The sequence below is a fragment of the Dermacentor variabilis genome, chromosome 8 (genome assembly GCF_050947875.1).
Source record: "Dermacentor variabilis isolate Ectoservices chromosome 8, ASM5094787v1, whole genome shotgun sequence".
NCBI classification, from domain to species: Eukaryota; Metazoa; Arthropoda; class Arachnida; order Ixodida; family Ixodidae; genus Dermacentor; species Dermacentor variabilis.
Genome location: NC_134575.1, coordinates 16,859,010 through 16,931,098, shown reverse-complemented (window position 1 = coordinate 16,931,098; position 72,089 = coordinate 16,859,010). Strand labels below are relative to the sequence as shown.

At 46.6% G+C, this 72,089-nt stretch overlaps 3 protein-coding genes across 3 annotated transcripts in view; all 3 read right to left on the bottom strand.

Annotated features, from left to right (window-relative positions):
* Window positions 1-19,496: 19,496 nt before the first annotated feature.
* On the bottom strand, window positions 19,497-28,172 carry LOC142590910 (uncharacterized). The gene is made up of 2 exons (XM_075703306.1): window positions 27,932-28,172; window positions 19,497-21,042 (listed from the first exon to the last, which is right to left on the bottom strand). Exons 1-2 carry the CDS (start codon window positions 27,995-27,997, stop codon window positions 20,530-20,532), a joined length of 579 nt encoding a protein of 192 aa, XP_075559421.1. The 5' UTR covers window positions 27,998-28,172; the 3' UTR covers window positions 19,497-20,529.
* A 4,761-nt stretch (window positions 28,173-32,933) lies between these two features.
* On the bottom strand, window positions 32,934-61,689 carry LOC142589712 (uncharacterized). The gene is made up of 4 exons (XM_075701261.1): window positions 60,888-61,689; window positions 48,320-49,289; window positions 35,915-36,833; window positions 32,934-33,652 (listed from the first exon to the last, which is right to left on the bottom strand). Exons 2-4 carry the CDS (start codon window positions 49,159-49,161, stop codon window positions 33,245-33,247), a joined length of 2,169 nt encoding a protein of 722 aa, XP_075557376.1. The 5' UTR covers window positions 49,162-49,289; window positions 60,888-61,689; the 3' UTR covers window positions 32,934-33,244.
* Window positions 61,690-64,404: 2,715 nt separating this feature from the next.
* LOC142590843 (uncharacterized) overlaps window positions 64,405-72,089 on the bottom strand; it is a 21,199-nt gene continuing 13,514 nt past the window's right edge. Inside the window, exons 2-3 of the mRNA XM_075703247.1 lie at window positions 69,322-70,066; window positions 64,405-64,812 (exon numbers count right to left, since the gene is read on the bottom strand). Coding sequence (XP_075559362.1) covers window positions 64,405-64,812; window positions 69,322-70,066 — 1,153 coding nt within the window. The remainder of the gene's footprint in view (window positions 64,813-69,321; window positions 70,067-72,089) is intronic.

The following is a 72,089-nucleotide window of genomic DNA, read 5'->3' as shown; positions in this document are numbered from 1 at the left end:
TACAACGTGACGAGGAAAGAGAAATGCCGCGGGAACCTTGTGGACAGCCACAATCTTGTTTCGTCGCGACTGACTTTATCTTTATAAGGCAGGTGCACGACGCCACCGCAACATGCACAAACGGCTAAAGAGATTGACAAGATAACTGTGCACTGTTATTCACCGTGACTGGGCTTTTTCCGGGCATCCGTAATGCTGCGTCTAGTAACATATACACGCATGCATACAACATCTGGTGTGTTTCTTTAGCTGCACCAAACTTGAAAAAGATTGCCTGTGTCAGACAGGACGATCCTAAATCTTCATATAGATGACTCGTGGAGGCGGTCATTACTTAATAATAATATTATTAATAATATCCTTTATTTCACTCATGAAGCGAGGGAATGCGGAAAAAAAAAGCTGACTAGTGAGCTTGACTAGTTCCCCGCTCCCCGGCGTACAAAATACAAGAAACAGAACATTTTTGGTATAGCAACATAAAAACCACAAAGAAATAGTAATGCACCAATAACTAGTCCACAACAGTGAGAAAAACTGACTCTAGAAATAAAACGTTTTTAAGCTGCGTGAAACACCAATGTGAAAGGAAACATACAAACATGAAAAAAGTGCAAGAAAGAAATGCTACATAATGAAAGAAATGACAAAAAAAGTGGTACACGTTTTGTAGTATGAACAGCACATTGTTACTTTGCTGTGCGTATAGCGCACATGCGCAGAGATGAAAAACCACATGAAATTCTGTCATGAGAAAGGAGTTTTGCCACAGAAAAACAATTTCAGTTCCTTCTTCGACGCTATTTTGGGAGTGAATCCGTTGTTATGGCGGAAATTTAACAAATGCGATAGCGTTCTGTTTACTATTTGTTGTCCGTATTCGGTTCTGCACGCTTTGATTATGTCATGGCTGTGTGCTTCGACTCTCGTAAGGTGTGGCCCTTTTAGAAAGCGATGCCAAACGTAGTGGAAAATAGCTGTTATTTTTTATTTCTTCGAGAAATCAAAATTTTTAATAGAAGAAATAACATAATTACGCTAATTAACCGTTTAATTCATTATTTTATAGCACACATTTTAATCTACGAATTGTAACTAGTTAGTTCGAAAGGCGTATCCACCTGAAGCGAATTCTCTCGACTGTACCAGTGTCGAGATATTAATTTTTAAGGTGTCCGAAGAAATGCATTGGCGTTGCAGTTACTCTTTTTAAAAACAAAATGCTGTTTTAAGCACTCAAGCATAAAAGTAACTGGAACACCAATGCCTTTCGTCGGACACATTGAAAATTAACATCTCGAAACTGGTGCCATCCAGAGAATTCGTTTTGATGTGAATACGCCTTGCGAATTGAGTATAGCTACAATTCGCAGGTCAAAATATGTGTCATAACATAATTAATTGAACAATTAATGAGTGTAATTTAGATCAAGGGTTAGAACTGTACTATCTGCCAGAGGCAACTTTTAAAACTCGGTGCAGCTAAAAAGAAAAAAAAAGAACACCCTACATATTTGCCGTCGACCTCCGTGGGGTACACGTCCTGCGTTGGCAGTTGTCGGAGATACGTTCACTGTTGCGTGGAGTCCTCTCTCGAGAGATGATTCGCAGTGTTCTTAACTCTTTCGGTAGGCGTCCTTTATGAGTGGAGGTAATACTCGGATCCTGGTAACGCCCGCACAAACAAAGCTTCGCTGTCGAAGCTGTACAAATATTTTTTCCCTGTATATTTACCTGATGAATTCTTGTTGACCAGTAATTTATGCGTGTTTCTCTGTCATTTCTCCACGTTCCTATGACTATATAGTCCGCGCAGGTCTTATACTTTATTACTGATGTTCTTGGCTTGTTTCTTTCATGGTCCCGAACCTACTTCGATGGTTTTTTTTTGCTGTCCGTTTTGCAGGCAGGCAGAGAAGCTGAACTGCTGTTTTCTAACATCACTAGCCCTTACCATTTCAGCGTTGTCTTCGCCTAGCTAACATTTTGCTTTAGCCGCGACACTTCCAGCGGCCTAACTTTCTGGTCATCACAGCAAATAAAGTGAAGGGGGTATTCCTGACTGGCCATCGCAGCAGCGCTTACGAAAAAAAAGTTGGTTTGTAACGTCCGAGGCTTTGAGCAATGCAGGTCCTCTAAATTATTTCAGCCATTTGGAGAACCTGCACCCAAGGCGTGGTAACCGGGCGTTTTTTTGCACTATGGCCTCATTGTAATGCAGCCGCATAGTGAATCCACAGTCTTATGCTCAGCAGCGTGGGTCTGGTTGCCCCGCCGATCTCTGCCTTGAGTAACATGCACTCAAGCGCCGTTCACGAGATGTTGCTTTTACGTGCGCAAAACAAGAGTTGTTATTGTGGCTATTGAGGGGCCGGATTCAGCCGTGTTTGAGGGAGGGATTAGAGCTATATTGTTTATCGATAGAGGTAGCTGCAGACAATAAAGAGTGCGGGGTTCACAAATTTCGACAATTCAGAGGCGAGCACGTCGTTACAACAAGTTGTGACGCAGGTGTCCCATAGACATACACAAGACGTATTTGTGCTTTCAAAGATGCCAGAAATTTGTTGCTCACCCGCGTTATGTCGTGTCCTGGTATGTTAGAACCCTCACGTATTTCGAGCACTGTCCAAGCATTTGAAGCTCAACGCCAAACCTTGCAATCGCTGTCAGTGCTTGACCTTTCGGGCGAAACTGCCATTTTGTTTCCTAAGCAGTAAAAAAAGGATGCAGGAGAAATTCGTACGTTCCAATTGAAATGTAGAAATAACAAGGAAAATGGAAGTGAAAGTGCACGAAGCAACAACTTGACGCAGATGGGAGCCACATTCTTTCCACATTTATGAAAGAAATTAGACCCTGAAGGTTTATTTGCTAAAACCGCGATCTGAGTATGAGGCACGCCGGAATAATTCTGACCATGCTCGTTAACGCGCACCTAAGTCTGAGTACGTGAGCGTTTTTTGTGAATTTCGAATTATCGAATTATCGAAGTGCGGCCGCAGCGGGCGACATCGAACACGCAACCTCGAGCTCGTAAGCAAAACGCCGTACCCACTGTAAGCTACCGCGGCAAGTTATTCCTGTACATTATACGCTTTCTAAATAAAACATCAAAATTAATTTCATCTGTGCTTTCTCCCGCTTCATTTCAGTTTTCTTCTGCGCTGAAATGAATATAGTTATCCATTTCAGCGCAGAAGAAAACTGAAATGAAGCGGGAGAAAGCACAGATGAAATTAATTTTGATGAAATGGATACCTATATTCATTTCAGTTTTCTTCTGCGCTGAAACGGATACCTATAGCGGTGCTTCTTGAGCATCGTAAGCCGCTCTATCCTCCTATTGAGGTTGGTCCGATGTAGGCACATCTTGACAAACAATACGCTATCGGGTACATCGCCGTTACACACGCCATTTCATTTGGCAACCTCTGATGAAAGCACAGCGCGCGCGAGATAACCAGATAATCAACGAGTGTTTTCCGGCGAAGACTGTGCCAAGTATAGGTGTAAATTCATTTCACCCTGTTGCTCTTCCGTGCTTTCCGGCGGCCACTTTTGCGAGCATTCTGAAAAGGAATCCGTGTGGCTATATATCTGTTGTCCCCTGCGTGGCGATGTGATCTCGCGCACATGTACTTCAATCCGGACGCGACAATGGGTACGTTGAACTCATTGCAGCTTTCCCGACCCTATGTTAGCTCGCCCTTGCCGTGAAAACAGATACAGTGATTCAGTTTCAAATGCGCCTGCTCCATGCCGTAGGATCCAAGATATATATATATATATATATATATATATATATATATATATATATATATATATATATTAACCCGCCGTGGTTGCTCAGTGGCTATGGTGCTGGGCTGCTGAGCACGAGGTCGCGGGATCGAATCCCGGCCACGGCGGCCGCATTTCGATGCGGGCGAAATGCGAAAACACCCGTGTGCTTAGATTTAGGTGCACGTTAAAGAACCCCAGGTGGTCAAAATTTCCGGAGTCCTCCACTACGGCGTGCCTCATAATCAGAAAGTGGTTTTGGCACGTAAAACCCCAAATATTGTTATATATATATTAAAGCTCGATCATATTCACCTGAGTGCCGAAATAATTTTGTTTAATTAGAGCTCGCTGCACTTTTGAGATCAGTTTTGCGTAATTAATACTGATCGTGATATAGTTTATAGAGCATCTATTCATACATTCGGTAACTCCTGTGCCTCTTAAGCACTGTTCCACTTGTATATGGGATACTGGTAGTGATTGCCCTCATGCACCTTAAGATCTGCACGAACACTTCAAACACAGTTAACGCAACTTATATCTGCTGGTGACGTTCCGGTAGATAATAATTCAACAAGCAAAAGAACACAACTTGGAATGCCAATAGTTTGATTCATTATGTATTCAGTTTCATAACCTGTACTGCAACTGAAAGTGTTTCAAAACACACACAGCATTCCTGAAGTGAACTTTTCTAATTGAAAAACCTGTCAAATTTAGTGAAACAATTCTTTAATAAGCTTCTCCCTTAGCTTGTACAAGAACACAATTTTACAACCTGACTTCTACATTTGTAACCACACAAATATCACATACATATGGAAGTTCCCATGTGAAACAGTTACAGCAAGTTTTTGAACAATTGCTAACTTTTTTCTTGACCCCTTCTTTTCTCAGGGAACCAATATTAACGTTTTCATTTGTTCTATTTCATTTGTTAGAAAGTTCAACAATGACGGAACATACTATTGTCATCATTTCCTTTCGCACCTTGCGTATATTCGGGGTACATTGTACCGCTCGTTAAGCTTTAAGTGAAGCTAATTACTTTAAAAGGACGCAATAACAAAAGACACAAAAACAAGTTACTGCGGCCCGGCGAGATCTCTTTTTTTTTCTTTTCCTTGATGCGCTGAAAACAGGTGTATTTTGGCATGTGGCTTGCATTATAAATGAGCGCGCGATCACGTGACAACCACTGACGTCATCCGAACTGAACTCTACGTGCCGGCGCCTTATAGACCACGTGGCTAGCTAACAATGCAGACTGCTTTCTGAGCATTTTTTTTAGCGGGTAGGAACGTTTGGCAGGCATTGCGTATGTGACGATCACACCTTTACAAGTGCTATGTTCTAGGATCAAAATGCACTCGAATGAATTTATTCGGACCATGCAGCACCAACAGCCGTGACTGTACAGTATTTAGGCAGTGCTTTCTTTGTGAAACCTCTCGGACTTTTGCTGACCGTGGCAGCTGCTGGCTACTGCTGCTCTCTTGCCAAATGGCTGACACACGAACCAACACTCATGTAACGAATCCATTTATATATAGCCCTCTGTACTGTATCCCTACCAATGTCCCTCTATCCTAGGTCTACTGAACTATACACAATAAAGCGGCAAATGATGCCTAAATATCCACAGTGCACCAAATACGCGTATTGCTGAAATGGATACCTATATTCATTTCAGTTTTCTTCTGCGCTGAAACGGATACCTATAGCGGTGCTTCTTGAGCATTGTAAGCCGCTCTATCCTCCTATTGAGGTTGTTCGATGTAGGCACATCTTGACAAACAATACGCTATCGGGTATATCGCCGTTACACACGCCATTTCATTTGGCAACCTCTGATGAAAGAACAGCGCGCACGAGATAACCAGATAATCAACGAGTGTTTTCCGGCGAAGACTGTGCCAAGTATAGGTGTAAATTCATTTGACCCTGTTGCTCTTCCGTGCTTTCCGGCGGCCACTTTTGCGAGCATTCTGAAAAGGAATCCGTGTGGCTATATATCTATTGTCCCCTGCGTGGCGATGTGATTTCGCGCACATGTACTTCAATCAGGACGCGACAATGGGTACGTTGAACTCATTGCAGCTTGCCCGACCCTATGTTAGCTCGCCCTTGCCGTGAAAACAGATACAGTGATTCAGTTTCAAATGCGCCTGCTCCATGCCGTAGCATCCAAGATATATATATATATATATATATATATATATATATATATATATATATATATATATATATATATATATATATATATAAAGCTCGATCATATTCACCTGAGTGCCGAAATAATTTTGTTTAATTAGAGCTCGCTGCACTTTTGAGATCAGTTTTCCGTAATACTGATCGTAATATAGTTTATAGAGCATCTATTCATACATTCGGTAACTCCTGTGCCACTTAAGCACTGTTCCACTTGTATATGGGATACTGGTAGTGATTGCCCTCATGCACCTTAAGATCTGCACAAACACTTCAAACACAGTTAACGCAACTTATATCTGCTGGTGACGTTCCGGTAGATAATAATTCAACAAGTAAAAGAACACAACTTGGAATGCCAATAGTTTGATTCATTATGTATTCAGTTTCATAACCTGTACTGCAACTGAAAGTGTTTCAAAACACACACAGCATTCCTGAAGTGAACTTTTCTAATTGAAAAACCTGTCAAATTTAGTGAAACAATTCTTTAATAAGCTTCTCCCTTAGCTTGTACAAGAACACCATTTTACAACCTGACTTCTACATTTGTAACCACACAAATATCACATACATATGGAAGTTCCCATGTGAAACAGTTACCGCAAGTTTTTGAACAATTGCTAACTTTTTTCTTGACCCCTTCTTTTCTCTGGGAACCAATATTAACGTTTTCATTTGTTCTATTTCATTTGTTAAAAAGTTCAACAAAGACGGAATATACTATTGTCATCATTTCCTTTCGCACCTTGTGTATATTCGGGGTACATTGTACCGCTCGTTAAGCTTTAAGTGAAGCTAATTATTTTAAAAGGACGCAATAACAAAAGACACAAAAACAAGTTACTGCGGCCCGGCGAGATCTCTTTTTCTTTCTTTTCCTTGATGCGCTGAAAACAGGTGTATTTTGGCATGTGGCTTGCATTATAATTGAGCACGCGATCACGTGACAACCACTGACGTGATCCGAACTGAACTCTATACGTGCCGGTGCCTTATAGACCACGTGGCTAGCTAACAATGCAGACTGCTTTCTGAGCATTTTTTTTTTTTGCGGGTAGGAACGTTTGGCAGGCATTGCGTATGTGACGATCACACCTTTGCAAGTGCTATGTTCTAGGATCAAAATGCACTCGAATGAAATTATTCGGACCATGCAACACCAACAGCCGTGACTGTACAGTATTTAGGCAGTGCTTTCTTTGTGAAACCTCTCGGACTTTTGCTGACCGTGGCAGCTGCTGGCTACTGCTGCTCTCTTGCAATATGGCTGACACACGAACCAGCACTCACATATGTAACAAATCCGCTTATATATAGCCCCTTGTACTGTATCCCTACCAATGTCCCTCTATCCTAGGTCTACTGAACTATACACAATAAAGCGGCAAATGATGCCTAAATATCCGCAATGCACCAAATACGCGTATTTAATGCGCAAAATTACTTCATTAAAGCGAAACTTTCTATTCCTTCTATCCCAGGAATTGGCGCATCTGTTCGGTCAGTTCTTCACCGAGTAAGGTGGGCCGATCCCGGAGGCAACGTAATCTGCGTTTGCGCGGGTCGCATAGTGGGGGTCCCGGCGTCCTGCAAGCTTGTCGGGCAGGCGCGTGTCCGATATGCCGCAAAACTTTGCGCTCACAATGAACAATTAAATGCCTCGCTTTAATTGACCGCTTCGCGCAAGCTTCGTTTCACGTTCATTTCGACATGTGCGATGAAGTTGACAAGTGTGGTAGTTTGGGCTATGGCTGGTAACACAGCGATCGTCCTTGTTGTCTCGCCCTAGTCCGTGTCTTCCAGCGCTGTGACCCCCCATTGATGTGCGCTGAATTTGCGTAATTTTCTTTAGGCAAGAGGGAGGGGGTTGGCCTTATGGCTATGACACCTCTTCTACGTGCCCCAGGCGCCCTGTGACCCTTTATTTTCAAGAGCCCTAACTAAAAACCGGGGCCCGTATGCAAAAAAAGCTGTTAAATCGCTATAAGTGTTCGTAAGAGAAAATGCTAGCCAATCCTGATGCTGGACATATTATTAGCAAACGCCGCTGGCCAATAGAACGCTTGCGAACGAAAAAACTACGAATTCGACTCGAGTGTTGCTTGAACAAATTTAAGGGTACTGCACGTCCATTGACACATACGTGCATGGTGAACAGGTACGCAAGTATACTAAGCTCGACAAGCACACATTGAAAGACAGGAGTTTACAGACAGATGTAGACTTGAAGTGATCAACAATGGGTCGAAGAAAGGACGGCTCAGGCCAACGTTCTGACAAGGGGACTTGTTTACGTCATGCCATAAAGAAGACAGGTCCTCTTGTGGAAACGCGGGCTCCAGAGACGACCTTTATTAGACCACAGTTGATCAAGTGCACTTTGGATTCTTCTTTTTTAGGGGGACGGGTTATCGTCTCATATTGGACACCTTGAGAATGTAGTTTTTAATGGAGAAACGAACGGAATTCTCTCAGAATGGGCTGGGGTGCGTTTGGCAGGCATTCTCAGAACATGAACAACAGGTTGCCATTATCGCTCAAGAGAAAAGTGTATGACAGCTGTGTCTTACCAGTACTCACGTACGGGGCAGAAACGTGGAGGCTTACGAAAAGGGTTCTACTTAAATTGAGGACGACGCAACGAGTTATGGAAAGTAGAACGATGGGTGTAACGTTAAGGGACAAGAAAAGAGCAGATTGGGTGAGGGAACAAACGCGAGTTAATGACATTTTAGTTGAGATCAAGAAGAAGAAATGGGGGGGGGGCATGGGCAGGACATGTAATGAGGAGGGAAGATAACCGATGGTAATTAAGGGTTACAAACTGAATTCCAAGGGATGGGAAGCGTAGCAGGGGGCGGCAGAAAGTTAGGCGGGCGGATGAGATTAAGAAGTTCGCAGGCACAACATGGCCACAATTAGTACATGACCGGGGTAGTTGGACACGTGTGGGAGAGGCCTTTGCCCTGCAGTGGTCGTAACCAGGCTAATGCTGCTGCTGCTGATGATGATAAGCGACGTACAAGGGGTCACTGTTAAAGGGAACACTTGAGTGCAAAGCATGTCCCGATTTTTCTTTCTCAAAAGAGCACAATCACCTAGATTTGCAGCGGGTAACTTGTAGCTGGTAGCTCTGACTTTCTTCGACACACCTGTGAAGTGTGCTGACGTTGGTTCCGCATGCAGTTACTTGTAGCTAGGGTGCCAGCAAAGTGACAGGCGCTTACTTGAGTGTTCTCTTTAACAGTGGACCCCACTGTACACTGAATCACCCGTTCGCTCAGTAATGATCTGTTGAACCATCGCACTCCGTTGATTGTTTACTTATTACTTATTCACTCATCCTGAAGTTCAGCGAGTGAGCATGTCAGGTCCGATGTTCCGACTCAGGCGAAAGTGACGTTGAGAAAGAAGCTTTTATGCAGCACGATATGTCCCTGAAAATAGGAACTAAATAATTTTGGCCGTGGATGAGGAGCAGTCCAATAAAAAACTCGGTACTCAAAGGGTTTAATACGCGCGCATTCACTCACCCGATCTTTCACTCCCCTATTTACGCACCTACTGACTCACCCACTCGTTCACTTATTTGACGGAAAACCACTAACGCTGTCACTCACTTCACTCAGCAGCAATCACACTTACGTACAGATTCACTCAGTCACTTATAACGAATGCAATTACTAATCCATGCATGCTCGCTCACTCACTCACTCACTCACTCACTCACTCACTCACTCACTCACTCACTCACTCACTCACTCACTCACTCACTCACTCACTCACTCACTCACTCACTCACTCACTCACTCACTCACTCACTCACTCACTCACTCACTCTGTTGACCTGATTTGCGGGACTTCAACTCACTTGAACCAAACAGAGAATGTGAACGCGTAGAATTAAAAAATAATACCTAAAGCAGCGCAGAAACAACGCAAAAACGGAACAGCTCTAGGATTTACCTACGGCCGCGGATCAGAGGCAAACCGGAATTATCCTGCACTGACGCCGAAGTGGAGGCCGGCCGTAATAACTTGCTATGGTCGCTCGGACGGAAAAAAACTCAGGCTGTTTACCACGCGTCAACCGCGTGAGAATTTATGGCTCACGACTGAAAAGCCCACAGAGTCGTAAGAGGGCGTCCTTTACGCGCATTGCGCATGCGTGAAGTCCACACAGAGGACGAACTCCAGAAAGTGTCAAGACAGACAACAAAGGGGAGAAACAAACTTGTTATCTTAAGCTTTCGGGCAAGCAGGGTCTTATCTGGGGATATTGTAGCAGATAGGGTGGTTTTACCTGCCGATGCGTCACAGTAATAAAACCGTGCTGTCTGTTGCCAGTTGGGGGCTCACGTCAGCTTATCGTGGCCTTAATTCCCTGTGCTCGGCTAAAACGCCCGCGAAGTCAATTCTGGGTCGGCTCAGGCTGCTGATCGGCGAATTGCCTGTACGCTGCTCACTCAAAACATACTGCATGACAAGAGACAAACTTATATTTCGATATTTGTCTCCTGAAACATCTGCGAGCAACCTGTGCTTTTTTTTTTCAACCAGCTACTATACGACTTTCTAAACGAACAGTGAACCTAAATCAATGTTAGGCTTTTGCGGCTTCTGCAGCACTGTTTTATCTCCGCACAAAAAGTGTGACAGAAACAGGAGTACTTGCGATCGGCGCTTATCTTTCAGCGCGGTGAGAATCCCGTATATTTTCACGACTGTTTTCATCTGTCACGTGCATGGAGCATTTCTTCCTCGAGTGCCAGGCTTACGTCAGAGACGCGCAGACCGCAGCGCGTGTCTTAGATAATGAATGTGCTAGCACGATAATGAAACTCTATTGCGACCGGTGATTATTGTTATTACAAAGCACGTGCGTTTGAGTTGAAAGTCGCGCTCTCCGTCACGCTGGTCAGAGAATGAGATAAGAACATTCGCAGGCAACATGTGGAGTAATGTGACGCAGAGGGCAGACGCACATTATTACGTTGATCGATGTTACTCTTCTCTATTACCGTCGACGTGATAGCGTCATCGATAATGATGGCGACGATTTAAGAATAAAGCGCTTTTCTTTCGGTCTCTAATCTGTATGTCATTATTATTGCCATGTCCCGTTTCAAGCCAGCGCATCGCATATTCCCGCGCATTGACCACCATCTCAAAGTCGAACCCATCTTTGCTCGCACTAACCTCTTCTTTCATTCGCCTCTCGTCCTAGCCATCCGTCAATGGAATCTTCTGCCTGGCACTATTGCATCTGTCATTGATTACGAAGCATTTGTAACCAGCCTGAAACATCACTTTGAGCTGTAACCTTCATCCTTCCCCTCCTCCCATTTTATATATGTGCGTATATATAACGCTACTCTCTGTAAATGCTTGTTGCTATCTGTCTTTATATTTTGAGTTTTTCTTTTCAACATGCTGCTAAAGGCCAACGAGTTCTGTACACATCGTAGTGCTGCCTTGCTTTGTGCTTACTGTTGTTCCCCCCTATGTAATGCCTGCTCGGGCCTTTAGGGTATTTGAATGAATTAAATAAATAAATAAATAAATAAATAAATAAATAAATATTATTATTATTCGAATTTAATACATATGTATATCTGACAGGTAAGGAAAAGGACGTGGCTAGGTGAGGTACGTGAAATACCCGTTGTACATGAACACGCAGGCTGGCAACCGCTACCGGAAGGGGCACAACGGCTGAGAGGGGGAAACAGAAAGATAGAAATGTAAGACAGTAAAAAGGGATGAAAGAGGAAAGAAAGAACACGATGACAACTGTCAAAGAATAAAGCAGAACACGCACAGTACAGGTCACGCACAATCATATCGGTCAATGCGGGTTACGTTACTGAAGAACGTTAAAGTAGAAGAAATAATGTCTGAGGTCTTGCCATTTGAAGAACGGAAATACGCTACAAACGTGAACCTAAGCTTGTTACTTCTAGAAAAGAAAAGAGAGCGCGATGAGCGCCGGATCACGTCGAGACGCACAACCACGGCGGTACAAACATGCGTCGAGTGTCTTACAACGCAGGCCAAGGAGATATCTCACCAGCGACATGCGCTACGCTTTGAACGAGCGCGGGACACTACAATATCAGGTGTTGAAGTGTCTCGCCGCAACCGCAAGACGTGCACGATGGAATGGCCACATGTCCTTGTGGTTATAAACGTTCTCACACTTTCAGACAGCCAACCCTTAGCTTGAGTATAGTTGTGCTCTATAGCGCGGCGAGGCAAGCTTCGACTGCGAACGCGCGGCGGATACGTTCCGTTTGCGACGCGTTGGTCTCGATGCTGCTTGAGTAGGTGGCGACGAATCAACAGACGAGTGTCATCAGGCTTGCGCGATATGTCATGGCAGACCCAGTCGCTACGAGCGCACGTTGAAGCCTGCAGATTAGCCTCTTCATTTCCGGCGATCCCTACATGTTACGGTATCCCTTGAGCAACGAGGGATACCCCAGGTTATGCAATTTTGTTGGCAGAGTCAGTAGTCCTGCGCACAACTGGACAATCAATCTCGTTGCTTTGTAATTTACTAAGGTCAGCGCGGGAGTCCGTAAAGATTGCAAACTTCGATGCGATAAACTCCTCTTGCACGATGTATTTCAGTGCAACTTTATTCGCTGCTAGCTGCGCAGTTGTTGACGAGACTAGATGAGGTATGTGAAATATCAGTTGTACTTGAGTCGAAGGGCAGAAAAATGTTGCGGAGGTGACTTGACTGTCGCTGTGTACCGGTTTATCTGTAAATAACTGAAGATAATCTGGAACTCTTTTGGACATGTGAGACAGAGCCAATTGGAATTTTGCCGAAACAGGCATACCGGACTTTTTGTGTGTGTCATGGATTGTGAGACGAATGGGAAATACGAGTTTGGTGATATCTTTCGGGGGCGGAAGCGTAACTGAAGCAGCCTGTCACTACTGCCAGAAGTGTTCGTAAAGAATGCCACCATTTCTCTCATGCGAGATAACGGACGCTGAATCCGACGATCGAGGAGCAATTGATCATTCGGTGAGCGGTGCACCTAGCGCTCAATATGATATAGAGCTGTCTGGTCTGCTTGCAGCCTCAGGGGCAACCGAGGAGCTTCAGCGATTAATGCAACAGATTGCGCCTCACGGGGTAGCCCTAGCATTAGTTGCAGGGCAACGCAATGATCTCGTTCCAGTTGGGCCATCAAAGTAAGGGGCACATTCAGGACTGGTAACGCATACAGCATGCCTGAGAGTTCAGACGACTGGTACACTCGCAGAACCGTTGTTTGGTTGCGGTCGGCACCTCTAGCGGTCAAGGGGGCCACATCCTTGAGGGATTTCGATTTGCACGGTGCAGATTTAACGGCAGGACGCCAAGAGATGTGATCATCCCCAATTGAGTCCAAATAAGGGTATTGTTGCACCCAGCTTATCGGCGTCTCTTTAAGGTACAGTCGGCTCATTGTTCGACGAGTGCGTTGTTTAGGATGATATGCTGCTGCAGCTGACTTAAAAGGTGATATCTGCAGGCCAACTTCACCCAAGTACTCCGAACTCGTGTTCAGAGCGCTTTGCAAGCTTGTACGAAGTCGCGGACCAAGGGGCGAAGGGCCACTTATCCGCAGGGCAATGTCATCTGCATGGATAGCTATACCCACAGGGAAGTCGCTGTCCCGAGGCAAGCGATTTGGAAACGCGGCGACTGCGGTGTTGAACAGAAGCGGCGATAAAACGCTGCCCTGTGGGACACCGTACTTCACATGGCGGGATCCACTGCAATTCCTCCGGCACGCACATTCATCCGGCGCTCCGACAGAAAATTATGCACAAAGCGAAGCAGACAACACGGAATTTCCGCGGTTGCATGTGCGAAAATAATCGTCTTATGCGGAACCGAGTCGAAAGCTTGCTGTATGCCTATAGGAAGAGCATGTAGGCGGAATGTTTGTTTCCTTCAGCAAATTCAAGCGCTGAGAGAAGGTCTGAAATGCTGTACAAAACTGAACGGCGGCAACGAAAACCACTCATGAAATCAGAGAAAAAATTCAGCTTCTCTAGCGTAACATCTAGGCGAAATAGGACCATTCGCTCCATTAACTTGATGACATTAGAAATGAGAGGTATTGGCTGGTATGACTTGAGGTGTCTTGCATGGGCGCCCCGGGCCTTAAAATCATTATTACCACTGACGATTTGCATTCATCAGGGATTACACAGGTTCTCCATACTTTATTGTAGTCCTCCAATATACAGTCATGAAAGCTCTTATCCGTGTTCCGCAATGTTTGGTACGTCACAGCGCCTTCACCTGGGGCAGTGCGGTGTTTGGAGACGCAGAGCGCGTGTCGCAGCTCCTCAAGAGTGAAGTCTGCTCCATGGAACTCGCAGGCTGGATTGTGTACGAACCACTTATGGTACTCTGACTTGCCAAAGAAGGAAGTCCGCCATTTGTGGTGTCACTGGACATAGCAGAGACGAAAAAGTCGGCAAATGCCTCCGCTGGAACTTTTGGTGACGGGCCAGTCGCTATGCACAACGCAGCCGCAGGATGCTCGCAGGTTTCAGGATTACGAAGAGCCTTTAGTGTGCGCCATACACTACCAAAACCAACTCCAGTATGCAGCGAACTAGATAATGCTGCCCAGCTCTTGCGACAAAGCTGTTCTGTATGCCACCGTATGGTTGCATCAGTGCGGGTTATATAGAGAGGAGAGTCGGTGCGTCGTTTAGAGCGCTGTGCCCGCCTTTAAGCGCGGCGTAGGCATGCGCGGAGCCGCAACAGCTTATGATCACGGTCTGGTTTGCCGCTCCTCCGTTGTCGTCGTACTGTAGCTTGTCGTAAGTATACTCACTCATTTGAACAGACTGTCTTGAGATGGTGCCTCCGAGATGAGTTGACGGAACTTGTCCCTGTTTTTCACTGTATAGCCGGCAGCCTGGCGGTCCGCTGAGAGAGTGTAAGAGAAAGAGGTTATCTCCGGCTGGCTGCCCTGTACCGGGGGATGGGCAAAGGGATGCGATAGGTGAGAGAGAGAAATAGAATGAAAAAAAAAACGTAAAAAAACTACCCACACACACATACACACAATAAAGAACTGTTTCTGTGGGCACTGCCACACAGTCTGCGAAGGCGTTCCAGTGTTACACGGTATTACCGTCCCATACTATGCCACACAGTGTGCATTACGATTATGTGTTGCTGTTAACCAAATGGGTACGTTATCTGAGCCCCAGGGATCAGCTTCACATGACCAGGCTAAACACACAGCTCTTGTTGATACCGCAAGATCTATTGTGGAATGCTTCCTTCCTGTACCTATAAATGTAGAGGAACCGTCGACCATTCAGTATTTGCGGATCATTCTTGATAATATAAGCTCGTTAATCTCTGTCCTATGACTGTCAACACCACCGCGGATGGTGGGCATTAAAATATCCGCATAACACAAACGATGCACCACACCGAGAGATTAAGCACTCAAGTAGTGAGGTGTCTGAAGAACGTGTAGGCCGGTTGTATGTGTTTGCCACTATCGTAATCGCACCCCTGAGGCTTACAGTAAACCTGTATACTCAAACTCGTCATCACAGATGTCGTCTGTATCACGAACCGCGAAATCCAAGTCAGCGCGTACGTGTGCTGATGCTTATAAGCACTGCGCGTATGCGCCACGTCTACACACTGGGAAAAGCCACAGGCTGGTTCCGCGCATTGTGCACTCACAAAGACTGGCAGTCGATATTCGTCGTTTCTTACGTTAGTTTCTTGTAGCTCTATAATATCTGGTGGAGTCTTCATAGCGATGAGGTAAAAAAAACTAGATCAGCGTGCCGCTGTCGAAGCGACCAGACATTCCATTGCAGCACAAAAGGGTGAGGCTGTAGACAATTGATAAGATTATTTCCGTTATAATGACTAGTGAAGGCCGTCGATGACTGGAACGAGGGCCTTCAAAAGTTGTTCTGCCACTCACGCTGCTGGTGTCTGACGACCAGTGATGAGAGATCTGATGATGTTGACAAGTATTTTCAGAACATTATCGTTGGATGAGACCTGTTTAGGTACAGTGTTTGGAATGCTCTCCATTTTGGTCGCAGTCTTTGTAGAGACTTGTTCCGACGATTTCGACAGCAGCGCTGGTCGCGATGACTGATAGGTAGAAGGTTCCGCCCCTACTCCCTCCTTTTCGATTCGTTGTGTCTTTGTCATTCCTTGGACGCACATCTTTTTGCTTAGCCGAGGCATTTACAGTCACTGAACCACCACTATGGCGATGCACGCTTTCATCTCCTGCTGCCTTTTTTTTCGACTTTCTCTCTTAGTGCCTTTAGTTTATTCTTCAACGCGGGGCATCCTTTATCCATTGCGTACTGTTCGCGTTAGAGTTAGGGCATCGATATATCTGACTTTCACAGGAATCTGCATGGTGATGCCCATTGCATTTGACACAGACCAGATATCCGATGACAAAAACCCTGAACATAACCAATATTAAGAGATATATGACATTGTAAGAGCCTTGGTACGAAAGCCCGAACAGGATAGCGCACAAGTACACACACTTTATATGACTAGGCAGCTTTCCACAGCTAAACAGTATCTTCATACACTTTGATGAGCCCAGCCTTCAAACGCCAATTATTTTGCATGGTGGCGTGCGAACGATCACGCTCTTAAAAAACTCGTCTTGGAGTCTCAAGTCGACACCAAAAACGACAACAGCTGCTATATGCGCACCCTGGGGTATGTAAGACCGCATGCGGACATCACAGGTTTCAGAAAAACTAAGCAGAGTTTGCACCATCTTATGATTTGTTGTGTGAACACCAGTGATATCTTTCCAAGTACTCACAAGAGCCTCTTGGATTAGTCCAGGGGCAGGTATGAAGAAGAAATTATTAAGTTTCTGTTGAAAGATAGCGTTCAGGCATACCATCGCGTCAACTGGCATGAAAGCTACTGTCGTAGTCAGGGTGCTGCTGTATATGATGGCCGTTTCGCTTGAGGAGGATGCCGGAGTCGTCCGTCTTGAACGGCGTTGTTTGGCGGCTATGAAAGCATCTAAATCTTTTGATCGTGAGTCAGAAAGTTTAGAGAATCAGCAGCTTCTGATTCTACTGAAGAACTGAGCCCCTTCCGAGCCCCGGATGATCTGTTCTGGCTGCTAGACGACTCCAAGACCATATCTTCCATGGCAAGCTCTGCGGGGAGGATCTCCCAGCAGAGTAGGAGTCTTCGGGGTTTAGCACAAAAGTCGTTGTCTGTTAGTGACGCACGAAAAAGCGCATAAATAGAGAAAAACTTCAGCAGCAGAAGAAATCAGCAGCCGAGAACGAAACTGCGTCGTCGCCTTTTCTTTTTATCTGTTTATCGACTTGGATAATAACGCAACACTGTCACAACATAAAAAGCTGGTCACATTAAAGTTCACCTACAGGCATCTCCCGAACTCAGTGACATTTAGAATGAATGCAACAACACCGCGTACGTTCCTGTGCATGCACGAGGAAACTGCGCAGTCCAATTAAACCGAAAAACTGCAAGGTTTGCCGACTGCGAGCCAACAAGATTAGCCCGCTAAGCGAACTTATCTTAGTTTCCCGTTTTGATTATGGACATTAGCTCTGTAATGGTGAAACACAGTTACACATCAAAGAAAACGAGAACAACTTGTCGACTTTTATTTCTGGCCACTGAGAGTACATTTGTACAAAAAAAACAAAGAAACAACGAAACGTTATTTGAGTTAAAACTTTATTGTTACCGCAAGCATGAGTAATTGTTTTTGCTGAACTATCAACAGCTGAGACCTTGTTCCGGTGTAATGAAAACGCCACTATCGGCTTTGCCTTAAGTTTAGCGTGTTTAAATAAAAATTGCAGTTAGCGTAGCACATATGATACGTTGAGCCTTACAGGGTTAGACATCTGGGTAAATAAACACGATGTTAAAACTTGAACTCTACACTTCAGCCGAGTGAAACAAGAACCTACCCTTTAAGAACTGTCACAGAAATTCGGATGTGCTTTTATTGGCCACATGCTGCTTTGAATAGACTTTCAGCTGTGATGGAAGTAAATTTTGTCAATGATATTTGCAAAGGCACCGCTTGGCACGACAAAAAAGACATGCCAGACATTGTACAAATGCCCGCGAGATAGTATTAACAGTCTACCATAAAGACAGCATGTAATGTGAAGATAACACAAAGTACAACATAGTGTTAAAAAGAGAAAGAAATATCGCGCAAACAGCTTCACGTTAGCGGGTACGAGCCAAGAGCTAGAGCTTTGTGAAGGGTGAAAAACGGAACTCGGTGATTGGTCGGTCCGCAGCTTAAGAAAGCCATTATATTAACTAATCTTGACTAAAAATCTGACTTAATCTAATAGACTAAACAAAGTATCTAGAACGACTGGGGCTGCATGATATTTGTGCAATCAGCGCTTTTAATGAAAAGATTTTTTCGGGATGAAAAAAAAACAATCAAATAACTTCAAAAGAGCTTCTGGCCTGTATGACTTGACTTGAAGCGAGTGCGTTACATGAATACAATCGCACTGGTGCTTTTGGCATGACCTGCTAAACAGCATACTCGAAGGCTGCAGAGAAATACCAATATTCAGCTAAGTCGTAATGACTCGTAGCACTTCTGCAATAAAACACCACCCTTACCACAGGGGAAGCTTGATAATCTTTCCGTATACCCCTTTTCCTTCCACCAATGTAGGGTAGCCAACCGGGCTGAGTGCTGGTTCACCTCCCTGCCATTCATTTATCATTCTCTCTCTCTTTCTCTTTTGATGCGCCCGAAAGCACATTGAAAGGAAGGACTGGTGGCGGCGCTATCTTGAAGTTCCCGCACCTTCTCCCTATGATGTCGCAGGTTTTTGACAGAAACTACCCGGAGTGTAGTTAACGACATCGATAATGAAAGAAAGGCGCTTACCGGCAGCATGGTGGCCGCGTACTTGCTGAAATACAGTAATTCAGTGCAACTGGCACGAGGGTTGCAGCGCGCATGCTGATAAATTGTCAACAACTATAGCTAATCATAACGACACTTTAACAGGCGCCCAGAGTCCAGCTTTCATCAATTTTAAATAAAATATGAGGCCTGCTTTTGAGCTTCATGCGAGAGGTGACATGTACATGAAACATGGATTCGCTTTTGACGCACAACAAACAATCAAACAAACTTTCCTGTCCGAGCACCTTGAGCTTCGAACAGTAAAGTGACATGGGTAAAAGCACGAAGGCAGTACTCTCTGAATTGCGTCACTTCTGGTCAACAACATAACCAGTGCTAACAGCCAAGCGTTTAGTTTTCTAGGAGTCCCACTGCGGTTAACCGAGGAGTATAGACAGACCCTCACATGACCTACATGCTCTATTTTTATGCTAAGAGAATAGCAGCAAACTATAAAAAGGAAAAGCATCAAGATGTAGACGTAGACAAAGTGACAGGAAGCTGGCTTTGTCTATGTCTACCTCTCGATTTCCCCCCTTTTTTCAAGTTTGCTGCTATTCTCTTTGTATAGACCAACTAACCCAACAAGGCCCTCTTTTCAACATACATTGCGTGAGCTTCGAACACAGACATAGGTGGAGTTCGACGCTAGTAGTTTACCTAACCAGTTTCACTTGAAGAGCTCTGTAGCTGTACACGCATGGGAAGCGAAGTCCAACCTTTTCTGCCATTCAGTTTCGAAAATTCGTTCTCTGTAAGCTTTGCAGTCGGGGTTCAGCACTCCAGACCTATACACCACGTTAGGCGACACGACAACGTTACGGGTGCACATCTCTTCCTGATCAGGACGGCGACGTCAGGGTCGACCAGCGCTGCACACAGTGTAAACAACACTGGGTACTCACTGAACCGCGCCACTTCCATCCAGCGTAAAGTTAGCAGCTAAATGTTCTGCTGTAAGATCGCCCACGTGCGGCTGACCGAGGATTTGTTCTTCGCATGGCACTCAGACCAAATTTGGGCTTCCAAGCACCGATATAGGAGGTGCTTTATGGTGCTTGTTTGGCAGAAGTGCTTAATTTACTTCAAACGCGCGGAAGGTTCACGTCGATGTAGCAGGGCGTGCACATAAGTTTAGAGACGGTCACGGTCCTCACATCTCGAATGATGGCCCCGCTCCATGGGCCGGTGCGCGCTCATTCTGAGTCAAGGCGCCGCCGTCAGGGTCATTACATTGCATACACCGATGCATGACGAGCTTCTTGCTGAACCGCACCACTTTCGTTGAACGACATACATGTGTCGACAGCTAAATTCTCAATTATAATGACAATTCTTACTGCGGATGACCGAGATGTATCCTCACATGACATCGACATGACCCGATTTTTCGAACACAGGAACGGGTGAAGTTTGACGGTGCCGGCTTAGCACGACCACTTAATTTCAAGAAAGCACCACCGCTTAACGTGGACGTCTCTCTTTCAGCAGGTACTCAAGGTCCGCACACCGCGTTCGGCGGCACCGCCACGGTACGGTGGGCGTTTCTTCCGGGTCAAGAGACCGACGTCTGGGCCGGTGCCGCGTACACCGGGAGTACGACGGGGTACTTGCTGAACTGCACGGGTTCCAGGCCGGCCATGGGGCCGTCGGGGTCCACGGGGGGCGCCGAGTGCACAGCACTCCTGGGCGGCACGTTCACAGACACAGAACTGACCGAGGTCCCGTTGAGGAACACGCCGGACGCCGCCAGCGGGTCCAGAGCGTGGATGGCCATGAGGGCGGCGCGGTAGCGCCAACTCTCCATTGCGGCCCAGAGGACGCCGCCGCTGAAGACCAAGATGCCGATTGGGATGACGACGAATCCCAGGAGACGGAGAGCCGGTACGGACGAGTTGAAGCCGACCAGGATGAAGAGGATGCCCGACAGCTTGACAAAGAAGCCGAGGAAGATGACGCTGCCGAAGCGCCACGGAGATGGGCCGACGTAGCGAGTCGTTTCCTCGTCAACGACGCCGCCGGAGCACTGGCGCTCTTGGCATGACCTCCGAGACAGCATACCCGAAGGCTGCAGTGAAAGACGCAGGAAGAAGGCTTGAAAGCGATGCTAGTATAATTTAGGGGTGCGGTTTTAGTGTGGTTACGGGGGTAGCTTTGTAATTAGAGAATTGTGACAGAATTGTAATATACTACGTGCGGTTACAGCTAGTATATTGTAGGATAACGAAAGTGTTCGACAGCTGTGAGATGTGCTTGACCATCAGGTGGATAAGAGTGACCTATCGAACAGCTACGTATGAAAACGTAAGGAAACAGGGCAGTGTCCCTGAATTCGAAGCCAGATCGTTGTGTTTGAAAGGCCGGAGACGCACGAGAAATATTTGAGAATAATATTCGTGGAAAGCGTGTAGAAATGGCGCAGAAACCGTTGAAAATGCTCTGGAAGATTGTCACTGTATCCATCGAGCGATTAAAACACGGAAGTAATAAGCCTCCCCGAGACTTCAATTCTAATGGCTGTAGAGCCTACGTCAACAAATCTGTGGTGGAGGCCATCCACTTCAGCCACCAATTAATTATGTGCAAGGAGCATGCAATTTCCCTACATTTCTGCATCGTCAGGATCACGAAACGAATACAGATACAGAAGAGATTGATATTTTTTTCTTTCTTCATTGTCAAGTTTACAGAACACGGGCTCCATATATGTTGGGGCTTTATAACAGGAACGTCAGGCATGAAAACATAGACAATGTTATGCACACTAAAAATATCACCTATCTAGCCACGTCAAAAGAATGTCTGGTGTAAAATATTGTGAGAAAAAGACAATGAATCAAATGAACCCGCTAGAGAACAGCATATATGCCCATACCGAAAACAAACTCCTAGCCACTAATGTACAACTATTCATACTAAAACGCTTTACACACATGTCTTGCTTAAATTTGCAGTACGTCATATCAGAAGTGTTTTCAGAAGTATGTGACACGGTTTAAATATCATTATTTTCATCAGCGCCTTTGCCTGTGATTTACTGTCTTGGCGTGCACCATTGCAACAGCAGCAATGATCAATGGTGCGAAGAAAGAAATATACGTTATGAAGCAAATTTTTTTAAACAATGGAATGTTCTATGCAAAAAAAAAAAAAAAGATTTGCGCGTATACCACGCATTCCTTATGAGCCACATTAATTACGTCGCCTCTGCCCACAACTGGACGAAAATAGAAAAGACGAAACTAAACACACTCATTCGCAAGAGCATCAAACAGGTCTTGGGCATTCCACAAAGAGCAAGTACATCAAAGGTTGACCAGCTAGGCATGCACAACAACATCGACGAAGTGATCGAGGCTCAGACTATGGCGCAAATACTACGCCTATCCTCGTCCAAAGCCGGTAGACTAATCCTAAACGAAGCTAATATCTCCCCATCTCCCTATTTCGAGCATGCGATTACCCTACCGAGCGAAATTAGAGACAACTACAAGGTCTCACCATTTCCTAGAAACGTCCACCCACAACACAACGTGGGCAGGCGCCGGGCCCGCGCCCGCGCGATTCTCGATCGCACCGACGCGGATCGTGAAGCCACCGCATTTGTGGATGCGGCCCAGTACGGCAACACATCCACTTTCGCGATAGCAGTCGTGGACGGTAACGGAACCTTACGATCATCCGCATCGGTTAAAACGACCACCAGCGCTAAAGCAGAACAGATAGCCGTAGCCATCGCCATGGCAGACCCCACATTTACTCATGTCCTCACGGACTCGCGTGCCGCAATTCGGGCCTACGAAAGCGGCAACGTATGTAAAGAAGTGGCGCACATACTACTAGCGAGCTCAATGGAGAGCAAACGACGCCTCTCCTGGTTCCCCGCTCACATGGGGAAAGACATTCACCCGCGGAAACCAAACCTCAATGAAACGGCCCACGACCGTGCGCGAGAACTTGCCCGCCGCGACGGTCCTACGGCCTCAGAGGGGCTGGACATTCAGTTTAATGATCCGCTACTCACTTATCACGAAATCACCTCATACTATCGAAAAGGCAGAATGACATATCCGCTCCCGCACTCCAAACTCGAACGCGCGCAGGCGGCCGCGTTTCGAATGCTACAAACGGACTCGTATCCTTCACGAGGCCTACTGAGTCGCTATAACTCAGACATCCTGGCAAATTGCCCAGACTGCCAAGAACTCTATTGCTCACTCTCGCACATGCTATGGCAATGTACCGCGTTACCAAAGGGCCCTCTCTCTAGTGAGCCCGAATGGGAAGAGGCCCTCAAAAGCCCGGACCTCAAACTCCAGCTCAAGGCCGTCCAGAGGGCCCAAGAACTGGCGGAGCGTCACCACGTTCCCGTCCCGACTTGGGCGTCGCCTACGGTTTCGGCCCGAGGAGCTCCCCGCATGGGATCTCTAACGGCTTAAAACTCCTCAGGACCTCACTGAAGTTCTTGACTGACTGACTGACTGACTGACTTGTTTAGATGCAGCAGTAACGACAAAAAATAAGTACATCCGTCACCCCGTTTAAGAGGACATCATCACCATTATAATCGACACAACACTGCTTCGTTGGGATTGTTTGTTTTTGGCATTACTGTTGTAGCGTTTAATAAACCAGTGGCTATGGTGTTGGGCTGCTGAGCACGAGGTCGCGGGATCGAATCCCGGCCACGGCGGCCGCATTTCGATGGGGGCGAAATGCGAAAACACCTGTGTGCTTAGATTTAGGTGCACGTTAAAGAACCCCAGGTGGTCAAAATTTCCGGAGTCCTCCACTACGGCGTGCCTCATAATCAGAAAGTGGTTTTGGCACGTAAAACCCCAAATATTATTATTATTATTAGTTTAATAAATGTGTACTCAATGCTTGAGTTGCCAGCATCACGGGTAATGAGCTTCAAATTTATGCACACTAGAGCTTGTTAGCGCTTACACCACTGAAAGAAGCTTCCGAGTGAGTGCTGTCAAGCGCCTATGGCCTTTGCACACAAAACCAATCGTGGCACATGAAGCGGGCCATTATCTGTGAAGCTTCGCTCTGCGCCCAGATGCAGAGGATTCAAATCGTTCCCAGCATGCCATCGTGCTGAGCTCCGATGTTCGCTTCAAACCGAAACGCGCATTTTTAGGGGCCACATTTTTTTACCTCCTAATCAGTTTGTGCACGGGTACGTGTACCTGACACGGCGCACGTGAGTCCCCAATCTGTGAGCTGTTCCCTGTGCCTGAGGCTGTAGGACATGGGCTGTGTGACTGCCCTCCACACGTGGAAGAACGACAGGAGTTGACCTTGCGCTCCTCGACAGTCCACCGTTGTCGGATGGCATTACTTTACGACCTTGGCAAGTCGTTAAATCTAATTTTCAGGCCATCCAACACTTACCTGATTTTTCAAAAAGTATGGGTCGGGACTGTAGGCTTTGAGTAGACCTAATTGTTTGTTACATGTTTTACATCTTCCTCCTGTCATCATCGTCGCCCATGATGCTCCTCTTCCCTCCCTCTTCCTCTTCACCCAGTGCAGAGTAGCTGGCTAGAAGAATGCACTTTAGACCGATCTCTCTGCATTTCGAATCATTAAACTTTTTTTATCTCTCTCTTTGTTTGTTAATCAACATCCGATGATGTAAGTTACTGATTATCAATGGGCGTTTAGCAAACTTGCCTGAAATATGAATAAATTTAAAAAAAATTGCCCGAGGAATGTGAGTACATGCCAGTGTTGAGTCTACCACTTGCTGCCGGTCCCCTGTGCCAATTCTCGCCTGCTCCTGTGTCACGCAAAAGATTCTTGCCACAACGAAGCGAAATGAATGTAATCACAAGGCTGAAACCTCGCTTCGTCAAACATTGCCGTTTTTCTCATTTGTGTTTACAGTTTGACGATCAGGTGTAGTAACTTAGGCGCCGTTTCTGAGACAAGAGCGCGAAATTCGAACCTTGAAAACGTATGTTACGCTGTGACCATCAGTAGCCTGTCATATTAATCACTCTAGCAATTTGACCTAGCTAGAACGCTAGCACCAACTTTGTGGCTGAACACTTCTTGTTCGCCGGAGTTACAGCGTGGTTATTTCGCCATGTCTTGATACGCGTTGCAGAATATCTTTGGCCAATCATTATTTCTGTACCGGAACTACCAGTTTCTGTCATGTAACTATCTTATGTCGTAAAAAAGGGCCCAGAAGTGGAACTGTACAGTAGACAGCAAGCTGCTGTTTAAATTGGGAATTGCAACCATTATAGACTGGCGGTAAGCTTCCACATAAACTTTCTTCCACAGGTGTGCCTTAATATGAATAATCAACTGGTTAATGCTTTCACGTAATAGAGTTGCGTATAGTCACCGTGACGAAATAGCGTGGGCTTGAAGTGACAACTTGAGCCAGTCCTGATGTCGCGATATGTCAGGTGTAAATTTGGGGCAGAATTCGCAAAGCCTTTCATTCGCGAGTGCTCTGATCGTTATTGACTGTAGGTCGTCGCTAATATTAGTCCAGCAACAGGATTGGCTGGAATATTCTCTTACGAACAATTCTAGCTAAGAGATTTTTGCAGCGAAACTGTTTATGGCTCGTCTTCCGTGCATTTATCGTGTGCAATAACAATGATCCGATCCCGAAGATAGTTCAGGAAGGGTCCAAGCGCAATGGCACATACCCCAGTGGACTCTGGGTAGTGGGCTTCGGGACCTATAACGCGCCCTTGAACTACCCTTGTGACACTTGGCACCCAAAGAGGTCCCAGGCGCAAGGGTAAGAATAGACTTTTTATCATGCTATTTACACATCATTATATAGGGTTACAAAACAAGAAAGAGAACAGGGTAAAAGGTGTATACAATAAAATACAAGCAAAATGGCTAAAAAAAACTGCAGTTAGTGGTGTTAGTAATATAAAGAGCTAAAATTGTAAAGGTGTATTGGACCTTAGCCCGAACAATCGACCCACGTCGGCCATGTCTACGTTCGCACCACCCCCTGTCGGCGTTCCAAGCCCTTGCGTATATAGTTCCTTTTCATTTAGCTCTGCCGTGGTGGCGGTCCCGTCGTGCACACGAAGCAAGCCAGCCTAAGCATGTTCTAATGGTTATAATGAAACCAAATAATCGTAATTAGACCCAATTATTTACTGTACTGCAGTTTTAAAGATGTCATCTCGATGAATGCAGAGCAGTGAAACACACAAAAAGACAGGAATCACGTGGGACCCCGTGCTATTCCTGGCGTACCATGTAGCGTTTTACAGCACTGCATTTATCGCGATCAGCGTCAACCAGCTCTCACGATTATCAGGTGAGCTCTAAAGCTGTCTTGCGCGACCTTTTAGCACTGTCAGTGTGTTCCTAAACCACCAACCAAACGTGCCACACTTTTCACATATAGGCTGCTTTATAGGTTTCGAAAAAAATGTGACATGTTTTGCTTTCACAAGGTCTCACTCGCACGGTAATGTAAGATGATGGTACACCGGGTGTTTCTGATACTATACAGAATACTTAAAAATTACCTGTGGCAGATAGTACAGTTATAGTCCTAGAGCTAGGCTACTCGAAGAGGCCGGCATTACTTGCACGAGACATGCACGAACGACTAATTAGCACAACCCTATTTAGACTTTTAAATAGCTACTTCGCGTCGCATACATCAATTTACGAATTGTAGCCCAAGTGAATACGGGGACAAGTTCTCAGTGTGACACCAGTTTCGAAATATTCGTCCCCTAATTATGCGAATACCCTGGTGTTTCAATTGTTTCTGTTATTCAATGCATAAAACAGCGTTTCCTTTAAATGAGCCAGTGGAACAGGAGTACGTGCACGCTTATGACAAGTTCTAATGACGAGCATCCCGAAAGCGATTCATTCCTTAGAATTCATTCTAAGTGGAGATGCCTTGCAAACTAACCTGCTATAACTGCTATTTATATGGTGCGCATACCAAGAAACCATTATAGGCATATTTGCAGATATGCTGACGAAACACTTCCCAAAAGGTTATGAAATCAGTTACGAAAACTAGATTGCCGGGAAGACGATTCCAAAAGGCAAATTGCACGGCGTGAACTTTAAATGAACTTTACGAAAATGTTCGAACGAAAATGCTCCTGAAGCTTATAAGTAATTGTGGAACCGGTTAGATGTGCGAGCCGGCGCTTCAGGGGAAGAAAGAACGACCCTGAATTACAGACACACTTATGTAATAGACACGAGAGACTAACAGAATCCTGCGTTTGAACAACACAATTGAGGTATACTTTGTTTGGCGCAAAACAACAGACACAAGAAACCCGCCGTGGTTGCTCAGTGGCTATGGTGTTGGGCTGCTGAGCACGAGGTCGCGGGATCGAATCCCGGCCACGGCGGCCGCATTTCGATGGGGGCGAAATGCGAAAACACCCGTGTGCTTAGAATTAGGTGCACGTTAAAGAACCCCAGGTGGTCAAAATTTCCGGTGTCCTCCACTACGGCGTGCCTCATAATCAGAAAGTGGTTTTGGCACGTAAAACCCCAAATATTATTAACAGACACAAGAAAGACGACAGGTCAAGGCGCTTTGTCCTGTCGTCTTTCTTGTATCTGTTGTTTTGCGCTAAACAAAGTATTCATGGATTCGCACCAACTAGCCCGCCAACGCATTGTGCTGAACAATTGAGGTACCGTCATCAATAGGGACGCAAGAGTGGCAATTACAATGGAGCGTCGTGAATCGGTAGGCTTCACATTGAACTGACATAATCATGAAAATATACAACTTCGACATGCCTAACTTCGGGTTCGTCATTAGTTTCTCGTACCTAGCGCGGGAATTTCATGCTGGGATGTCGAATAATCTAATTTATGGGCGTTTTCGCTGTCCTGTTGAAGCACACTTGTAAGATCTATTCAAAGTGTTTTTTTTTTCGCACAAGTACTTGTGTCACAAGCACGTTCGCACTTACCTCGTTCGATGGCGGCGTTTCGGCGTGACTAAGGCCTCCTCCAGTGACGCCGAGAACCACAAACATCAGAGGACGTACGCTCCTTCCAGACGACACCTGTTCACGACGTTCTCCTCAGCAGACGCCATTGTCATCTGCTGCACACCCTTGTGCCTGTGGCGCAACAGGAGAGCATAATGTTCTCCAGTATTCCCTATTCGACATTTGTTTAAAGTTTTTTTTTTGTACGTACGTGCGTCTGCGCCCCAGTTCTTGCTGAGTTCGTCGATTCGCGTCGTTTCATTCTCTCTGCGCCGTTTATACCCGAGGCTCGATCAGTTGTTGCTATAGCTCCCGATCGAAGGAGTTGGCGTGGGACTCGGCTTTCGCGTGTCAGGTGTGTGCCTGGAGGGTTCGTCGAGAGAGAAGAGTCGATATACACTTCGCTGTACGGCACTCTCCTTCGTTTCTATCTTATTATTCGTGCGTTTCGGCTCGTGGTGCTTGTTTTTTGCCTTGTTTTTGTATGCACAATCGAACCTCCCGGGAAAAGGCCGTCGCAAATTGCATCGTCATGGAGACAAAACGAGGCGTGACGTACACGCAGGCGAATTAGAGATTGCTCCAAACACTAGCCTTATCACTACGCCCAACCCATTAGTCCTATGCACTACACACTCGGCACGCAAGTGTGCGTGAAGGCTGCCTATCACCAGGTGTCGCTGTGGCAAAAAAGGAGGAACGTATACGTCCACCTCTTTTTTGCCAACAGGTGGCGGCAGTTTTCTCTGTAGCATTCGCGTGACAGCACCTTTGTTCTTTTTTTTTTTTGCCGGAAGCTATTTCGGACGGGACCTTTTTCCGTTTCTTGCTAACTATCAACAGGTTGAAAACTCGAGCGCTCTCGCGCGAACACATGCGGCTGGCAGATAAACACTGCAGTAGATTAACCGATATCACAGCTTTACATGCGCCGCCATGGTAAGACAAATATTTTCAGATTTATATCAGTACGACGCGTCTGCAAAGAACCCGGCGCGAGGAACTAGAAACGCACATACTGAAGCTTTTGCACATGTGTGGCTGCGCCTGGTTGTCTGGCAGTTTCAGAGCCCTGTTACGGGTTTGCGGGAGCACATACTGAACCAGAATAAAGCATGCTGCTCGCTATGATTCTGCGTTTGTCAGAACGCGGAAAAGCAAATAAAGGAGATAACGTTTTAATAGAACACTGAGCGGTGTGTTTAATATCATGTCTTAAGAAAACATCGCAGTTGCCTCCGGAAGAAGATTTGATAGCGATAATAAAGTATTGAACAACTATACGAATCAATGTTCGTAGTTTCATTAGCCGTATAAATTACAGCAAACGTTCTCTTACTAATCAAATTAAAAAGCACAGTTAGGCACAGCCAAGAAGCACGGTTAACAATCAGGCAAACATGAGTAGAACATGAGTTTTCTTTTTTGTATAAGCTATGCATAAGCTATGTTTTCAGTTTTCCTTTATGGCTTCATCTTTACGTAAAGCAATGTGTCACTTTAGAGAAACTGCTGGGATATTGTGATGTCCTTCAGCTGCTGCCATTCTTCGCAAAGGGGGCGGAGGATCCCTCATACCGTCATTCGTACGGCTTTTCCCTCCGCCTCCTATTACACTGTACTGTGACGAAGCAAGTAAAATCAATCAATCAGTCACTCAATCAATCAATCAATCAGATATCATTCGATCATCGCGAGCACTCGCTTTCACATCGCTGACATGATGTAGAGTGGCCGATGCGGCGAGCGAATGCCCCTTGGTGCTGCTTCGTGCTTAACACAAACCGGGCGCGCGAGAACACATAGTACACGAGGCCATCAGCCATCTCGGCTCGCCCAACGTTTGCCCCCCACTGCAGATTCCTACAAGATAGAGGAGAGAGAGGAGAGAATATAGAAGAGAAGATAACAAGAGAAGAGGGAAGAGCAGGGGGAAGAGAAAAGAGGTGGCAGAAGAGAGAAGCTCTCTATTCGGTCACATACCCAGTGCCCAATGTCGTCTGCTCTGCAAGACAACTAGCACATACCTAATTTTCCAAGCTATTAGACGACTTGGGCCAGCGTGTTAAAGACGTTAGGTGCAAACGAACAAACCGGAAAGCGGGCATATTTTCCAAAGAATGCTGATAGCATAAATACCTGGGAATGCTATCGATAATGCTCTATATTTTGAGTCTATTTTAATGACTGAAAATGATCCTTTATGGGAATGAAATTCGCGCCATCGAGTCCCTGTGAGCGCTTAGACTTCGAAGACGCAATATTCGTGGAGAGACTTAGCGCGGGGCGGCACGAGGACGTTCAAGTGGACTTCGAAATAAGTGTTGCATCCGTTTTCAGAGAAGCAGCTATAGCTATACCAGGATTAAGAAAATGCAAGTTGTCACTGCTTCACCTTTGTTCACAGACCCGTTCGAAGTCGGTTTAATAAGTTCAGCGTATTGGCCTGAAACCACTTTGCACGTTTTAATGTATCGCAGGTTCACGATTGATCGTTCCATGCCTCTCTAAACTTTCTTTCAGTAATGCATTCACGCGCCATGCGCGAACCGAGTAAATTGTCTCGAGCTTCCTTGAACTTTTTCACATTTTTTATCTCGCACTGACCGCGTTTGAGAAAGTTTTTTTTTTCGTTGATACTCTGTGTAGTTTTTGCCGTGACGACACATCCGGTGGCCTTTCTGCCCCTCCGACATCGTTGGACGCCTCACACCATGCACGGACTGCCTGTAGTGCGCGTCGTCGTACATGCGTTCCAAAGACGAGACGGACGCTCCAGACCGGCCGAGTCCCTTCACGCTAGCAACACTCGCACGCTTCGCAGCCAGCGTCCGTGCATGCTCGGTCGACCGCGAAAGCATTCAAGGAATTTCCAAGCCGCAAACGCTTGAATGTGTGAGGCGATATCTTATGAGCCGGATGCAATTCCGCCTGCGTATATACTCCGACAAGCTGGGGGAACACACCGGAGCCGCGGTATATATACACGAATAAAAAAAAAATCACCTCCTGCATCGGGGTGAACACAAGCTGCGCATCGCAAGACGCACGTTGGCATGATTAAGTGCTTGTTGGTCAACAAGCTCGTTTTACTGGCAGAAATGGAGGCATACGATTTACGAGAGGCACAAAACTATGCTTCACGAGTAGATTTGTGAAGAATTTGGCAGGCGAGGCAGCTGTTACCGCAACATGTATATCTTGTCCGAAGTGAGTTTCAACAGCCGTCATCATGCTTGATACTTGATCACGGTGAAAAAAAGAGAGGGAGAAAGAGATTCACGCGTTTTTCTTTTTATTGTCTACCTTTCGAAACGACGTAGTATACATATGCTTCACGTCAACTTTTCAGTAGCTTTCAAATTCATGTACACAAGCTCGTTCCTCGTGTTTTGTACTAGGCATCGAGCACAACTATGAAGTTAACTCATTGATAAAGAGAAATGCGTAAATCAAACCCATCATCGCCAATGATCATAGTCGGAGAGTTCATTTCTCCCCAAGAAACGGGGGGATGAAAACTCTTCAAATAAAGGTTTTCCACCCCTTGTAAATGAAGTGATAACACCGTGAAGGCTACGGAACTGGTGGCGTTTGCAATGCAACTAGCATTTTTTCTTGGCACTGCCATAACTTTAGGTATGCTGCAGCTCCAGGAGTATTTAACGCTTCTCGAGACTGCCGAAAAATGGACTCACGATAAATGTTAAACAGAACAACAATCCAATACGCCACGTATTTTCAGAGCGCGTTTCGATGGGCTACAGGGCACGAGATTGCTAGCGGAGGGGTATGATCTGCGTATATTAGAAGATAACCTCAACTTTGCAATTACAACACGTTCCAAAATTATTGTTGCAGGTTTAACCAGTAATCTTTAGTCGATTACGTGCTTGATGAGTGGGATTGTTCGGCCACGTAATGTACAACGTGGGCAGCATAAAACAAGCCGCATAACTCGCGTAGACCCCTGTGCGGCAGTGGCGATGTTTTTATTACTGATAAATGTAAATATAATTAAAGAGAGCTACTTGGCGAGCCGCTGACGCTGCCTACTCTGAAAGAGAAGCAACAATGTTGAGACACGTATAATTCACGTCTGCTTCGCGTGTCGTTGAAAATGACTCCAGCGCAGGCATCGCGACAATATGCAGGTTAATTTTTCCACATGTAGGAAGTGACAGCAGACATGTGGGACCTTGCGGTATCGAGGTTCCAATTTCCAGGAAAGCTGTTTGTTTAGTCGCACTGCAAATTTTAGTTGCTTGCAAAAAAAAAAAAAAAAAAACCGCACACTTTAAAAAGTTGTACGCATATGACTCGCGCGTTGTCATGGTTCCTCGCAGGTTGTATACGGCTTTCGAGGAGTCAATTGCTGTTTGTTTGTTCATTGTGCGTTTGACTTTACAGCTGCTTCACTGTGTTACCGCACCAACTCCCCCAGCTCTTCTTGCTTTTGATAAAGGAAATCTCACCCTAGGATGTACCTCACACAGGAACTTCTAACTTCGCATGCATATTGACCATATAATATACATGCATCTGTATGCGTTTGACGGTATGTGAGCTTGAAGAATGTAATAATTTTCCTAGTAATAACGCGAGTGACCAAGTGTCCCACATTTCCCTAATCAGGCACCGAACCGTCCTTTCTTCTGATGCGCCCTATTTCTTCATTAACACGTTCGCGCACACTTGAAAAACGCCATACACAGGCTCCGGACTGTGACTACTGCTTTATTGGTCAAAGACCCGTATTCTTCTATAGTGCCGCTGGAGAAGCACGCGCGCTCTCACCGCAGTGAACAAGACCCAGAACAACAAATCGACAAAGACGACTATCCTTTTTAATTTCCACTGTAGTCCAAGATCGCGGCACGCTTTTTAAGAGAATGATACCGAGGGGCAACTGATACATCCGTCTGACTGATACAACCCGGGGGTGTTCGCTGTCGATTCTCAATAACTATAAATGTGGCCATCTTTGATCTGTTTGCAGAAGGGAAATGGTAATCAGTCGCGTGATTTTTATCATAAGGTTTCTATAAAAGCGAAAAGAACGACGCTATTCTCTTTACACAATAACGCTTTTATTTCTTGATTAGCGCATGCATACGGGATTTGCTGTATAGGCTTGCTCACATCCATAACGTGGCCAAGCGCAGCACTACGCACAAAGAGATAGGTCTTTACGGGCAGCACAGGAGCGTAGCCACAATTTTCTTTTCGGGGGGATGGAGGGGAGGAGAGAAGGAAAGGTGGGCTGATGCAGGCCCCTTGCTAAAACAGATTTCACGGGGTGCACGGGCCCGGTGGGCCAGTCGCAGACTTGACACCGCGTGGGATAACAACATCTGTTATCTTCAGGTATCGGCGCACGTGGAGCCAGCAGTCTGCATTCAAGTCCGCGAGCTGGAATCCTTTGGAGTCGGTGTCAAGGTGCTCCACATTCTCCTTGACCACGCCGGTCAACCTCATGTAGTCGCGAAGGCTGCAATCTCGCACCATACGCATGGCTCGCTGGACCATCGCCTCGGCCTCGGCGTCGGTGACCGATGCTCGTTCCCGCACCAGTTCCAGCAGCCATGGGTGGTTATGCTGGACTTCGATGACTCTGGCGCCCTTGCGGATCTCCTCGCCCAACACGAACCCGGCCGCCGCACTGATCCGATCGGCGTTCTTGCGCATGAGCTCCTGCAGCTGTTGCAAGGGTTCAAAATTTTGTAGAGATAAAGCAATGAACGTGTGCGCAAATATCTCACGTCAACATCGCAGATCGTCGCGAAGGCTCTCTCAACATTAAAGGAGGCGGATCTCGAAGGCTACGCAGTCGCCGTGCTGCATGTGGAGTAAAATACCGCTGACCCCTCGGAAGCCCTATTTTTGCGTAACATAGGCCAGCATTCAGAGGACAGTTATTACGCTAGAACTATTCTTAGGAGCATTGGCCAGCTGTGATGTTGGACACACGTTAAGCAAAAAGGCTGGCCCGTACCAAACTGCACTTACTGACGAAGAGCTTTGTGCATTTCGCTGCTAACTGTTCAAACACAGCAGCCATGACGACAGTTGGCGCTTGTTTCCAGCGCAGTGTGGCAACATCGTTTTCGAGATTGAAACAATATGCTCTCAGACGAGTTAGCTTGACATTAATATTTCCTGACGCTAACAAGTGAAAACGACAGACAAGATAGATATCTTACTATTTCAGTTCGGTTCTGGAAAATATGTGATCCCTAATCCTACAGGTAAACAATCCGCTCCAAAAGAACAAAGCTGGAATGTGCCATGTTAACAAAATCTAACGACATTTTTAAACTTGAAAAGGTGATTTTGGTGACTCAGCGTGTTTCATACATCTGCATGAGGGATGTACATGTGCAGACACACGTGTGTATGTGTACATATGTAATATGTAACAACCAGACTAGTTCCATTGTATAGTTTTGATATAATTAAAAGAATGGCGAAGTATTAATGGGGAAATTGCTTTCAGTCTAAGAGATGAATCTTGGCTTACATCTATCATGAAATATCGCTAACGCGGTGAGGGACACGATATCTTCCAAGTTTTTTTCCCCTTCTACTGAGGGCCCGGCGATGATAAACCGCGGAAGAAATACGGTAAGATCTCACTGCTGCCCTAATCACTTAAAATAATTGCTTTTCAACTGCTATAGTTCAGTTTCCATTCCCAGAAGCATAGTGCGTTGTGACGTCATTACATAGTATGGGGTGACGCGGGAGCAAGTCATTGCGACGCTTTCACGGCCGCTCAGTCGTCCGCTATTCTGTTACTCATTGGGAGGGCCGATGTGGCAGCATAGCTGACGGCTGAGCGGGCGCCAAGGCGTCGCAATATTTTGCTCCCACGTGACCACGTAATGTGTGCTGACGTCACAACACACAATCGTTCTGGTAATCAAAACCGAATAAGCAGAAGAAAAGAAATTATATTAAGTTCTTTTCGGTGATACGACGCTTGTCACCATTTTTTCTAGAGTTTTCAGAACCTTCATGTAATGCAGGGAAAAAACGAGTAGCTTGAGATGTCATGTAAACTGCCCGCAAAGCAGGTAAGTTGCGGGCAATTTACTGTTCGTTAGATTACGCAGCCGATACCACTTAAACCGACGTTAGACACACTGGTTTTGCTGAGTTCGATGGTTGTGCTTCTGCAATACCTCGAGCGTCAGCGTTTCAACAAGCGAAGCATCTGTAAGACAAGAAAGAAGGCAAATTAATCAATACAGACTGTAGAGACAATTCCTCGCTAGCTACTCACGACGGAATGCCTTGCAGCGGAGTTTCCAACCAAACTCGCTGGAGAAAACTGCTTTTCAGCTACTACGGAATTATAGGTACGTGCGGATTAGTCTAATGCTCATCTAATGTTCTTCTGGATCTAATTATTATGTTTTATGTTGCTAAATTTTAAAGCAATTACTTTTTTTCTAAACAAAGCAAGGTAATGTATCTGCATCCACGCAAAATCTCGGCGAAGTGCCTCACTTCCCTATTGAAGAAACCATATACCCCTTCAGATATGAAGAATACAGGATGCTGGATAAAGACCAATTTTTCCTAAGAGAACCTAATTCGCTGGCGCATCTGCGTAATTTGACCTTGAGTCGGACAGTGTACATTCTTACGTTCTCATCGATCATGGCGACAGAGATCCCTCTGGTCTCTAGGAAACTGCACTTTGTTGGTCTACACATCCTACCGGCGCTCGCACCAGTACTGCGGTTTCGACTGGAAATTCCGTCACGGAAACATTTGCATTTATCTATCCGGTTTAATTCTTTTGACACGCCAGATAAATTCAGATTCAGTGGATGTTCATCCCGTGCATGAGCCGTCGCTCCTGGAGCACGGCGGCTGAATCGCAAGCGTGTCTGGTGTTTTCGTACATTTGCTGCACCAAAAACAAAAAAAGAATGATAGAACGATGGACCTTACCTTCAAGGCAGTCCGGCAGAACTTCTTGCTCTGCAAATTTCTGTGTTTTTTTATGCACGGGTAGATGTTATAGCACTGTGGAACTAGGTTGATGCCGACGAGGTTTCGATGATTGTAAGCGCAGTCCCAAAGCATGTCGAGGTGTTCCAATTTCACATGGATGCCAACCAATCTTATTCTAGCGATGTTGGCGTTCCTCGCCAGCGCCGAGACCACCCGGTCGTATATGTAGATGCAGCCACAGTTGAAACCCGCCATCGCTGAAGCTTTCTCGTTGACTATTTCCACGTGGGTCAGCGTGGACGACGTGGCTAACCAATTCAACAAGGTGTCGAAAGCGGCTTGGGTCATCGAATCGCAGCAGATCTTGAACGACGTTGAGATGCCGCGGCGGAAGAGCACCTCGCAGCATGCCTTTAAAGGTTCCACGTCGTGTTCGGCGCTGAACTCGATGCAGAGGTTGTCGAAGTTCATGGTGCAAAGCTCCGTGGATGCCAATATCTTGGGTGCGTTCCCAAAGCTCACGGAAAGGTTCATGAGGTGAACGCGGTCGCCGAGGCTGAGCTCATTGATGGTTCTGGACAAGACCATTAGATTGCTGCTGTCTTTGCTATTCGCGATCAGCGGCACTTCTTGGAATACCACCTTCTTCAATGTCTTGTTGTTATCGACAGCTTGTAGGAGAGCGCGACACATTATTTCGTTCATGTCTGGCAAATTGAGGCGCAGCTCGTGCAAGCTGGTGGTCGTCCGCAGAGCTTTGAGCCAGGCTTTCATCCAGTGCACCACTTTATGTCGTGCATTTGGGCCGTCGTTCAGGAACTGGCCGCGGCGCGTTTGTCCTGGCCGAGGTAGCTGGAGGAGTCGTAGCGTAGGGCAGTGAAGAACCACTTGGGAGAAGAGAGCGGTCACTTCAGTGCTGAAAAAACACGCATCAAAAGAGAGGCTTTAGATGTTTGTGCGAACGCCTATCAAGCGCACTGTTGCCTTATGAAGAAGAAAACACGAATTATACCATTTACGGATTAGCTGAGATGTAGACGTGGACAGCACAGAGTCGCTACATATATAGACAAGCTCATGATCACTAGAGGATATTCCAGGAACTATATCGCAGATGACGCTTCCAAAGGCGCGGTCGTATTGCGCTGTGGGTAAAGTGGCCAAGATGTATGCGGGAGGTAAAGGCGGAGTTGATTTCGCAACTATTTGGATTTGAAGGGCGCATGCACTAGCTCGCCATTTGCATGCACGCTTAGGAATTGCAAGGGGTGCGCTGAAGAGATTGAAAGTGTGACATGGGCGAAAACGAAGTCGCAGCATAATATTAGAACTGCAAAAGCTAAACCACTGAACAGACTAACTCGGGCAACCGAATTAAGGCCGCGAGGACGAGGGAGGGGACAAAAGTAGAAAGGCGGGAGGATGGACGAGATTGAGGTGGCGACTGTCACTTGTTCGCTCACTCTTTCGTTCGGGCTATTTGCTTACATTGACAATCATCGTCGATGGTCTCAGCACAGTATTATTCATACCTCCCGTGCAGTGCCTTGCACGTGACCTCCGAGTCTTGTCTGCGCTTTGCAGACTCGGCCCTGTTCGCTTTGTTCTCGGAAGTCGTTAAAGGGACCCTGAAACGATCTTGACGATTTTCTACAAACGTACTGAGTCGTTAGAGTAGGTCCTTCTGATCATTAATAGACGCATCTAAGTGCTTTGCGTAAAACGTGCAATTTATTCTAAGGTTTTAAAAATACTCATCTCTGCCGATCGCAGCACACTGCGCGGCGGGATTTTAAGCCGGCCCTCCCCATATGACGCAAATCATCCATACGACGTCAGCGGGGCGAGCTATCCGATTGGCTGACCAGGGCGCATGATCGATATTTCCAACTTTATGGTAAACAAATGATGTTCCTAATAGTCGAACTTTTAGTTAATTTGTTTTTATAAAAAGAAAGCAACATAAAGGGAATGCACCAGGAAAATTTTTCAGTACATTTAAGCACTTCCGGCATACAGCAAGTATCGTCTGTTTGTGTTACAACGTGCTCCGTCTTTGACGAGAGCTCCGCCGTCAGTGTCGGTCTGTCTTTTCGCGAGCACTATGATTCAACTTTGTTGGGTTGTGGACTGCAAACATAGCGACTGGCAATATGTCAAGCTGCGACATTGTGTGCCTCTGCAAGCCAGTAGACGAGCGGACTGGCTGCAGCGCATTGGACTGCCGCTATCCGATCGGCGCCAGTATTTGCGCGATATTGGCCGTCACTTTACACCGGAAGATTACTAACGCAATAGCGTTTCGCGAGTCCGGTATTAGGGCAAACCCAAGCGCAAAGGGGACAGGGCCTGGCCGTGTGCCCTGGCGTGTCGTTTCATGGGATGTACAGAAGCGCAAATGTGCATGGTCTGCACGGCGCAGCCACCTGGTGGCATAGAGCTCAACCAGACACAGTAGCAGTAACAAAATGTATTCTTTGCTGCTGGTGTACATTTTTCGCCGGAGTGTAATCGTTAACACGTTGTTTTTGTAAATGTTTAAAATATTTTACACTTGGTTGGAGCAATATTAGCTCTTTCTTTGGCTGGTTAAACTCTGCGCTAACGGGTGGCCGCACCGTGGAGACCAATCAGGCAGCTCACGTATGTCTACGCTAAAGTTCCTTCATCAGCTTGAGTTTATGCTTCCACCGTTCAGTTGAAACGTTCCGCTAGTGTGTGGTTAACGGAATACCAGGCACGTTCGCGATAGAATGCTCGCAACGCACGCTGCTTCGATAGCTCTCGCTTGCAGTCGACGGCCAAGCGGCTAACGGAGAGGTTTCGCGCGGGCGGGCTCCAAAACAACCGGAAGTGGACGATGTGACGTCGCATTGTTACGCAGAACCAGTGAAGGCGGAGCTTAGCCCCGATCGCTCGGCGAACGAGTTGAGAAGGAAAAGTATGGCTAGGGAGAAGGGTAACTTGTAATCGCTGGTAGCTCCGTTAATACGTAACGCTTCACTTAAATTGTGGAGCGGATGTTCTACTTAAGTTGTACCCTACGCGTCTACAAAATTTGTCCGAACCGTTTCAGGGGCCCTTTAATCGATGCTGTACGGGTTCAATTGCTGTGCCCGTTTGCCGTGCTCGTGCGTATCCCCCCCCCCCCCCCCGACCCGGTTGTTTCACGTAGCGCGTGTGTTTATTGTATTCGTTTGAATGCGCGAGTGCGCAAGCTAAACGTTTCTGCCTCTCGCGTTCGCTTTTCAGAAGAGTGCACGGTAAGTGCGAAGGTGGGTGGCACGTAGGCCTGCATGAGTGTACAGAACAGAGGTCGGAGGGACGCTACAGATATGCAAATGTTTAGTCAAGCTAAGCTGATAATGTTCGAGAACGTACAATGCGTCAATATTATCGAGAACAGAGGTTCGGTAATCGAGAAATTACGGTTCAATATGTATGGCACGACTTGGGACTCCCCCGGGACATACTATATATTACTAAGCCCAATGAGGTAGCAGCTCCTCCTCGTAATTCTGTCATTTGTATTCAACCACTGGTAATAAAAAAGATAATTGCCATTGCATTACAACATGAAAGAAAATGCCACTTGACTGCATCTATTTGATTCTTAGAAGAAAAAAAAAAGGACTCATTAACGTTACACTTCACCACGAGGCGGTTCTCGCTCGACTCGACGCCGTCATCACTATCATATTTTTGATAGTTTCCGTATTGAGAACTGCTGCGCTTGTGTTTCTGGCTCGCCCGTAATAGATAGGCAACCACGTGCACGCGATATTCAAGCGACGCGATGGACGGCCCCTGCCATAGTGTCGCGTCTCGCTGTGGAGAAAACTATTTACATGGGTAAAGAATCGATGAAAAAAACAATGTTGCGGCCAACTTTCGATGTCTGCATCAATACCATAGTACGCCCATAATAATAATAATAATAATAATAATAATAATAATAATAATAATAATAATAAACAAGATTCTGCGACGCGCAGCAACACCAACGATTTAAGTGGGCGGTCATCGCCACTACACTCCACGCCACAGAGTTTCCTACTATAGAGAGAACTCTGGCCCTAGTGTCTACGAGAGCTGCAATGGGAGCGGTTGTCCCAGCATGGGAATCCGCCTCTTTCATGGCACAACGGCGCATGCGCCCTGCCCTAGTGGATTAGTCGCGAAACGTTTTGGAATGGTCCCGCGCCGGGAAGTCTCCTGAAAATTAAAGAAAATAAACAAGCGCTCGCACGCGCGCTGCTGCGAACGCTCGTGCCGTGTACCGCGTTGAAACTCTACTCGACCTCGCTCATTTATACCAACGCCGTGTGAGCGATGGCATCCGCGCGTTTTCGTGAGAGAACAACATGGCCTACAAATGAGCACTTACGCGAGCACAGTTTTCTCTAATAATGCTCTCTGGCACGCTAAACTGTAAGTATGATGGAGTTAAAGAAAAACGAGAATGAGTTAATGAACAGCCCGTAACATATCTATCTGGATCACAGTTGCCGTTGTTTAAGTGCTCATATATTGACTCGTCTCAGGGTGCAACAACATGGCTGAGATATGCATGTTTTGCTTAATTTTGACACTGTTTCATATCAGCGATGAACCTTTTTCACAATTATTGACGATAACAACGACCTGCGGCTGTAGATGTCGATGTAAACAAGTGCACCGCTTTAATAAATGCGACGCGGAAGGCTGCGCTCGAAGACTTTTTGAATATGCGAAACGTCTAAATAACGTGTAAAAAGAATACAAAAAGTGATGTCTAAGTGAGGATCAGTGACAAATTCCATGGCAGCCGTGCCGCAAAACGGAACTCAGCGTGCCTTTATCGGCCGCACTGTTTGCAGAACAGCGCACTCAGGCCTACTCAGCCAGTAGTCATTGAGTGCTACATGGCTTCAGGAATGACATGTTGTCCCGAAGAAGCCATTAATAATGATTCGCGTTCCATGAAACGCACAACCGGCGCGCACTCAAAATGGGCGCAGGTACACAAATCAACCGGTGAAAGCCCTGGGACCCCCTGGGACTCTTCCAATATGTTTTCAGAGGCGTGCGGCAGAGGGCAGCACAGGAAAATGAAAGCGGCGGATTGTGGGAAGTACATGGATTTGCCTAAACTTCGTCTTTTTGGCTTCAAACGGCTTTGTGACTTTGCAAACTCGTGATTTTCAACAGTGTATCGCGCAATAAATAATTAAATAAACATCATTAAAATTGTCTGACGACAGGATTCCAACACAGGAACTCTAGCATAGAAGCCTGATATTGAAACCATTAAGCCACGGACGCATGTATCGACAAGTGAATGAAATGCCCTTATGAATTTATCGCGGGTATGCCAGTGCCGTGAGACGCTTGGCGCATTTCGATTTGGCCGCCTGACCAAGCTTAATCGTTGCAATTAGTAGCAATTGTGCGTGTTTCCGGCGTCTTCTGCACTTCGAAGAGCATAGATTGCGCTGAAATTTACGAAATAAGATTGGTCTAGCGTAATATTCAAAGCCACAAGAACGTCTGAATCCTAAAGCACGAAGATCAGACAAATCCATGTACTTCCAATAATTCCCATGGTGGTACAACGACTGCAGCACCAGAGTTCCCTCTAGTAATTTTTTGTAGGAAACTGAATGCTCCACTCCACCAGTGGCAAATGATGTGGCGCCATCTGACAGCAAGGAATCCAAACACTGTCGTGACTCCATGGTCTCCGAGACTGCCGCTCGTGCGCACAATCGTGGATGCCTTGCACTGCGCGTGAGTGTGACTTGACCGTTTCTTTCTTGCTGTTACGGAGGGGAGCGAGTAGCAAGAGCGAATTCAGATCGAGGCGGATTCACTGGTTTCTACTGCTATTAGAGTGTACTAGAATACCACAGTCTAGTATACTCTACTGTTATGCAATCATGTGACAACGGGCGGACCACCGCGCTGATTTTCGGGCGGCAAGCCGCATTTCTGTAAGCAGCACAAAATTGTGCGCCCATGTGGTGTCTGGGGATGCTCTCGACTGGGTCATCGCATCGGTCGGTTTGCGGCCTTACTTAAGCGTTCTACGCTAAAAGAAAATAAAAAATAACACAGAAAATAAAACGATAATAACTGTACCACTAGTTATACTCACCGACGGTAGTTAAAGGCAGTAATGACGTATGCAACGTCACGACACTTTGTTCGTGGACGGCCGATTTGAATTTCGCTGGAAGAAAGCAGACGCTTCGGATGCGACTTTCTCGAAGTGTTTTCTTGGCACGAAACATGTGCTGCGTGTATGAAATAGTATTTCAGCAGTCCACGTTGACAAATTATTTGCCTTTAGGGGCGTCTAAACGTTAGCGTGGACGACGTAAGGTCAAACATTCACAATAATAAATTACCAGCTAACCAAATTCGTGACCCTGCGAAGACCTACCGTAATAGGGCCACTTGTGGGGCCAGCTTATATGGGTTTCAATTTTACCACATGACGCCCCCTCCTGGTTTCTTTCCGTCCGCCTTCCCAAATGCAGTCACGCTACCAAATTTCGTGCTAACCGCAGAGTGTATCAGAATTGCTTCTGAAATGCGTCAAGACAAGTCAACGCAAAGTCCTAGTTATGCTTGCTTCGTTAAATATTCTTCATCGCACAGTTAAGTGAGCAAAAATTAGCTGGCATCAAACGTTCAGGCGTGGCTTCGCTGCCTTGTTGCCAGCACAGCCCCGACAGCGATGACCTTTTCCGAGGTCATTCTGATGTTTTGCAGCATTTCATGCAACTCGTTGTGCCGCCGCTTTTGCACCCGATAAGTACCCATGCAGCACCTCTTGTTAAGCCTAGCGCGCTAAGGATGTGACCACCGGATCTGGAAAGCATCGCCGAACTGCCACCAGCAGAAGTTACAGAAGTTAAGAAGTTACAGCTGCAAAGAGTTTAACAGCTGAAAATAGTTACAACAGTTTTCTTTTTTTGCGAACCTTCCACGTCAACTCAGAGAGGGCCCACGACGCGGCGGTGAAGCTCGGCCTACCAGTTCCGACTTGGGACCGGCCCGCTGCTCTACCGCCTTGAGCGGTAGAGTACCTCAGGACCTAATTAAATTTCTCTGTCTGTCTGTCTGTCTGCGAGCATGCCGCTATCATTTGGTTGGTACGAGTGTGAATATATTGTGGGCGTTTATTACGCACGTCCTTCTTCATCTGTATATAATCATCCTACGTTGATCGATCATCTTCAGTGCCGTGGGATTATCATCATCGGGTGTGTGCCTTTGCTGGTTCGATGCCTAGTGCTCGGGCATAATAAACGTCGTTCCAAAATGACGACATACGTGGTGGAGGTGACTCTTAGATCCTCAGTACTTCACCCGCTCAGCCTACCACCTGGAGCTTCTTGCAGGCCGCCTCTGGCGCCCACTGTCCGTTAGCATGTCCAAGGCCAACCGACCCTCCACTCCCACCGCTACCTTTCCGACACCGCAAGCCACCCCGTATATTCTAAGCAGCCACCATCGTGACCCCCATCTCTTCGTTGGCCTTCGTAGAGACGATGTGGAGGACTAGCTGGACGACTACGAGCGAGTAAGTTCCGCTAATCGTTGGGACGGCCCCCTCAAGCTCCGCCATGTCTCCTTCTACATGACGGGTGTGACGAAGACTTGGTCCTTCAACCACGAGATAGCCTGTACTGACTCGGCTGCCTTTAAGCAGCAGTTCCGCCAAGCATTTGGTACATCGGCGGTTCGTTCTACCATCGAGTCTACATAATGACGTACCATTGTGTCCAGTGTAATCTTGTGTAACCTGCCTGGGATGGTCACTGCGACTCTGCCGGTGACATTCCCGTTTTCAATGCGTTTTTTTATCAAACGCATCCTCTACCATGCGTGTGTGTTGTTGTGCGACTGATGCTGTTTTCATGAGCATGACAACAAAGAACTGCATGCATACTCATCACCATTTCTTCATTAACATTTCCTACGCGACGCCACATAACCTGATCCTCGCATACTATGTCATCGCTGGTTCTGGCCTCCGAAATGCACGCACAGACGCCACTGCGTTTGCAGTCTGCGCGCAGCGCACAACCTTGCACCACGTGGTCTACACCAGCTGTTGATGCGACATGGCTAAGTGGTTAGCCCACTCGACTCCCGAATGTGCATTGCCTCAAGGGATCGTCCTCTGGTGTGTTCGAAGACGACGTCACCGTAACAAAAAGGACGGGCAAGGCAAACCCAATTTCGAGAACTGAACTAGTGTCGCAGTAATACAGGGCATTATAATAACTGTATCTCAGGGTTTTACTAATATAGAAGCCACTTGAATATTCACATTGGTCCATGGGACGCAGGCACAGTAAATGTTCAAGGACAACTCCGGCGATTTCTTGACCATGTCAAGGTAATGGAATATTTAGGTTCCCGACACCCGCCGGTCACGCGTCTGATAGCAGAACTGTTCCGCAAGTTTGAAATTAATTTTCAATATTTAATGATGCGCAAAAGCCAAACCGGAACCTGACCAAGCAGCCGGGCGAACCTCTTCGTGTGACGTCAGGAGATGCAAGTGGCAGTCTTGCGCGCGGGGCCAATGAAGCCGGCGAAGAGCAGACGCTCAGCTGATTCGTGACCGCACTTGGCCTTCGGACGACAATGTCAGCGGCAGGAGCTCGTCGGATCTGCCAAACAGCGACAGCTATGAATCTCACAGATTCAATCGCCACGAATCGCCGTTCGCATTCGACCCGCCACCACGAGAGCCAGCGCGCGTGTGCAACGTATTGTGCTGCAACGTGAAGACGAAGGGTTGCCCTAACCACTGATTTTACACGTACTGCTTGCTATATTAGGTGTTTTACCTCTTCACAGGGAAGCCCTTCGCATACTCACTACAAGATGTGGAGCACGTCTTTCCGGATTTGTATGCCGCAGGAATGCCGCTGACAGCTCAAAGCACCAACCGGTGCATTTGTTTACATCGGCAGCTGCAGCGGCCGCTCATCGTTCGCTTGAGATATAATGCCGGCTGCTCACCGGTGACATCAATCAATGTCAGAACATATCAAAACACGCAGATTTTGTGCAAGCAAGCACTGTTGCATCACTCGTTGTCGCGCTGATATGAGCGTCCACATACCTTTGAATACAGCGAGCGGGAGTCCGTAGAACGGGAGCGTTGTTATAAAGTCTACTTATCATGCTTCGTATTGCCTCAGAGAGAGAGAAGGGAAGAAGGAAAGGCAGGGAGGTTAACCAGACTGAGTCCAGTTTGCTACCCTACATGTGGGGAGGGGAATGGGGAATGAGAGAGAGAGAAAGAAAACATGAGTCTATAACGCACTTTCACATGCACTAAGTTAGATGTAGGATGCCTATAGTCGGGCACTCAAATCTGCTGCCTTCAGGTTGTGAAAAAGCGCTCGATCTGCTTTCTGGGCTAATGAACTGTGCGGCCAGGCTCCCAAGATTTTTGCTTCCGTAAATGGCCTGTCATTCAGTCTATCCAAGGCACACTGGAAAGTCTGACGTTTATTATGAAAGCGAGAACAGTGGCACAGAAGACGACTGATGGTCTCTTCACACTTGCACTTAGCGCACATTGGTTAGTCCGCCATAGCAATACAATAGCTGTAGGAGTTGGTGAATTCTACTCCTACCCACAGTCGACACAGCAGTGTTGCGTCACGTCGTGAAAGGTTTGCTGGTAATTTAAGTTTCAGTGATGGGCCTAGGCTGTATAAACTACACTTAGAGTTCTGTGGTGTATCCCAGTAACCGAACGTGATGGTACGAGCTAGAATGCGAAGCTCTCTTCCAGCGTCTACTCTCGATAAAGGTATAAGGAGTGTGGGTGCGCCATACTGGGCATGTCGGGCAGCGTCATCGGCGAGGTGATTACCAAAGACGCCACAATGTCCTGGCAGCCACTGAAAGATGATATCATGTCCTCGTTCAGAAACGCAATGGCAAGTTTCGTTGATTTGCGACATCAGCTGTTCATAATTGCCACGTCGTAAACCTCGCAAGCTCTGGAGGGCTGCTTTCGAATCACGAGATATTGCCGATTTGTTGGGCTGTTCTTTTTCAATGTATTCGACAGCACCGCGAAGCGCGGCCAGTTCGGAACCTGTAGCTGTCGTTACGTGTTAAGTCTTAAACTTGATGACGACGGATTGAGATGGTATAACAATGGCGCCCGTCGAGTTTTCCGAGACGGAACCGTCCGTGTAAACATGGATCCGTTTAGCGTATGAACAATGCAAAAGTTCCAATATGATTTGCTTGAGGGCCGAGGTGGTCAGGCTAGCTTTCTTCACTATTCCTGGAACAACAAGGTACACAGGAGGCTTTTTCAAGCACAGAGGGGATGACGTTCTTGTTACGGGTGAGTGCCTCGATGACAAAGAGTGCTGGTTAGCCGCAATTGATCTGGAGACCGCTGCCTTGGGTCTTTTCTCAGGCAAGCGACCGAGATGGTGGTCAAGGTCTCTGGATATATGGCGAACAAGCGCCCGGAGTGCGTAGATAGCTCTATAGGTCGTTATTGGGTGGTCTCTCGCGGTGGCAATTGTTGCCACGGTTGAAACATTTCGAGGTAGCCCCAGACATTTTCGAAGGGCTTGGCCTTGAATGCTCTGTAGGACATGGTTGTTAGTTTTGTTAGCATTGGACAGCAATGGTGTGCTATATCGCAAGTATCCTAGGAAGATCGTCCTGTATAGTTGAAGCCACGGATGTGCCCCACCTTTTACCGGCAAGAAACCTTGGCATATGGGCGATAGAAGTAAGCCTCTTCTTCAAGTATGAGATGTGGGGGCTCCATCAAAGGTCTCTGTCGATAATAACGCCTAGGAATCGGTGAGATTTTGCTTAGGAAATTGGTTGGTGGTCAATACAAATGGGGTACCAGGTCATGGGCTTGTGGGTAAAAGCGACTAAGGCGCACTTCTCGGTCGATATGCTGAGGCCTTGAGCGCGCAGGTGCGATGATGTTAAGGTCACTGCTTTTTGGAGCCGTGCACGCACCTGTAGACGTGTAACTGCCGAGGCCCATATGCATATGTCGTCAGCATATATGGAGAGGTTTACTGTATGTGGTGTAACGGCGGCAAGTCCAAGGATTGCAAGGTTGAACAAAGTGGGGCTAAGAGCCCCGCCCTGCGGAACGCCACGGCAAGTGTAATGGTCAGCGGTTCGGCCATGTGCACAAAGAAGGTTCTTTTGAATAGATAGCTCCGAATCCACCGAAACATGCGTCCACCAATTTCATTATTTTCCAGGGCATCAAGATTGGCTTCATGCGTTACAGTATCATAGGCGCTTTTCACATCAAGGAATAGTGCAACAGATATACGCTTGCGATGTTTTTCTTGTTGTCCTCTATTGACAACGGCATCGACCTCGTATTGCCTTAATGCACACAAGGAATGTGTTGCGTAAAGCAGGCACAGATTAGCATGCTGAGTGTATGGTCATTCATTTAGAGAGCGCGTAGTTTTCTCAAGGAAACGCCGATGTTGGTATTGAAATTGTTGGCAGCTGAACGAGGCGGTTGTTTACGCTGCATGCTGTACCGAAGGGGCCTCCACTTGCTGGGATCCACTTGATTTGGGTTACGTGGCAAACAATGCACCTCAGAAGCTAAATAACGAGTCAGCATAACAATTAATGCTCAAAAATACTCCTATGTACGTAGTCAGGTTTAATTTAGGTATGCGCCGGTGAGCGCGACTGGCTGCCTTCGAGAACAGCAACGCACGCCTTGTCGTCGCTTCTAGCTTTCTGCGTGTGCACATTGCGAAATGTGGAATGGTTTATTTCAAATCTGTATCGTCAAAACTGAACGACTCAAACAGTTTTTTTTTTGTTCCAATGGGCTAATTAGCTTCAGGTCAGTTGCTCAGGTCGGCCAGCAGTGCACAAACTCGGGCGTCTGTGAGGCTTAACCTCAGCTGAACGCGAACGGCATGAGCTCAAACAATATGTGCGGATGGCGACGGCTGAAGTTCGTGCCGCCAGCAACGCAACACCACCTAGCTCCCATCTCTTACGCGTCAACACATTAGGTAACTTTTTGCGATAGCAACTTCTCACACCAAACACTAGCCCACTATACACTAGCTCACTCCTCAATCCTGTCGTCTGCAATCCATTTCGAGCATGCTCCGCGTACACCACCTTTTGACGCGATATGGCCAGTAGCTGAGGAGCAGGCAAGGCAGGTGGCACGAGAGAATGAACGAAATTCATTCGTAAACAAATCTGGGCTACTCTCGAGCCCGATTGCTTCAATATTTTACGGAAGCATGCAGAAGAACGCACTCAGTAAATTTCGTTCGGATACGGTGACCTCGAAAAATTACCGGAGTTGCCCTTTAAACCTAAAGTAAATAGAGTCGAATGGTAACTTACGAGATCTCATATCCGATGGTCAAGTCCAGATTCAGTTCTTCCAATGATGTCGTTTTGCAGAGCGCTGGGATCAGTGTCTTCCACAGAACGAGGTCATCGCAAGTGGGGCCGTCGCTCAGTGTCAGCTTCTTCAGGATAGCGGCGCTCTTGATCAGGTAATGGGCGAATAGCTCCCCGGGCACCATTTGGAAGCTGGCTCTGTACACGCGACCTCCGACAGCTAGATCAGCGACGGTGCGGTTTGCTATGAGAGCCCAGACAAACTGCGCCACACATTCTGGATTCCATTCCAGACGACTGACATCAAGAGTCGTGAGATTTCTGGGCGCTCGTGCCGGAAGCCGGCCACCGAAAATTTGAACCGTCGAGTTCAGCGAGCCGGTCTCGGTTTTGAAGACGAGCTCGTCAAGGGATGACAGAGAGTCGATGAGCGAGAAGACGTCAGCGTCCTTCCTTAAGAGGCGAAAGCGTTGACTTGGTGAGTAGACCGTCAAGCTCTTCAATGCGCCACCCTTGCTGAGCGCGTCTCGCACCCGACAGGTGCAGCAAGCGCCGGAGTATACTTCCAAGGCAGTGAAACAACGCGAATGACAAGTGAGCAGATCGTTGGCGAGCTTGAACGCCGAGCTTCTCATCTGGTCGTCCGTTTGAGCCCAGAATGGGAACTGGCAGGCGGAAATCTGAGTCACTGCCAGGCGGATGCCACCGACCTGTCGGACGTCCTCGCACAGTTCTAGTCCCGCGCCAAGGAGCCCTTCGTTAATGGCTTCTCGGTGCTGAAGCAATTGGCATCTCTCGTCGGTAGTCTTGGTGCACGGGACACACAGTTTGTTGGGTCTCATTTTGTGCTTCGTCGTAGGGCGCGCCTATTTTATTCTTTTTTTTTCACGTAGAACTTGTAGGTGGAAGCTCAATATGATCACCGTGCTTCCACACCGAGGACGTACTTGAACTCTTCAATGGGTGCCATCTGCGACGGAAAGAAAGAGCAAAATAAATTAATAGCCAAATTAAAAGAGCATGGTAGAAAGGTGCATAGTTTCAACTACGATAGACTTAAACACGTCCTCAACCAGTCTGCAGATAGGATACTCTACTGTGAACATCTCTGCCAAATCTTGCGCTCGTGGGTGGCGCGTACTGCTCACAAGCGGAGCGCGAAATTTTTTGTTTATTTAAAATCATTTTCAAATTTCCGGAACAACTGTACAAACAAGACGCATGACAGGGGCGCCTTGGGTGTCTAAATATTCCATAACCTTGACTTGATGAGAAACAGCCGGAGCAGCCCTTTAAGGAGTCGGTGCATGTTGCTGCTTCCTTGTGTTTGCCATAGGTAGACTAACTAAATAGATAGATTAACCTAAACTTCGGATGGGAAGACTGAAACAATCTGCGGTAATCACATATATTCTTCCGACTGTTTTCGTACAACGCTGCATCCTACACATTGGTGAAGTTTGTAGCCCACGAAGAGACAAGGACACAGAATGACGTGGTACACACAGGCGCTGAATTGCAACAGGTTTTCTTTTTTCGCGTCAAAGAACCACATATATAGGCAACAGTATTCTGCAGCAGTCATCACGAAAGACGATTGTTTGTGCGTTATAAATACATCGCAAGTCACCAATCTACTCAGCCATCTAAACTCCATAGAAGTATACATTCAGTTTTATTTATTTATTTATTTGAGTACCCTAAGGGCCCATTAGGGCATTACATAGGGGGGGACGAAAAAGTTCAAGCATGAGTGAAATCTGTACAATGTAAATATATGAAGGCATTAGGAACCATAAAAAACATATAGCAGAAGCAAACAAAAAAAAAAGAAAGAAAGAAAGAAAAGGGTAACGAAATTTATGCAATGTTTAGTAGTGTGAAACACGCATAAGAACCTAGAATGTGATGCAAACAATCAGTACCCATCGGAACACGATGGGTACTCAAATCAAATAAACGTTTAGGTAAACAGCCGACACAGATACATAGCAGATGAAACGGAGTGAATTTTACACAATGCCAAGCACTTTAAAACGCTGTTTAAGTAAATATTCAAGAAAATGTGGGTTCTGACAGGTTGACACACTCTAAACAGGTTAGTAGTGCTGCATGAAATGATGATGATTCCGTAAGCGAGACAATGTTTGCAGGTAGCGAGTTCCATTCGGCAATAGATAAAACGAGAGGCGAATTTTGATAAGCGTTAGTCCTGGCAAATATAGGTTTTACTTTATGAACATGGTCTGTGCGGGTAGAGATGTGGGGAGCGGGAAGAATATGGGCTCGAGCGAATGCAGTGTTGCTGTGGTAAAGGCTATGGAAGAAGGTCAACCGTGATAATTTCCTGCGCATGCCAAGTGAAGGGAGATTAAGTAATTTCTTTAAGGCGGACACACTTTGATATCGCGAGTATGAAGTTAAGATGAACCGCGCAGCTTTATTTTGAACTGATTCGAGTAGGTTCGTGAGATTAGACTGATGGGGGTGCCAAATTATTGACGCATATTCTAAAGAAGGCCTGATAAGAGTACTGTATGCTCGAAGTCTGGTATCTGTGTTAGCAAGGTGTAAGTGACGTTTCAGGTAACCAAGTTTTTTGCATGCTTTTGTGGTGATGTGTTCAATGTGAGCATTCCAGCTTAAATTGGAGGTAAACAGGACACCCAAGTACTTGATTGAAGATACTGAGTCAACAGTAATACCGCGTATTGCATATTGGTCAGAGGTAGGTTGGGGTATCGAAGCAAATTTTACGTGTTTAGTTTTGGCTATGTTAATTTCCATCTGCCATGTGTCACACCAGCCAGTTAGTTTTGTTAAATCAGACTGCAACACAGAGATGTCGGCAGGGCAGCTTATTTCATTATATAAGACGCAGTCATCTGCGAAGAGACGTATATGTGAGGTAATATTAGTTGCGATGTCATTTATGTATATTAAAAATAGCAGTGGCCCAAGGACGGATCCTTGAGGAACTCCCGAAGTGACGTGAGTGCGGTTAGAAAAGCAGTTGTCGAGACTGATTACTTGAAATCGGTTCGTTAGGAACTCCTCAATCCATCGCGTCGTGTTGTAGTTAAGCTGTAGGTTTCTAACTTTCAGTTTTAGTCGATTATGAGGTACTCGGTCGAAAGCTTTAGAAAAGTCAATAAAAATGGCGTCTGTACTAATCAATCTGTGCAAAGAAATGTGAATATCTGTTACGAGTTCATAAAGTTGCGTCTGACATGAGCGATTTTGGCGAAAGCCATGTTGGTTATTGAGGAGCAGGTTATTATCGTTAAGATAGGCTATAATGTGAGAGTATAGGATGTGTTCCAGTAATTTGCAGCAGATAGATGTCAGTGATATAGGTCTGTAATTATTAGGGTCTGCTGTATTACCTGATTTAAATACCGGTATCACTAATGCTGTTTTCCAATCTTCCGGTAAGCACCCTGTATCGAGTGATTGCTGAAATATTAGAGATAACAAAACTGAAGAGTAGTGCGAGGTTAATTTTAGAAGTTTAGCGCTTATACCGTCAGGACCTGGGCTCGTTTTATGAGGAAGCCTGTCAATGGCACGAGAAACACCATGTTCCGTTATTATGATGGATGAAAAAGGGAATCGAATAGATGGTTGTTCAAGTATGTGAGTGTTATCAAGTGGCAGTTCGTTAGTAAAAACTGCAGAGAAGCATTTGTTGAATAGCTCAGTGCTATCTTTTGTGTTGAGCACTGCCCCGTTTTCGGAAAGTAGTAAGGGAGCAGTGTGATCTGCTTTTGGGTTAACTACTTGCCAAAACTTTTTCGGATCAGTTTTTATCATATTGGGAAGGGTGCAATTAAAAAACTTGTGTTTAGCTTCGATAATTGTTGTTTCTGTAAGGCGTGCTATGGTTTTGTAATTTTGCCAGTCTTCTCGAGCATTTGTTCGCGCAGCTTTTCTGAACGCTCTTTTTTTCTTGTTTATACACTTCTTCACTTCGCGGTTAAACCACGGATCGTTCTGCCTTGAGCTGATGGTCATTCTTGGTATGCATGTAGTTTCAACTTCTTTGAGTTTATCGCGGAACAAGCTCCAGTTATCATGTACCGTTCTGTTTTGAAAATTGTTTGCAAAGTCTGCTGTAAATGAGGCTAACATATCAATTATTCTGCCATTGTCGGCGCGTGCGTAGTTGAGAATGTATTTTTTCGCTGTATATTTCTTGGCAGGTTTCAATGAAAAGGAACATTGCACCACCCTGTGATCACTTAATGGTTCTAGCACATGTGTCGTAGCAAGGTCTGGATGATTTGTTAAAATAATATCTAGTATGTGTTCACCCCGAGTTGGTTCGCGCACGACTTGAGTTAAGTGATGAAAATACAAGGTTTGTAGAAAATGAAGACACTCAGATCTGTTGCAATTTTCCTTTAACGAAGAAGTTGACCACTCGATACCTGGGTAATTAAAATCACCCCCTAATATTAGTATGCATTTTGGAAACTGGGATAAGACCTGTTGTAAAGCATCATTGAAAAAATGAACAAATTCCAAACGGCTATCGGGTGGACGATAGCATGCACCAATGACACATTGCGCATGTCCGATACGTGCAGAGACCCACACTATTTCAAGAGGAGAGTTAATTTGTGAACGCGAAAGAGACGGATCCCTTCCATTCTTTGACTTACGAGTTAACCGAACAGGAGGCGCTCTAAATTTCTCAATCTACCAGAAGCCAACGCATACAGGCCACTACCTACAGTATAATGCAAATCAGCATGCAAGCTACAAAACGTCAATAGTAAATACTTTAATAAGAAGAACCGAAACACACGGCACTTTAGAGTTTGATAAAAGAACAGAAAGACTATTATCGAACTCCGAAAGAACGTTTACGCCAACCATTTCATGCGAAAATCAATGCGGCAGCAAAAAGAAACGAACTTCGAAACAGCCCTCGACTCAACCCCCCCCCCCCCCCCGATATGTATGATTCTCCCCTACGTCCAAGGTACAAGCATTATCAGCCACATTTCAAAGAAAGAAGGCATAAATGTCACGCACAAAACGATTAACAAAATAAATCATCTCCTACCGAAACCCAAGGACAATTCACTAATGTTGAATTCCAATGGCAGATCCAGATCAAGTTTTTCTTCTCTGTATGGAGCAATCCTATTCCAATGGCAGAATGGGAGCGTGAGCTGTGTGTTCCAATGGCAGATTGGGACCAGCCGCTGATCCCGGATTGCTCCGTGGAGCAAAAATATTTGCTCCGCCGAAATCGGCAGATTTGACCGGAAGTCCTCGTGACGTATTTTCTTAACCCGCCTATGCTTCCTGTCACGATCGCCTGTTTCCGGTCGCGGGCAGCTATGGACGGCGTCCACGGGAAACGTGGACGCCGCTTCGCGCCGTGCGATTTTGTCGAGTGATGATTCTTCTGACCCGGACAGTGAAATGGGGTGGTGGGTTGCGCTTCCGAGCGCTTGTTCCTCTCTCTATTCTAGCGCCCTCTCACTTGATTTTCCTGTACTAAGTGCCCCCGCGGGAGCGCACGCATTCCCTTCGCAGATATGGTGCGAGCAGATGAGAGCAATCTCAGTCGGAGCGACGCGCTCCGTTCGTGATCCGGCCGAGCGCTCACGATCTACCATTGGAATTCAACATTAGAGAGCGAGCCCCCTCTCTCTCTATAAAAAAATCAAATGTTGCGGCTGTCAGGCAGCATACAATGGCGAAACGAAAAACCGGACCGCAAGGATGAAGCAACACAAGAACAATGTCAGAAGATTCTCCAGACAGCGAAACCCCCTAGCCGAAAACTCACGAAAATGCGAACCATGAAATTGCCTTCAAAGGAACAGAAATTCTGACAACCGAGACCTAGTAACAAAAACGACTGTTGTTGGAGTTATGGTATATACAAAACACCAGACATGGCTTGAACCGTTGCTTTATAAAAATTTCTAGCAACATATTTTAGACTGTCTTTAGACTATTGTTACTAGAACCTACCAACAGTCAATTGAAGTCCTACCAACTGTCTTTATACATCCTAACAACGCTCTAATAGCACCCTAGAAACAATTGGCCAACCCCCAATAGAAACGTGTTCATAGGATGTCTTTAAACTTCCCGCAAATTTTCTATGAACATTTGTCTTTATACATCCCAGGAACATTCTTTCAAAAGAACAATGTTCATATGTCTTCTGCCAACTTCCTACCAACCACGTATTAACATTCTTCCAATTGAAGAATGTTTGTAAACGTTCAGCCCACTTCCTACCGATCATCTATTAACATTTGTATACATCCTAGTAACATCCTGTAAACAGTTGGCCTCAATTGAAGCATGTTCATAGGTGGTCTGTAAACAATCTAGTAACAGTCAACCAACACAAGCGTTTAGGTTCTGTGGTAACATTGTGGCAATAGTTTACTTGCATGTGTTTATGTACTTGCTACTGACGTTCTACTAGCCCCATATAGTAACATTTGTCAGTATGTGTGAACATGTTGGTAAAAGGCCGTATGCAACCTAGGAGGTGCAAAGGCCGTTTGCACTAAAAGACGTTTATTCGCACAAATATATTTACACAATATTATGAAAAAAGTAATAGAGAAATTAATAAACATATTAATGATTTCGTTGATTACGGCATGGCAGCTGTCGCATAATCTCTAGCAAGCATCGATGATAATGTATTTTTTACATTCAGAGCTGATGTCTCTGAGAATTTTTGCTGAGTGAACCCTGCACAGAAACAAGATGGTCAGTGTTAACATCATGTTCACGTTAGCACATCAGATATAATGGTATATAGAACAGCTTTTTTAACAAGGTTCACATGCAAGTTTACATTAATGCTAAAATTATAGCCGTCATCCCTGTTTACTTGCAGAGGAAATGGCAAGGAGGGAGCACATTTCGCAATGCATTTCCTTTGCTGCGTTGTATTCACTACGTGTTATTACTATTGGCAGAGTCCTGCTATTGGGAAAGTGTGCAAAATCGTTCCCGCAAAGAAGGAAACAGCCTGAAACTTTAGTATAGCCCTAAAGTTGTGGCCTGAATAACTTGAGTTTCCCAAAATGTTTTCTTAACCAATTACCTGCATAAATAAATTACTCACTCAAAAAGTCAATTATATGGTTTACTCTCTGCGAAATTTGTAGCGCGCAGAATACACACGGACGCAGAGAAGGTGTACACGCGAGCGCTTATTCACAACTGTTTGTTTTTGGAAAGACACAGAACGTAAAAGCGCCAGCTAGCTGCACCGAGCATGTTCAAAACGTGTCATCCATGTTTATATATGAAGCAGTATTCAAGAATACAAATTCTTTGTCAGTGGTAGCAACCAATGGTTGACTGATGCATTTTTAAGCACGCCTTATTATATGGAACTCTTCTGTAATTTCACGTGTTCACATATTTTTACTCGAAAACAAAATATCAGTGTCAAAAAATACCGGTTCACAGTGAGATAGGTTGCAGTGGTTAGACAAGTGCGAATGATTTTCTTTCACAGTCACACTTGTCTAACCAGTGCAACCTATGTCATTGTGAACCGTGGAACTATACGCTCAATATTTCATTACCTCTCATCCTGTACAGTAAGAGTAGGATAGAGCAAAGCATGAGTTCATGATGAGACAATATTTACCACACATTAAGTCATCGCGACCGATGCAATAACGTAGTGTTTGCACGCTTCGTGATTATAGCAAATTCAAGCGAAGCGCATGACGCGGCATAGTTCAAGTAGGTAAGAAAATCGTTCTTAAAACATTTCACATCTTACAGTTCGCGCTGTAATAACCTGCCTACGTGCACCTTAGGAAGCTGAAATCAAAATAACATCAAAATAATGTTTATGAAGAGTGATGGAAAAGAACATACCTTTTATTATAATTTGGAGACAGACAAAATTTCGGCGCAGTGCTGTCTTGAGGTACAGCTGTTCGCTACTTGTGCAATGTGCAGTTTAAAACACAGACAGGGCCGATATTAAATCACTATCTCCTCACACGACACTGCATCGCACCTGGATGAGAAGTTGCGGAAACGTTCACATCACGGAACGAAGAAAATGCCGTGGGCTTTGCAAGCACGTTGGCCGGTTGGCTTGCATCGATGAATAACCCACAACACAGCATAAGCATAAACAGCAGCAAAAACAGCAAGATTGCTGCTACAATACGCGAACAAACACCTACATCGCTCCGACCGTACCACGCCGGCGTCGCAAAGGTACTGTCGGCGATTGCGATGGCCTCCCTCTTTGCCTCGACTTGGACCACTGTCAAATTTGTGCGCATGCGCGAGAGAGGCATGTGACTTTCCTTCCATCAACCCGCTTCACCTTGACCGCAGCAGAACTAAAGCCCCTTTTTACGCCGAACCATGTATTCCCCCCCACCCCCTTACCTTGCGAGGGTTGACTGAAACCTAGACATTCATCGCCTCTCGGTGACAGCTGTGGCGGACCTTTGTGTGCGCCTCCCCCTCTGGGAACTGCGCTCAGAGGTGAGAGTGAAGTTCCCAGAAAGGGATGGGCGAGGTTGAAAAAGAACCTGACAAGACAGCCGATTTAATCTTGTTGTGCATTTAGGGGCTGTATAATTTTATCTTTCGAAACAATTTTTGTTCGGAAAACCGACTTGTTTCTCCATATATAATGAAAATAGAAAAATAAAATCATATAAGGCAAATTATGTGGTTATTCTATTTTGCGCAAGAACATCCTTTAGTACTTGTCACTTTCAACGAGAAAAATTTGCTTCGTGGCAGCCAGCGCAAAATAAATTTGAAGTCTATTGTAGTAGTATTTTTATAGTTAAATAGATGTCCAAAGCGTGGCGGCTATGCCGTTACCGGTTTTCAGACTCCCGAAGCACGGCAAAAGCACGGCCTTTGATATCCTGGCTCTTGGCATCCGGAATGCCATAATTACGGGTGTCATAAGGGCACCGCAACACCTTGCCGGAGCTCAGAATTTTGTCGCCGTGTTACGAAGCGAAATCACTGAATATTTAGAGTGTATAATTACCCCTTTTCGATCTGTTTTCTCACACAGCAAGCTACCATCGCCGTAAAGCAGATCAGTTGATGTAGTTACTTTGCCTTCACTTTGATGCGGCGTCCTATTAGTTTCCTCTAATGTGCAGAAGCCGTCGGTAGGAGGTAGGTACGAAAGCATGCGAATTTTCCATACAGTAAAGAAAGCTACAGAGAGAAAGATGCAGAAAGCTAAATTTTTTATACAGTAAGGATAATTTCATTCTTTTTTCACTAAAAGGTGTCCCTTGCAAAGAATTCAGCTTCTCTTTCTAGTCAACCTGTGCGCTTACTCAGGTCAACACTCGTTCTCACTCAGGAGCACTCAGCAGTATTTTGCAGCCTTTTGGATTTTTGAGCGGCAATGTTCCAGCGTCGCGTTACCCTGAGTTCGGCTCTTTTTCTTCTTCTTAACAAATATCGTGACGCTACTGTGCTGACACGTTCCAGCTTAGGGCGTACTATATATACCGCGGAGTGCACTGAACTGATTATCTCGTTGCAAAGCGAAATGGTGGCCTTGCAATAGCACTGCGTGGTAAGGGCCGATTTACGCTCGAGCGCCGCGCCACACCACCCGCCTGCCCGCACGCATGTAGTCGGGTGAAAATTTGCACATTTCGCAGACTGGTACACATATTGCGGTTTACACTGAATGTGCGAGCCCAATGTATACCAAAACCTGTGAACCAGTGTGCGAAATGTGCAGTTTTGCGCACGCGTGCGGCGATCGGGCGGTGTCACTGCTCAAGCGTAAATCGGCCTTTAATTAACCAGCCCTAAGGCTGGTTAATAAAGCTGTGCAACTGGTGCGCGGCCGCCACAGTACTCCACTATCAGAGCAGCCGGGTGGTTTAGCTCGAGAGATTTTCTCGAAGTGTGCTGACGTCACCGCACGCTCACGTAGTCCAGTAGAAGCTTCAAAAAGATTAGTTCTAGCAGTTTACGAACATATTTCTTTAAACATTTTAGTAGCACTCCGTCAACAATTCGCTACCGACTTGTATTGGAACTGTGATTTACAACAAAGAGCCTGATTCCTGAGTATGTCATATATCGGCATTAATATGTGTTAGAAAAATTAATCGAAAACTCTCAAGTTACTTCCCATTTTAAATATTTTTCGCCAAACAGTACGAGCTATGGACGTATTGAGGGTACATGTTCTTCAGAAAAAGTTATTTCGATGATGTATAGTAAAGCGTTCTTTACACAAAAGTAACGAGCCTTTTGACGGAGTACTAAAGTTATTTAGACAAAAGCTAGAAGATACGTAAACGGGGCACTCAAAATATTCTATATACAAAGTAAGAGGGAAATCTTTTAACGGTGTATTTAAAAGGTTCTTTATACAAAAGTGAGAAGGAAGTCTTTCAACGCTGTATTAAAACAACCTTTATACAAAAGTAAGAGAATGTATTCTTAATGGTGTATTTAAAATATTCTTTGTACAAAAGTAAGAAGGAAGTCCTTTAACGGTGTATTTAAAACATTCTTTATACAAAAGTAAGAAGGAAGTCTTTTAACGGTGTACTTAAAACATTCTTTTTGCAAAAGTAAGGAGGAAGTATTTTGACAGTGTATGAACAAATATTACTAGAATCTAAATGTAGATAGACTGTCAGTAAAGTAAATAGAAAGTTGGTACAAGTTCTAAATAATGGTGATGAACATTTTTGTAAGGGAAAGGGAAACCTGCCATCAGCTTATATATTCACGGGTTAAGTATACAGCCCCCCCCCCCAAAAAAAAAAAAACTTACAGTGGCGGTTCACTTCGGGAATGCGGGTGCTGAGCAAGCGTGCTACAGCGCACACGACACTATCGCCCCTCGGTGCGTCTAGACGCCTACAGTCTCCGCATCGCAGATCGCAATCACGACAGGGCTCGCGCGGCCGACGACTTTTGGTTTCGGGGAAGAAACCAAAAGTTTTCCTCAGGTACGTAGATGATTGCTTCTGCATCGTGAAGACGGGGCAAGTCGAAAGCCTGCAAAGACACTTGAAACTCCATAGACCCGGATATACAGTTCACATATCAGCGCGAACAGAACGGATCGCTCCCATTCTCAGATGTACAAGTTACACGAACAGACGGCATTCTAAAATTTTCGGTCTACCGAAAACCAACCCACACGGGCCGCTACCTTCAATTCCGATCCGACCATCCGGCAAGCCACAAGGCGTCTGTTGTAAATTCCTTATTCAAAAGAGCCGAAACTCATTCCTAATCGGAATCGGATCAAAAGAAAGAAAAGAGCACGGTTATCAACGAACTTAAAAGGAATGTGTACACCGATGACTTCATTCGAAAAACAACCCGACAACAAAAAAGAAGAAACAAACTAGGGGACCTTCAGCCGTTGACTTCTTCCCAACCCGAGAAACGAGTATCCATCCCGTACGTCAGAGGTACCAGCGAAGCGCTCAGCCGAATGTTAAAAAAAGAAGGCCTCAAAGTGGCGCAGAAACCGACTAACAATTTCAAAAATCCTCCTCCCTAAGCCAAAAGATCGTCCATCAAAAGCAAAAGCTCAAGGTGTCGTCCACAATATCAGCTGCGCCGACTGTCAGGCGTCGTACATCGCGGAAACCAAAAATCTAAAAGAAATGATCAGACAACACGAGAACGACGACAGAACATTCGACCGTATACGCAGCGCCGTCGCCGAACACTCTGAAGACGCCGACCACAAGATTGCTTCCCGGGAAACTCAAATCCTTCGAACAAAGACGAACTCGCGAAAAAGACTACTACTGAAGTCATGGCACATTCAGAATACGGGGGCGGGGGGGAGGGGGGGACATCAACCGCGTGAAAGGCAACCTACCCTCGGTGTATATCCATGGCCTTGGCGACATGACGAAAAGAAGAAAAGGACGCACCAAAACGTCCGCGCTGCCCCTCAACCTCCTTCCCCCCCCTCCCCTCCACCACCTCCAGTCAGCGGAACTCTCGCGGGTAAAGCTCCCCAGCACCGGTCATCCTAGCCGCCCAGCACCACGACAGCCGTCTGACCCTTTTGTCCCCTCCCCCTTCCCGTGTGTTGTCACCCCACCTTCCGTACTCTCCCCTTCTTTTCTTTACAAAGGCCCCCTTTAAAAGCTGCACACAGCCACCCCCCCGAAGAACGACCCCTGAAGAAGGAGCCGAATGGGCTCCAAAACGTCGGGCTAATAAAATTCAGCTATTTGGTTGCAGTCACTCTGAAAGTCCTTCGCAGGTTAATGTATGCCAAATATCAGTTACACATTGCGGCCTCTAGTCTAGCCGATTAGATAGAATTAATATGTCAATCAATAATGCCAAGAAAAAAAAAGGAAAGCTAATGATATATTGTCCTTGCAGAGCCGCAAAACCTTGCTTGGATGCACAGTTTGGTGAACGAAGATATATGTCGCTTTGAAAGCATGGTATCCAATTTCCTTTAATTTCTAGCGCAATAAAATGCAACATAAACGTTTAAACGTTTGTGATCTCTTACGCGACATTGGCAAGACAATGGAGAATAAATGTCAACACTCACCTTCTGGTAGAATGTCAGGTCCACGCGTAGCGATCAGGTATCTCCAGTGGTCCACCACACACGCAGTCGCAGGGCGCGTGACCGACCAGTGGCAGTCAGGGTGACGTCATTACAGAGTCACGCGGCCTGCCTACGCACCAGGTTCCGATTGTCCCCATGGAAGGAGAGGAGCCTATCTGAAGACCTCCTATGTATCGAGGGTCTATGTATCGAGGGTCGCCTCCTAGGTCTTGTCATGTGCTGACGTATTCGTCACGGGCGATGACTCACCGCGCATGCAGCCAGCCAGCTGAACGCCAGGGGGCGCACCAGCGGTGGAGCATTCGCCGAAACACAGCCCTCCCCGGGACTGTTTCTCAGAAAAGTTGTCGCCACAACAACAGCCGGGAAACCTTGGAGACGCGGTTAGTGCCGAACTGTCATGGCCGCTCAACGCAAAAGCACAGGGTCGTGGTACTGCGCTGGACGAATAGCATGGGAACGAACTGTGTTGAAGGACCTCACGCCATTTTAGGTGACCCCCAGAACGAATTCCCACCACATCAATGACGAGCAGCCTCTCCCAAAATCGGATCCCCCGATCCTATTTTGATGCGGGTCGTTTTGAGGTGACGTTCAAGAATAATGGCACGTTCACACTGGGGAATCCGGCGTCTACAGCGAACGGAATTCTGCCGGCGAAATTCGCGTCGTGCACATTGCTCGCCCACCGCGCCGCTGAAACGCGATACAGAGCCATCTGCCGTATAGGACGCTCCCTTCCAAACAAGCGCGGGATATCCCGCATGCTCCCGCGACACGAAACTGGAGGGTACTGGAATGGGGGAGCGGGTCCAGCGGACGGTTTGGCAAGCGCTGAGGGTGTTGCAAGAAGCGCTGAAATTGCGGCGGCGCTGCCGTCGCCTTCTCCTGAAGCTTCGCCTGTTTCGGCAGCGCCCATTGGCTGAGGCGAGCTCACGGGCTGCGTGGCTGTCGTCTGCTCGACGCACCGTCGTTGTCGTGTCGTTAGCGTTGTTTCTGTCGCTCTTTCTCCATTTGATTGACTGCAGGTCCGCGGGGAAGAAAATCACTGTTTACTATACCACACTAATACTAAAGCTGTCTAGTTTTAGATTAACGTACGATATACCAATGCGTACGCTATAAGATAGCGGGTCGTCACTGCGCATGCGCAAGACGCTAAAGGACCCATAGGGTATAGCGTACGCCATGGTGGAACTTCCATCGTGGCGTACGCACGCTATTTCTCAGATTTAGCGTTTGCTTCTTCCCGTGGTTTGCGGAGTTTGCGTGAAACATGGCGGCGGTCCCGGCTGCCCGCTTCGAATTGAATTTGGCGATGCTTTTGTAAAATGCACTTCGTTCGTAGCAAATCATTGTGTAAACGGATTTCGCTTAGCCTTAGGCCGCTTCGACGACAAAGTATTATGATAACCTTGTGGTGTTTTGGAGATCGCTTCTCGTTTCGAACGCGTCAAAGCCTAACGAAAGAAACATTCGAGATGTTAGCGCCACCTATCGCTACAGTCGCGAAATAGCCGCATCGACGGCATATGGCCTCTGAGATCCGAACACCTCGCAGGCCAACTAGAACTGTAAAAAACGTGCGCTACTTGGCGTACGCTACACTATAGCGTATATGCTTATGTCAGCTGTCTTACGCTTGTTCATTAACTTGGAAAGTTCTGCCAGTTCTATTCTAGCTGTAGGGTTAGAGGCTTTTATACATTGGCGTTTCTTTATCAGATCTTTCGTCTCCGGCGATAGCTGTATACTGGCATCCTGTCTAACGGAGTTACCACCGACTTCTATTGCACACCTCTTAACGATGCCCATAAGATTGTCATTCATATCTTCAACACTAAGTTCCTCTTCCTGAGTTCAAGCCGCATACCTGTTCTGTAGCTTGATCCGAAATTCCTCTATTTTCCCTCTTACCGCTAACTCATCGATCGGCTTCTTATGTACCAGTTTCTTCCGTTCCTTCCTCATGTCTTGGCTAATTCGAGTTCTTACCAGCCTATGGTCACTGCAGCCTACTTTACCGAGCACGTCCACATCTTGTACGATGCCAGGGTAATTGGCGCGGAGTATAAGGTCTATTTAATTTTTAGTCTCGCCATTCGGGCTCCTCCGCGTCCAGTTTAGGCTATCCCGCTTACGGAAGAAGGTATTTGTTATCCGCATATTATACTGTTCTTCAAGCTCTACTAATAACTCTCCCCTGCTATTCCTAGAGCCTATGCCATATTTCCCCACAGACTTGTCACCAACCTGCTTCTTTCCTACCTTGGCATTGAAGTCGCCCATCAGTATAGTGTATATTGTTTTGACTTTACCCATCGCCGATTCCACGTCTTCATAGAAGCATTCGACTTCCTGGTCATCATGACTGGATGTAGGGGCGTATAGACCTGTAGCAACAAGACCTGCCACCCTCTCGTTAATGCTATAGAATTCCTGTGTGTTACCAGCTGTATATCCTTATTAATCAGGAATCGGACTCATAGTTCTCATCTCTCCGTTAAGCCCCGGTAGCGCAGGACGTGCCCGCTTTTTAGCACTGTATATGCTTCTTTTGTCCTCCTAGCTTCACTGAGCCCTATTATATCTCTTTCACTACCTTCTAATTCCTCCAATAACACTGCTAGACTCGCCTCACTAGATAACGTTCTAGCGTTAAACGTTGCCAGCTTCACATTCCAATGGCGGCCTGTCCGGAGCCAGGGAATCTTAGCACCCTCTCCTGCGTCGCAGGTCTGACCGCTGCCGTGGTCAGTTGCTTCGCAGCTGCTGGGGACTGAGGGCCGGGGTTTGATTGTTGTATTCATATAGGAGGTTGTGGCCAAGTACTGCACCAGGGTGGCCAATCGTGCTCTGGTGAGGGAGTGCGTTGCCGGTTCTGGTCACGGGGATCAGGCCGCACTCCAGGCCTGTTGATGCAATTTTATCAATACGCGTTTTTCTTAATCCGGTGGAAGATTGCGCGGCACTGAGATTCGAACCACGGTCCTCTTGCACGCGTGGCGGATGCTCTACCTCTACGCCACCGCTGCACTCCAAGATGCGAGATACTCCCAAGTCCAAAATAGTCGCACGCTTTTTTAGGGAATGATACCGAGGGGCAACTGATACACCCGTCTGACTGATACAACACAACCCGGAAGTGTTCGCCAACAATTCTCAATAGCTATAAATGTGGTCATCTTTGATCTGTTTGGAAAAGTGAAATGCCAATCATTCGCGTGACTTTTTATCATAAGGTTTCTATAAAAACGAAAAGAACAACGCTATTCTCTGTACACAATAACACTTTTATTTCTTGGTAAGCGCATGCATACGGTATTTGCTGTATAGGCTTGCTCACTTCCGTAACGGGGCCAAGTGCAGCACTGCGCACGAAGAGATAGGTCTTTACGGGCAGCACAGTAGCGTAGCCACAATTTTCTTTTCTGGGGGATGGAAGGGAGGATAGAAGGAAAGGTGGGCTGATGCAGGCCCCTTGCTAAAACAGATTTCACGGAGTGCACGGGCCCGGTGGGCCAGTCGCAAACTTGACGCCGCGTGGCATAACAACATCTGTTATCTTCAGGTATTGGCGCACGTTGAGCCAGCAGTCTGCATTCAAGTCCGCGAGCTGGAATCCTTTGGAGTCGGTGTCAAGGTGCTCCACACTCTCCTTGACCACGCCGGTCATCCACATGTAGTCCCGAAGGGTGGAATCCGTCACCCTCTTCATGGCTCGCTGGACCATCGCCTCGGCCTCGACGTTGGTGACCGATGCTCGTTGCCGCACCAGTTCCAGCAGCAGTGGGTGTTTATGGTGGGCTTCGATGACTCTGGCGCCCTTGCGCATCTCCTCGCCCAACACGAACCAGGCCACCGCACTGATCCGATCGGAGTTCTTGCGCATGAGCTCCTGCAGCTGTAGCAAGGGTTCAAAATTTTGTACAGAGACAGCAATGAACGTGTGCGCAAATATCTCCTGTCGACATCGCACCTCGTCGCGAAGGCTCTCTCAACATTTAAACGAGGCGGATCTCGAAGGCTACGCAGTTGCCATGCCGCATGTGGAGTGAAATACCGCTGAATCCTTGGAAGCCATGTTTTGCGGAACATAGGCCAGCACTCAGAGCACAGTTATTACGCTAGAACTATTCTTAAGAGCATCGGCCGGCTGTGATGTTGTTACACACGCGAAGCAAAAAAGGCTGCACTTACTGACGAAGAGCTTTTTGCATTTCGCTGCTAGCTGTTCAAATCGCCAGCCATGACGCCATGGTCGCTTGTTTCCAGTGCAGTGTGACAACGTGGTTTACGAGATAAAAAAATATGCTCAAGGAGGAGGTGGTTTGACATCAGTATATCCTGGTGCCAACGAGGGAAAATGACAGACAAGACAAATAGCGCACTATTTTGCTGCTTGATTCTGGAGAATATCCCTAATCTCGAAGGGGAACAATCGCCTCGGAAAGAACAAAGCTGGAATGTGCTAGGTGGACAAAATCTAAAAACAGTTTTAAACTTGAAAAGGTGATTTTGGTGACTCAGCGTGCCTCATACATCTGCATTAGGGCAGTGGCGTAGCAACAGGGGGGGGCCGTGGGGGCCGTAGGCCCCGGGTGCAAGGGGCCAGCGGGGGTGGGGGTGGGGGGGTGTCATATACGTCTGAAGACACCCCTTTTTCCGCTGGCTACACTCGGGGGGGGGGGGGGTGACAGAAGACCTATGGGCCCCGGGTGCCAGACGACCTAGCTACGCCACTGCATTAGGGATGTACATGTGCAGACGCACGTTTGCATGTGTATTCAATCTGATCCAGTAGAGACACATTATATGTAACAACCAGTCGACTTCCGTTAGTTAGTTTTCATATATTTAAAAGAAAGGTGAAGAGTTAAAGGCAAAAATCGCTTTCAGTCTTAAGAGGTGAATGTTGGCTTACATCGATCACGAGATATCGCTAGCGCGGTTAGTGACACGATATTTTCCGAATTTCTTTCCCTTCAACTGAAGGCCCTGCGATAATAAACCGGTAAAAAAATACGACAAGGCGTCACTGCTGCCATAATTACTTAAAATAATTGCTTTTCAACTGCTATAGTTCAATTTCTATTCCCAGAAGGATAGTTTGTTGTGACGCCAATACATATTAGTATGTGGTGACGCGGGAGCAAGTCATTGCGATGCCTTCATGCCTCCTGAGTCGTCCGCTATGCTGCTACTCATTGGGAGGGCCGATGTGGCAGCATAGCGGACGGCCGAGCGGGCGTCAAGGCATCGAAGTGTCTTGCTCCCACGTGACCACATAATGTGTGCTGACGTCAAAACACACAATCGTTCTGGAAATCAAAACCGAATAGGCAGAAGAAAAGCAATTATTTTGAGTTGCTTTAGGCGATCTTAGGTTTGTCACCATTTCGTCTAGAGGTTTCAGAACCTTCATGTAATGCGGGAAAGGAAACAAGGAGCTTAATATGCCGTGTAAGTTGCCTGTAAAGCAGATAAGTTGTGGGCAATTTACTGTTCGTTAGATCAAAGAGCCGATACCACTGAAAGCAACGCCAGACATAATTGTATTGCTGAGTTGGAAAGTTGTACTTCCGCAATAGCTCGAACGTCAGCGTTTCAAAGAGCGAAGCATCTGTAAATCAACAAAGAAAGCAAAGTAATCAATACAGACTGCAGAGAAAATCCCTCGCTAGCATCACGACGGAATCCATTGGAGCAGAGTTTCCCACCAAACTAGCTGGAGGAAACTTCTGCTTTTCAGCTACTACGGAATCATGGGTACATGCGGATTAGTCTAATGCTCATCTAATGTTCTTGTGATCTAATTATTATGTTTATTGTTGCTAAATTTCAAAGCAATTACCTTTTTCTAAAAAAAGCAAGGCAACGTGCTGAACCCACGCAATATCACTGCGAAGTGCCTCACTTCCCTATATTGAAGAAACCATGGGCGCTATAACGTAAAACTTTTCGAAACTTTTCTGTTCCAATTCTGCAATCATCACTCCGCGATTGGTCAAAAATTTGTTTGGACCACCCCCACTTCACCTGTGTGTCACGCGACGTCACGAAAACCGCGTAGCTCTCCATATGATATGACGTGTACACACTGATTATGCATAATTTGACCGAACAAAAGTTATTTCTCATTCGACCCCCTTTCACCATGGGCCTCGGCTATTGGTCAAAAACTGGGCCGACTTCATCTGCCCGTCACGCGACGTCTTGAAACCGCACAAACTCACGGCGTCAAAGTGACGTATACGCGTTAAAGATGCATTTATAGGCCGAGCAAAACTGAATTTTCTTCTGAATAGCCGCAGGCTGCCCAGTTCCGAATGGAATAAAAGACGGCTGCCGCCGATCGCTGAGGCACTGGCTACTCGCACCTGCGGGAGAGCATGGGTTTATTGCGTGTAATGAAGCTTTTTGCGTGGCCGTGTTACATTTTGGAGAACTTTCGGCACGTTCACGACGTCGTTCTGCCAACTCTTTGCTGAGGATCTGTTTTAGCGTCATTCTTAAGCTTCCGTGAGAACGAAGGGGAGAGGGCGACTCCTAGCGCGGGCGAAGTTACGGGCCCTCCGTCTCCTCTGAGTCATCTTTTTCTACTTCTTTCTGAAAAGTTCGGCGGCCAGTCTGACCTACTTTTTCCGTCGAGCTCGCGCGAGGGTGCGCAGTCACTAGGCAGGAATGGGCCCTGGAGACAGGCCTTTGTGTCCAGATCTCCAACTTCCCCCTTCACTCTTCCACAACCCTAGCCCGAACAGTGAACCTTCCATGCCCCACAGCACGCGGACAAAAGCACGTGCGACGTCTTCTTTCCTTTCCTGCCTAGACTCTGCCATCAGACTCATCATCGTCTGCTATGTCGGACTCACCCTCCCCCGCCCAACTTACCATCACGGTAAAGAAAAGTCGAATGGGAAGCACTGTTGGGTACTGCAGCACATCCTTTCTATAAGGAGGACAGCGGCGGAACTATTAGAGAGGTGGAGGGTGGCGTGGTGGTGACGAGGGGCAAGGGAGATTTAGTTCCTCATCCCACATTACATGTTTTAAGTGTTTCTCCTTTGCCCCTCTTCTCCAGACAGCACTGGACAGGCGGACTGACAGGAAACCACGAAAACTCTTCCAAGCAAATGCACCCTTCGTAGGAAAGAGGGCACCGCCAAGGTGGCGGCGGATTCCTGTTTTTGCAGCTCGACAAGCTCTGCCCAAATGATCAGGCTCAACGCATGCTGTCACATTAGGCGGGGGGCCCCGTCTGCTCGTTCGGGTTTTCTCGCTTCATACATGTCGCTCGAAGTTCCGTTGCCCATGGTTTCATATCCTAAGCAGGTTAGAATAAATGGGCCCCCTTCTCCTACTGTCCTAGATGAGGCCCTGGGCTGTAGCCCCCTTAGCCCCCACTTAATCCAGCGCTGCCGCCGCGATTGTCCACGAGCCATCGCAATCTAAGTAAGAGAAAGCGGACCAATCACAGACGCTGGAACCACCCTCTTTTTCAGGTTATCTATTTCCAGTCCAGTGGCTCGGCCCCGTCGAATCCCTTTCCACTTGAGCGTGCTCCTCGCCTCTTGTGAGCCAATTAGATAAGACAAGCCGCTCAGTGCAGGCAATGTTATTCGTTTTTCAAGCTAACAAAAGTGACCTCCTATGTACGAGGAGAGCGTTTGATTGGTTTGTTCAGACAACCATACGGGTGACTGCCGGATGCTTGCGTCGGTGGTTACGCAAATTTGACGTCAGGAGATTGGCATAAAAATATATTGGAATAGTTTCACGTTATACGGGCCCATATATCCCATCAGATATGAGGAGTATAGGATCCTGGATATTGACCAGTTTTTCCTACGCGAACGTAATTGGCTGGCGCCTCTACGCAAAATGACCTTCAGTTGGACAGTGTACATTCTTACGTCCTTACCGATTATGGTGACAGAGCTCCCTCTGGTAATTATTCGTTGGAAACTGCGCTCTGTTGAGCCTCACATCCTATACCGCCACTCGCACAAGCACTGCGGTTTCGGCTGGAAATTCCGTGACGGAAACATTTGCATCTATCTCTCCAGTTTAACTTTTTTCACCCGCCAGATAAATGCAGTTTGATTGGATGTTCGTTCCGTGCATGAGCCGTCGCAACTGGAATAGGGCGGCAGAATCGCAAGCATGTCTCGAGTTCTCGTACATTTGCTGCACCAAAAAACAATATCAAAATAAATCGTAAAACGATGGATCTTACCCTCATCCATTCCACGTAGAACTTCATGTTCCGCGAATTCCTGTATCGTGGGTTGCACGTGTCGATGTCCATGGAACTTGGAGCCAGGCTGATCCCGATGAGATTTCGATGCTTACGAGCGCAGTCCGAGAGAGTGTCAAGGTGTATCGATTGTACCTTGACGCCAACAAAACTTACTCTAGCGATGCTGGCGTTCCTCGCCAGCGCCGAGACCACCAGGTCGTACTTGACTATGCAAAGACCGCAGAAATCCAGTATCCCTCTGTAACCACTGGCGACAATTTCCGCGTGGGTCAGCGTGGGCGACTTGGCTAGCCAATCCAACAAGGTGTCGAACGCGACTTGACTCATGAAATCGCAGCACATCCTGAACTGAGTTGAGGTGCCGTGGAGGGAGAGCAGATGGCAGCAAGCGTTTAACGGTTCCTGCACGTCGTGTTTGGCGCTGAACTCAATGCGGAGGTTGTCGAAGTTCACGGTGGAAAGCTCCGTGGATGCCAATATCTTGGGCGCGTTCGCAAAGGTCACGGATAGGTTCATGAGGCGAACGCGGTCGCCGAGGCGAAGCTTCTTGATAGTTTTGGAGAGAACCATCAGGTCGGTGCTGCCTTTGCTGTTTGTGATCAGCGGCACTTCATGGAGTACCACCTTCTTCAATGTCTTGTTGTTAGCAACAGTTTGTAATAGAGTGCGAAACTGCGCTTTGTCCATGTCTGGCAAATTGAGGCGCAGCTCGTGCAAGCTGGAGGTCGTCTGCAGAGCTTTGAGCCACGCTCTCATCCACGGCGCCACGTTATATCGTGGATCTCCGTAGCGATTCAGGAACTGGCCGCGGTAGGATTGTCCTTGCCGAGGTAGCTGGAGGAGTCGTATCGTAGGGCAGCGAAGAACCAGTTCGGCGAAGGGAGCGGTCATTTCGGGGCTGAAAAACACGCGTCAAAAGAGAGGCTGTATACAAGCTTATGAAGAAGCGAACATGAATTATATAATTTACAGATTAGCCGAGATGTAGACGTGGGCAGGACAGAGTCGCTAGTTTGACAAGCGCATGATGACTAGAAGCTGTTGCAGCAACTACAGCAGATCATGCTTGCAACAAAAGCGTCATCAGAAGCGCATTGGGCTCTGAGTAAAGTGGCGATGATGTAGGCGGGAGGCAAAGGCGGACTTGATTTCACAACTATTTGGCGATGAAGGGCGTATGCACTAAGCGCGCCATTTTCATGCACGCTTAAGAATCGCAAGGGGAGCGATGAAGGGATTGAAAGTGCGACATGGGCGAAATTGAAGTCGCAGCACAATATTATGACAGCAAAAGCTAAACCACTGAACACACTAACTCGGGCAAACGAGTTAAGATAAGGGCCGCGAAGGGGGGGGGGGGGTGCCACTCGTTCGCTCGCTCTTTCAGTGGGGCTATTTGCTTGCATTTACAATCATCGTCGATGGTATCTGCACACTATTATTCATTCCTCCCGTGCAGTGCCCAGCACGTGACCTGAAAGTCTCGCTTTGCTTTACGGAGGTTCACAATGTGTAGTGCACGATTTACGACTACCCCGGGACATACTATACTAAGCACTATGACTCCTCGTTATAATTCTGTAACTTGTACCAAGCTACTGATAATAAAAAGATAATTGCATCGCATTCTAATACGAAAGAAAATACCACTTGTCTGCATCTATTTGATTCTTAGAAAGAACGTGAGAGTTCCGCCCGAAAGGCGAAGCACCGTTAGCGATAGAAAATTAGGAGATTGCTGTACGAAGTAAGGATAATTTAAGGGGCCGTATAAACTCGTAAACATCCGCTTACTAACTAACTTAACATTGATAAAATGTGTAAGTGTGACTCAACAAGGACGTTGCAAGAAGCAGACATACTGAGACAGCGCTGTCCTTGGGTGTCTGCTTCTTTCTACGTCTTCGTTCAGTCGCGCTTAGACATTTTATCATTGATTCAAACCAATAGCTCACCGACGTGTTCCAACTAAATTAACAAGGCACAGTGTCACGCGCGCACAGATAAACATGAACAGACCTCGGTCGATGAGCGCGGAAACTGGCTGTCAAAACGTTGGAGGGAAGAAGCGCGGCAGCAGCGACGAAGGAATTGACCTTCGTACTGTCTCTCTCTTAAAAACGAACTAAACGTCGAAAACACAGCGCATGCGAAGCTACCGGCACTGGACTCACTTTGTCCACAGCGCAAGAGGCCCGCGCGGGTGCGCACTTTAGCCACGTCGTAGATGCGTGGTTGGTACTCTTATGCAGTAATGTGTACTCTTATGCAATAATGTGGCAACGGGCGTGGATTGGCGTGGATTTTCAGACTAGAAGCAACGTGCCTGTGTATAAGCAGCAGAACATTCCGCTTCCATGCGATGTCTGGGGATGCTCTGTTAGAGTTGTAGGACGATCCCAGCGCTGATATCCAGTTGTTACGATTGGGGGCTCAATCCCATCGCTCGTAATCAGTATTCAAGATTGGAGTCGGGCATGAATAAGAAGGTAGCGGGCCCGTGCCGTCGTCCAACTTATCCACGCTGAGGACGTTGTTGAAGGGAAGGACTGCTTCTAATCGAAAACGAGGATTATGTGTTCATTTACAGTATCTACATAAGGACGTTGCAGTTCATCAGTCTAGCATGACTGCGAGAGAAAGTACACTGAGCTGCCGCACAACAGCGGTTTATAAACACTCGGTCCCCCCCTCGATCCCAAGGTGAGGGAAACGTTCGTCCAGTTGTCGTAAACAAGCCGCCTCTCTGCGGGACGGCTTACACACACACACACACTTCCGCACAGGTTCACGGTCTGGAACCGACGTCAGACAGAATTCGTAGAACTCGGGGCTTACTTCAGGAAAGGCGCCTTTTATTCCTCGAGCTGACCCCTCAGCGCGGCCGCCGTGGGGTTCATTGTCCTGCGTCTTGAACGGCG

Bases quoted from the DNA above. Each gene is read 5' to 3' on its own strand.
- LOC142589712 (XM_075701261.1), bottom strand. From the start codon at position 49,161: ATGAGACCCAACAAACTGTGTGTCCCGTGCACCAAGACTACCGACGAG. The intron at 36,834-48,319 runs GTAAGTTACCAT...GTGTTTTTTCAG, and splicing joins ACCATCGGATATGAGATCTC to CACTGAAGTGACCGCTCTCT. The intron at 33,653-35,914 runs GTAAGGTCCATC...CCCTTGCAACAG, and splicing joins TCTGCCGGACTGCCTTGAAG to CTGCAGGAGCTCATGCGCAA.
- LOC142590910 (XM_075703306.1), bottom strand. From the start codon at position 27,997: ATGTTTGTGGTTCTCGGCGTCACTGGAGGAGGCCTTAGTCACGCCGAA. The intron at 21,043-27,931 runs GTAAGTGCGAAC...CTTTCACTGCAG, and splicing joins AAACGCCGCCATCGAACGAG to CCTTCGGGTATGCTGTCTCG.